The 54,254-nt window shown below is 47.6% G+C and overlaps 1 protein-coding gene across 3 annotated transcripts; it reads right to left on the reverse strand.

Annotated features, from left to right (window-relative positions):
• Positions 1 to 15,077: 15,077 nt before the first annotated feature.
• MTHFD1 (methylenetetrahydrofolate dehydrogenase, cyclohydrolase and formyltetrahydrofolate synthetase 1) lies at positions 15,078 to 53,307 on the reverse strand. 3 transcript variants are annotated; one of them, XM_078617018.1, is made up of 27 exons: positions 53,074 to 53,307; positions 43,581 to 43,665; positions 43,412 to 43,471; positions 42,344 to 42,397; positions 41,341 to 41,477; positions 41,124 to 41,224; positions 38,817 to 38,953; positions 36,407 to 36,518; positions 35,762 to 35,889; positions 34,718 to 34,815; positions 33,133 to 33,306; positions 32,405 to 32,541; positions 31,966 to 32,012; positions 30,876 to 30,983; positions 29,021 to 29,095; positions 28,330 to 28,432; positions 26,436 to 26,512; positions 25,752 to 25,892; positions 25,227 to 25,295; positions 24,507 to 24,618; positions 22,924 to 23,105; positions 22,119 to 22,219; positions 20,736 to 20,916; positions 20,398 to 20,505; positions 19,362 to 19,514; positions 18,032 to 18,122; positions 15,078 to 16,529 (listed from the first exon to the last, which is right to left on the reverse strand). In XM_078617018.1, the coding sequence occupies exons 1-26, from the start codon at positions 53,109 to 53,111 to the stop codon at positions 18,033 to 18,035; spliced, it is 2,808 nt and encodes a 935-aa protein (XP_078473144.1). In that variant the 5' UTR covers positions 53,112 to 53,307; the 3' UTR covers positions 15,078 to 16,529; position 18,032. The 3 variants fall into 3 exon arrangements, with proteins under 3 accessions (XP_078473144.1, XP_078473142.1, XP_078473143.1); XM_078617016.1 differs by lacking the exon at positions 53,074 to 53,307 and adding an exon at positions 43,881 to 44,229; XM_078617017.1 differs by lacking the exon at positions 53,074 to 53,307 and adding an exon at positions 43,895 to 44,228.
• Between the last annotated feature and the right edge of the window lie 947 nt (positions 53,308 to 54,254).

Consider the following 54,254-nt stretch of genomic DNA (forward strand, 5'->3'; position numbering starts at 1 on the left):
TGGTTCCGTGTCTAAGTGTTCACCAGCTGGTTCTGGTTCCGTGTCTAAGTGTTCACCAGCTGGTTCTGGTTCCCTGTCTAAGTGTTCACCAGCTGGTTCTGGTTCCCTGTCTAAGTGTTCACCTGCTGGTTCTGGTTCCGTGTCTAAGTGTTCACCAGCTGGTTCTGGTTCAGTGTCTAAGTGTTCACCAGCTGGTTCTGGTTCCGTGTCTAAGTGTTCACCTGCTGGTTCTGGTTCAGTGTCTAAGTGTTCACCTGCTGGTTCTGGTTCCCTGTCTAAGTGTTCACCTGCTGGTTCTGGTTCAGTGTCTAAGTGTTCACCAGCTGGTTCTGGTTCAGTGTCTAAGTGTTCACCTGCTGGTTCTGGTTCCCTGTCTAAGTGTTCACCTGCTGGTTCTGGTTCAGTGTCTAAGTGTTCACCAGCTGGTTCCGTGTCTACGTGATCACCAGCTGGTTCTGGTTCCCTGTCTAAGTGTTCACCTGCTGGTTCTGGTTCAGTGTCTAAGTGTTCACCAGCTGGTTCTGGTTCAGTGTCTAAGTGTTCACCTGCTGGTTCTGGTTCCCTGTCTAAGTGTTCACCTGCTGGTTCTGGTTCCCTGTCTAAGTGTTCACCTGCTGGTTCTGGTTCAGTGTCTAAGTGTTCACCAGCTGGTTCCGTGTCTACGTGATCACCAGCTGGTTCTGGTTCCCTGTCTAAGTGTTCACCTGCTGGTTCTGGTTCAGTGTCTAAGTGTTCACCAGCTGGTTCCGTGTCTACGTGATCACCAGCTGGTTCTGGTTCCCTGTCTAAGTGTTCACCTGCTGGTTCTGGTTCAGTGTCTAAGTGTTCACCTGCTGGTTCTGGTTCAGTGTCTAAGTGTTCACCAGCTGGTTCCGTGTCTACGTGATCACCAGCTGGTTCTGGTTCCCTGTCTACGTGATCACCAGCTGGTTCTGGTTCAGTGTCTAAGTGTTCACCAGCTGGTTCCGTGTCTACGTGATCACCAGCTGGTTCTGGTTCCCTGTCTAAGTGTTCACCTGCTGGTTCTGGTTCAGTGTCTAAGTGTTCACCTGCTGGTTCTGGTTCAGTGTCTAAGTGTTCACCAGCTGGTTCCGTGTCTACGTGATCACCAGCTGGTTCTGGTTCCGTGTCTAAGTGTTCACCAGCTGGTTCTGGTTCCCTGTCTAAGTGTTCACCAGCTGGTTCTGGTTCAGTGTCTAAGTGTTCACCAGCTGGTTCTGGTTCCCTGTCTACGTGTTCACCTGCTGGTTCTGGTTCCCTGTCTAAGTGTTCACCAGCTGGTTCTGGTTCCCTGTCTAAGTGTTCACCTGCTGGTTCTGGTTCCCTGTCTAAGTGTTCACCAGCTGGTTCTGGTTCCCTGTCTAAGTGTTCACCTGCTGGTTCTGGTTCCCTGTCTAAGTGATCACCTGCTGGTTCTGGTTCCGTGTCTAAGTGTTCACCTGCTGGTTCTGGTTCCGTGTCTAAGTGTTCATGTGCTGGTTTCAAGTCTAGATGTTCAGCTGCAGGCTTCAGTTCCCTGTCTACTTGTTCACCTGCTTTTTCCATGTCTTGGCGTTCACTTGCTGGTTCACTCTCGAGCTGTTCTTCTGCTGGTTCCGTATCTACGTGTTCACATGCCGATTCCGGTTCCCAGTCTAAGTGTTCACCTGCTGGTTCCGTGACTTGATGTTCAACTGCTGGTTCGCTGTCGTCTAGGTGTTCACCTGCTGGTTCTGGTTCTGTATCTAAGCGTTCCCCTGCTGGTTCCCTGTTGAGGTGTTCAACTGCTGGTTCCGGTTCCCTATCCAAGTGTTCACCTGCCGGTTCTGTGTCAAGGTGTTCCCCTGCCGGTTCCCTGCCTAGGCGTCCATCTGCTGTAACTGGTTCCGCGTCTGGGCGTTCACTCCCCCCTGGCGCTGAGCAGGCCCCGCCGGCGTGCGTCTCGCGACCGACACCGGCGCTCGCCTCCGACCGCTCGCTCCGCGCCGGCGCTGCCGCCTCCTCCTCCTCCGCCGTGTCCCCCGGACGCTCCCCGTCGCCGGGACCTCCGCTCGCGTCCCCCGCGGGCTCCTGCTGCCCGTTGCTGTCGTAGTCGCAGATCACGATGCTGATCTGCTCTCCGGCCGAGCAGTGCGGCTCTTTCGCTCTGTCCGCCTCCCTTTCGGGAACGTCGTCGTCGTCGTCCTTCTCAACCGACTCTTCCTTCACCGCCGCCGCCACGGTCGGCTCCGGCGCCGGCGTCGCCGTCGTCACGGCCGCCCCGGCACGGACGAGCTCCCCGCCGAGTTGCGCCGCCGCTTTGGCTTTGCCGTGCGTCTTGACGCGGAGGCAGACGGCGGCGTCCTTGGCGGGCGAGCGCAGCTTGATGATGCAGATGGCCACCTCGCCCGCCTCGTCCTCCCGCTCGCCGCCCGCCCCCCCCACCGCCGCCGCCGGCTCCGCCGGGACCCCCGCCTCCTGCGCCGCGCTCTCCGGCCCGCGCCGGTGGCTCCGCCGCCGGTCCGAGCGGCGGAACGGCTTCCAGGCCGAGTGCGGCGGCGGCGCCGGAGCCGTCGCGGCCGGCGCCGCTCCGCCGCCGCTCCCCGCCGCCTCCCCCTCCCCCCCGTGCCCGCCGCCCTCGGCGTTCGTCAGCAGCTTGGCCGTGCAGCCGTCGCCGCCGGGCTCCGCGGCGCGGGACGAGCGCCGTCCCGTGCTGCGCTGGCTCAGGGTGCGGCAGAACGAGTTCCACAGCGACAGGGCGTCGTCGCGTCGCGCCGGTCGCGACCCCGGCGCCTCCTCCTCCTCCGTCTGCGTTCCGGCTTCCGTCGTGTTTTGCCGCCGCCGCCGCCCCGGCGCGCCGCTCCTCGTCGGCTCCTCGCCGGCGCCCGCTGCCGCCGCCGCCGGCGACGCCGCCGTTGCCGTCCCCACGTCGAGCGACGACTCCGGCTCCTTCCGCCGCCTCGGCCGCCCCCTCCGCGCGCAGCCGGGCCACAGCCGAAGGAGGAGGTGGCGGCGGTGGCTTCGGCGGCGCGGGTCCGCCACGTCGGCCGAGCCGGCTTTCGTCAGCTCCGTCTTGTCGTCCTCGCCCGGTCCGAGGCTGCACCTCTTCGACGTCCTCCTCCTCCTCCGCGCCGTCGCCGCCGAAGCCGCCGAAGCCGCCGCCGCCGCAAGCCGCAGGCAGCTGCACGAGAACCGCGCAGCGCCCCTCTCGCCGTCGTCGTTCTCACCGCCGCCGCCGCTCACATCGCCGCTCACGTCGCCGCTCACGTCCGCTGCTCCGGCCGCCGCGTCTCCCGCACCGTCCGCCCCCCGCCGCGACGAGCCTCTCCTCGCTGGCTGCGGCGGCGGCTGCTGCTGCGGCACGGACGAGGACTGGCGGCTCACGGACGCGCGCCCGGATTTCTCGAGGCTGTACACGAGGGACGCCTGCTTCAGGATGGCCTGCGACGTGGCCGCCGGGGACGACGCCGCCGACGAGGAGGACGACGACGACGACGAGGAGGAGGAAGAGGTCATCGGCGACGACGAGACGCACACGCCGGACTCGCGCGACGCCTGCTTTGAGCACGACGGCGGCGGGGGCGGTGGCGGCGCCGCCACGGGAGACAAAGCGGCGGGGCCGGTCGCCGCCGACGAGGCCACGGCGGCCACGGAGGAGGAGGAGGCGGCCGAGGGCGACCTCCTCCTCCTGTCCAGAGACAGCTCCATTCACTACGGCCGCACGGGGGGGAGGAAGAAGGAGTGGGGGGGGGGCACGTCAGGGCACGTGGCGGCGGCGGCCGCGCCGGTCGCCGAGACGAAGACAAACTCGACACGGGGACGACATTCGCATCGACGCCGGAGATGCCGTTGCCGCCGGCGCCTCTTTATCGCCGGCCACCCAAAGCAGAGCCGCCCTGAGGGTACACACACGGCAGTGGAGAGACAAGGGTGGCGTGGGGGGGGGGGGCAGCGTCCTTTATGGAGGGCTCCCGTGATCGAGCGAGAGTTTGTTTTGTACAAAAAAAAAGATGGCCGTGCAACTGGCGCGTGACGCCGAGTACGCGCACGGAAACAAAAAACAAAGATGCCCCCCCCCCCCCCCATACAGCCACGCAGATAGTCAAGGCAAGGGCTGCGTGTGTGTGCGTGCGTGTGTGTGCGCGTGTGCGTGCGGATTCCGTCGGGGGAGCGGTGGCGCAGCGGTTAGCGCACTACGTGCGCTACCAACCCGGCCACCCGAGTTCGATTCCCCCTCGGGGCCCACACCAGTGACGGTTGTCCTGGGCCTCCCCTAGGTTGACTCAGCCTCAAATGAGTGCCTGGTACGGCGTGTACACATCGTCACTCGGGAGAGACAAAGGTGGTCGGGCGTGGTGCTGGCCACCCACCCCCTCACGTACCATTGCCGCCTTCATAGCTGCCCGCTAGCAGCAATTGCCCCAACAGTCTGAACGAGATACACGAGGAGGATTGCTTAGGGTTGGTGTTGTCTCTGGGTGCACGTGGATGTCACGTGGCATTTGCAGACAGATCCCGCACACATCCCGCAAGAAGACCCGCACACAAAGACAAAGACCCCCCGTATAGCCTTCAACGGACTGCTGGGGCAAGTGCTGTTCGCGAGTAGCACCTTCGAAGGCCGGCACGGCACACGAGGGGGTGGCATTGCTGGCACCACGCCCGGCCGTCTTTGTCTCTCTCGTGCTGATGTGTTTTTACACACCGCACCAGGTACTCATTTGAGGCTGAGTCGACCAAAGGGGAGACCGGCCCCAGGACCGGTTCAGATGCTTGTCACCGGTGTTGGTGGCTGTGAGTGGGAATCGAATTCGGTTTGCCGGGTTCATAGTGCAGCAAAGACAAAGATCCTCCATATAGCCTCAACAGATTATTGGGACAAGTGCTGTTAGCAAACGAAGGCCGACAAGACACACAAGGGGCGTGGGTGGCAAACATCTCGCCCGGCCACCTTTGTCTCCCGAGTGACGATGTTTACGTATCGCACCAGGTACTCATGTGAGCCCGAACCGGTTAACATAATCTTCACCGGTGTCAGCCGTGAGCGGGAATCGGGTAGCCGGGTTAGTAGCGCAGCGCGCGCTCTCACGCACGCGAACACGCTCATGTGACCGCGGGGATTCGACCGCACCGCAAAAATTCGACCAGACCGCAAACTCCGGGACCACGAGACTCGCGTTCCCCTCCCGTGTCTCTCTCGGCCTTCCGAGAGAGACGAGATTCCAGCGCAGTCTCATCACGCGCGAAAGGGGGGCGGTGGGAAAGACAGACGAACGAGTACGTTAGAGGGGAGCGCTTTACCACGCGACAAAGCGATGGCCGTAAGTGAACCGCAAAACCTCGCGGATCTAGTTGAGGTACCGATGGTGCACTTACAGACGGATTACAGAGATCGGGCACAGTGCGGCGGCTACACATTTAGCTGCGTCCACACGAGCTAATAAAGAATCTTACTAACTTACTAACATTACATCCCTAATGAAGTATCACCACTAACTTAGTAACATTACATCTCTAATGTAGACACCCACTAACTTACTAACATTACATCCCTAATGAAGACACCCACTAACTTACTAACATTACATCTCTAATAAAGACTCCCACTAACTTACTAACATTACATCCCTAATGAAGTATCACCACTAACTTACTAACATTACATCCCTAATGAAGACTCCCACTAACTTACTAACATTACATCCCTAATGAAGACTCCCACTAACTTACTAACATTACATCCCTAATGAAGACTCCCACTAACTTACTAACATTACATCCCTAATGAAGACTCCCACTAACTTACTAACATTACATCCCTAATGAAGACTCCCACTAACTTACTAACATTACATCCCTAATAAAGACGACTATTTTACCAAAATTACATCCCTAACCCCGTAAAAGGCAATTAACATTACCGTTAAGCTATTTATTTTATATTTTAATATATATCACACACACGCACTCATCGCTGTAAACCCACACGGTTTATTCCGTATTCTTGTCCAAGGAAATTGAGTTTTCAGATCCTCACGGCGGCGTACAACCGTTTCAATCCGAGTAAAAGAAAGAAAGTCTATTTGTTTTGCTCCCTTGTGATGGGACTTTGCAAGATGTGCATTTAGATTTATGAGGGGCACGGGGTGACCAATAGGGACTGAGTTGGTCTGTAATAAGGTCGGGCACTGATAACGGGTTTGCAGGCACACTACTATACACTACACTACTATACACTACACTACTAAACACTACGCTACACTACACTATACACTATACTACTATAAATTACCCTACTATAAACTACACTATACACTACTATACACTACACTACTATAAACTACACTACACTACTATACTCTACTACACTACTATACACTACAATACTACTATACACTGCACTACTATAAACTATACTACTATACACTACACTACTATAAACTACACTATACACTACACTATACACTACAGTACTATACACTACACTACTATACACTACACTACTATACACTACACTATTATACACTACACTATACATTATACTACTATACACTACACTACTATACACTACACTACTATACACTACACTACTATACACTACACTACTATACACTACACTACTATACACTACACTACTATAAACTACACTATACACTACACTATACACTACAGTACTATACACTACACTACTATACACTACACTACTATACACTACACTATACATTATACTACTATACACTACACTACTATACACTACACTACTATACACTACACTACTATACACTACACTACTATACACTACACTATTATACACTACACTATACATTATACTACTATACACTACAACTACTATACACTACACTATGCACTACGATACACTACACTATAAATACACTATACATTAAACTACTACCTTACGACAGACCAATTCACACCTTATTGGTCACCCCGTGGTCCCTTATGAATCTCAACGTTCATCCTACAGAGTCCCATCACAAGGGAGAAACACAAACAAATAGACACAAATTACATATTTGTGTTACCCGCATTGAAACGGCTGTACGCCGTATGGACCTGAAAACTCAATTTCCCTGCACAAGAACACGGGGTGAAACCGTACGGGTTGACATGGTATGCATCCTCATTCAGGCATAGCATCTTGTGGCCACACAGCAAACATCATCAAGCCAACTCCGCTCATCCTCGCAGAAGCAGCAGCAACAGCAGCAGCAGCAACAGCAGCAACAGCAGCAGCAGCAACAGCAACAGCAGCAACAACAGCAGCAGCAGCAGCAACAGCAGCAGCAGGGGCTTCTGGCTCGGCCGTCCAGCAAAGAAGGCGGTGGTCACCGCGTCATCGCTTTCAGATGCGCTTCTCCGGCCGTCTGTAACGCTCTAGGCAATAACGGAGAGCTGAAATCGTCGTCTTCATCCAGATTGACAAACTCATTTGTTTAGAACTGTTTTTTTGTGTCTAGATTGCTGTAATTTCCCCCCGAACCTCCGATTAGCACGGTTGGCTACGTACGGTGCATCGCGCGGCGCTTTCAAGATGCGCTTCTGCGGCCGTCTGGAACGCTCTGCCTACCGATATGAGGAAGTCACTGAGAGCGACGCACTTTTAAATCCTCATCTCGATGTAAAACCAATTTCTTGAGAACATCGTTTTGCGTGGAGTTTGACGTACTTCCACCCGCACCTCCGATGAGCACGGTTGGCTACGTACGGTGCGAAAGAAGTTCAACACAAAGACAAAGATCCCCCGTATAGCCTTAACAGACTGTAGGGGCAAGTGCTGTTAGCGAGCACCTATGAAGGCCAGAACGGCACACGAGGGGGTGGGTGGCCAGCACCACGCCCGACCGCCTTTGTCTCCCCAGTGGCGATGCTTACACACAGCACCGGGTACTCATTTGAGGCTGAGTCGACCTAGGGGAGGCCCGGGACCGGTTCAGATAATCGTCACTGGTGTGTTGGCCGTGAGCGGGAATCGAACCCGGGTCGCCAGGTTCATAGCACAGCGCGCTAACCGCTACACTACCGCACCTATGTACTCTAATCCCAGACATGGGGGAACAGGTGGGGTCCACATTTTTAAATCCTTTATATTAAGTTCACTTGCTTGCTTGCTTGCGCGCGTACGACCGTGCAAATCTTTCGGTCGTTTTTTAACCCACTTCACGTGATCCAATCGAGCTGACATTTTCCACACAGACTCGTTGTGCGTGACAATTAATTTTCGTGAAAAAAAAATTCCAAAATTTTACACTTTTTAGGAAAAAATAAATTATATTTAATTACCAATTGCTTAATGGTGGCAGGCAATCATCTGACCCATAGGTGGCAGCCATCTCAAGCCAGAGGACGAGAGGACTCTAGCCGCCACGCATATAAAGGATTTATAGTGGAAAACTTTGTTTTAACGGGTTAATTTTTTTTGCTGTGAAATCTCCTGGCGAGTCGGGGGGGTTTCACGGGAATCTCCTCGGCGCCCACGGGAGATGAAGGGAGTTCCTCGAAATCTGCCCGGTGCTCCACCAACCCTCGCCGCTGCCTCCACAGGTGCCCGATCATAGGCTGTGGAGGGTCGGGAGGTGTTGTGTGGAGTGTATGGGGGGGGGGGGGTGAGATCAGAGCAAATCCGGCCACTTTGTGCCCCCGAGCGGTGACCTATCCCCCGGCGCGAGTGACGGCGGACATCAAAAACCCCCCCGTGGCGCAACGGGCGAAGGTCAGCGGAGCTCGATTGGGTAACCCGCACCACGCTCACCCCACGGAGCTCACCGCTCACCCCCCATCGCTCACCAACGCTCACCCCCCCCCCCCACCCCCATCGCTCACCATCGCTCAGAGGTCGCAAACGGGTTTTGATTCCTTACCCGTACCCGTACCCGGCCGCACCAGGGTCGCAAACGGGTACCCGAACCCGGCCGTACCCGTACCCTACCCGTACCCGGCCGGGTACTCGGCCGGGTACGGGTAGGGTACGGGTATCGGGTACCTGATTGCGACCTCTGGGATGAAGCCATGTTGCAGGCGCGGGTGGGTTGATTCTAGGAACTTGAATTGTGAGAAGAGACAAGACGTTGGGAAATGAGTGACAAACGGTGACTCACCAGTGACTCACGGCCTACCCGTACCCGGCCGCACCAGGGTCGCAAACGGGTACCCGTACCCGGCCGGGTACGGGTAGCCGGGTATCGGGTAGGGTACGGGTATCGGGTACCCGGTTGCGACCTCTGCCATCGCTAGCCCCCCTACACCCCCCTCTCCCTCTCTCTCTCGAGATGTTGCAGGACCCATCCCACGTGGACACCACGGCGCCTTTAAACATTTGAGATGCGCACAGAGGGCCGTCGTCGGCCCCGTTGCTCGGCTGTGTCGTCACAACACAAGTTGTACTGCACCGCGTTTCACAACGTCTATGTCCCCCCCCACCCGCCGAGCATGCCTTTTTGTCAGCCCGCACCGCAGACGCAGCCCACGTGGTGAAGCGGTGGTCGAGCAAGGCCCCAAAAACACGAGCCTCATTCCATCGAGCGGTGGAGGTTTTGCGACTGCCGGGGTGGTTTGAACGCACGTGTCGATTTAAAGAGCACGTGGCGATGTCGCGACCTGTCGGTGGTGTGGAGACGATCCCCGCCAGCGGGACAGCAGCAGGAGCAGCAGCAGGAGCAGCAGCAGCAGCAAGAGCAGCAGTAGTAGCAGCAGCAGCAAAGAGCAGCAGTAGTAGCAGCAGTAGCAGCAGTAGTAGCAGCAGTAGCAGCAGCAAGAGCAGCAGTAGTAGCAGCAGCTAGGAGCAGCAGCAGCAGGAGCAGCAGCAGCAGCAGGAGCAGCAGCAGCAGCAGGAGCAGCAGCAGCAGCAACAAGCAGCAGCAGGAGCAGCAGCAGCAAGAGCAGCAGTAGCAGCAGCAGGAGTAGCAGCAGCAGCAGCAACAGCAGCAGCAGCAGGAGCAGCAGCAACAGGAGCAGTAGCAGCAGCAGCAGTATGAGCAGCAGCAGCAGGAGCAGCAGCAGCAGGAGCAGCAGTAGTAGCAGCAGCAGCAGCAGCAGGAGCAGCAGTAGTAGCAGCAACAGCAGCAGCAGCAGCAGCAGGAGCAGCAGCAACAGGAGCAGTAGCAGCAGCAGGAGCAGCAGCAACAGGAGCAGCAGCAGCAGCAACAGGAGCAGCAGCAGCAGCAGCAGCAGCAGGAGCAGCAGCAACAGGAGCAGCAGCAGCAGGAGCAGCAGCAGCAACAGGAGCAGCAGCAGCAGCAACAGGAGCAGTAGCAGCAGCAGCAGTATGAGCAGCAGCAGCAGGAGCAGCAGCAGCAGGAGCAGCAGTAGTAGCAGCAGCAGCGCCTTACTCTCATGGGCGTGAACGCGAAGGCGGACGAGGATATAAATATAATACACAAATGATGTCGGTGGTGATGATGCTGATGGTGCGTTGGCAGTGGCACACAAGCACACAAGCACAGACGACGACAAGAACGAGTTCGTGAATAACAGAATCGTGGCCTTCAAAGGAAATGTGTGCATATGTGACAGGCGACGTTTCGGGCAATGGACCGAATTCAGAGCACATTCATCAATGTGTTAAAAAAATAAACCCTTAACAGTGGCCTTAACGTAAAAATAATAGTTTAACACGTAGGCGTTCGCGACCAATATTATTAGTGATCTATGCATAAAACATATAACAGGCGACGTTTTGGGTAATACCCATCTTCGTAGCACATACAATAGCAATGTTTTGCTATGGAGGGTCATTGCCCGAATCGTCGGCCGTTATATATTTTAATTCGAGGCGACACACACACACACACAGTGCTCGTATCGCAGCCCGTTGCGTGTTTTGTTGTTGTTGTTAAATGATCGCACGTCAACAAGTGTGAGTGTACACGCACACACACACATCGTATTTCACGAGCTCTCACCACCACCACCACACATCATCAGCATCATCATCCACAGCATCAAATTTCGATTTAAAGCTTTCTGCCTTCTCGACAGCCCTGTTCTCCACCTGAAGACGGCTGCTTGCGTTGTGGCCGAAACGTCGTGAGAATTATTTTATTTTTATTATTTTCCTTCTACGTGACTTTACCGAAAGAACCAAGAAGATGAATGCACAGCATCATCCACAGCAGCATCTCTCGTGTCCCATCGCAGGTCGGCCTTGTGCGCCCGGGGGGACATCAACAACAACAGAAGCAACAACAGCCGAGAGAGACGCGCGCCCCGTTTACCTTCTGCGAGAGAAGCAGGAGAGCGGTGGAGGGGGGTGGAGGGGGGTGGAGGGGGGTGTAACGTGGAAGCTGCCTTGCCTTGCTCAGTAGCTTCAACACGGCTTCTGCCCACACCAAGCGGTCTCGCTCCTCGGTTTGTGGATGCGTCGTCGGCTCGAGCCGCGCCGCTCTTCCCGTTCGGTTTGTGCCCACGGTGATGATGCCGACTGACGATGTCTAGCGGCTGGTAGCCACTTCGCTGCTGCTGCTCGCTGCCAGGGATAACGCAGGGGGGGGGGGGGCTGTCCGTCTGTCACCGGCTAGTCACGCTCGCCCGTCCCCATGGTACGCGCTCAACGGAGGCTGGCCACTTGCCACCCGGCTATCGTCGGATCGTCCACGCGGCCGCCGGTCTTTGGGATTTCGAATTTTTTTTTTAACAACGCTGCCGACTTGTTTACAAGCCCCCCCCCGGCTTACACTCGGCAGGTAAATGCGCGTGACAGCGGCTGTCGCAGGCGGTCGCCTGGGCTATCAAAGCAAGCGACCAACAGACCCCGCGGACTCGCCAGCCCTAACGCTGCCACGGGGCTTTATAAACCGCTGGCCGACGCGGCCACCATCAATCTGCCCGGTCCGAACCTGCCCACTGCCACGATCTTCCTCCCCGCCGTCTCTGGCCGTCAGCCAGCGTCCCCACCACCACCACGAACACCACCACCACCACCACCGCCGCCGCTCTCGGCGTCCGCTGATCGTCACAATCCCTCGGTGTTGGCCGCAAAATCGCCGGCAGCCAAAAGCTCCCCCCCCCCTCCCCCCCCCCGTCACAAATCGTCCGCCGCCACTTGGCCTGACAGCCGCTGCCGCTGACGACAAGACGACGTTGGCCTCGGCTGCCAGCAACCTGGACGATGCCTGGCGGTCGCTATCCGGCCCCCCGACTGCCCCCCAAGCTGTATTATTGTTGTTATTATAGCAGGCTACCACATTCAACGGGGAGAGAGAATCTCCGTGCTCGTGGTCTCGTCTGTCAACCAGCCGCCACCAGCAGCTACCACGAGACCTGGCCGTGTTGTACAGCAGCAGCAGCCGTCGGTTTTCCCTTCCTATCTCTCTCCTCCTCTCTCTGTCTCTGTCTCGCACACCCACACAATGCACGCACGCCTCTCAGCGGATGTTTCGTGGACGCTACGACACCACCACCACCATCATCACAATCGCGCAGGGGCTGGCTACATCGTACACGGACGGCGGCAATGAACAAAGCGGATCGCACGCCGGACCAGACCCAGCCAGGAGGGGCAGGGGGGGGGGGGCTTGCTTGGTTGGGGCTGTTCGCAGCAAAGGGACGGGGGGAGGGAGGGAGAGGATGAGAGAGCGAGCAACTCCAACCTCCGCGAGATCAATCCGGCACCTTCGCTGCACGGCAAACAGCAGCAGCTGCTGCTGCTGTTGCTGCTGCTGCTGCAGCATCAGCGTCCCCACGCTGCCAGAGGTAACGACGACGAAGGGGCGACAGCGACGTCTGCGCAACGCCGCGGAGTCGTCGGAAGCAAACGGAGAATACTGCGGGCGGACAAGAGGAGGACGCCCGGTGGCGGGACATCGTCTCGCTCTCTCTCTCTCCCTCTTGGCAGTGGCGCGTCTCTCGTCTCGTGTTGTGAAGCGGCCGACGCGGGGCAAACCACAGCCCCGATTGGGGGTGGTGGTGGTGGGAAAGGAACTGTGCTACGAACCTGGCAACGCCGAGTTGGATTCCCGCTCACGTCCAACACCGGTGACGATTATCTGACCCCCTGATCATGGGCCTTCCCCTAGGTCGACTCGGCCTCAAATGAGTACCCGGTGCGCTGTGTAAACATCGCCACTGGGGAGACCGGCCGTGGTGCTGGCCACTAACCAGCACTTGCCCCAACAGTCTGTTCAGGCTGTACGGGGAATCTTTGTCTTTGGTGTCTATGAAATTGAGGCACAACGGTTAGCGAGCGTCTCCATGACGAGCGGAGCTGTATGGCAAAGCGCAATCCTATAACACAAATATAAAGCCCCCCCCCCCCCCCATAGAGCATCAACAGACTGTTAGGGCAAGTGCTGTTAACGAGCACCTAAGAAGGCCGGCACTGCACACGAGGTGGTGGGTGGTCAGCACCGCACACACACACACGTCGATACAGGGTGACTAACGACCAGTGTTAGACACCTCGTCCTACAAGACGTTCTTCTTGGTTCTTTCGGTAAAGTCACGTAGAAGGGAAATAATAAAATAAAACAATAAAATAATTTTATTTTCATTATGGTTCTTTCGGTAAAGTTACGTAGAAGCGAAATAATAAAACATAATAAAATAAAATTCTCACGTTTCGGCCACAACACAAGCAGCCGTCCTCCCACCCAGCTTAAATACGCTGCCAAGCTTGGCAGTGTTCATTGGAGCGCTGTCTTTCCTACAGCTGTTTCTTCACCTGAGGACGGCTGCTTGTGTTGTGGACTAAACGTCGTGAGAATTGTAGTTTTATTTTTATTATTTTATTATTTCCCTTCTACGTGACTTTACCGAAAGAACCAAGAAGATGAATCCCTGCAGTCACGAAAGCTTTAAATCGAAATTCTACAAGACATCTTGTTGACATGACACGGACGTGTTGCTGCTGCTCTGGCTTGAGAGGTGTGGGATTTATCGGCATAAGGCACTGCCACTATAGTTCCAGCTATGCCTATCCATAACAATCCTATATTATTGTATCCTGTACCCTATATTCCCATAGTACTGTGACCAGGTGTGCAAACAACCTCTTCATAGAATGGATTGTGGCCCGGCCGAAATGAATCGCCTCAAAGCGGAAACCTTAAACTCAACTACTTTATTTTACCAGGTAAAGCCCACCGAGCAGTGTGTAGCTCTTTTTCAGAGGCGACCTGGCCACAAATGATAGCTCAACGAAGTGGCTTATCATGTGGAAATTATAGCAGTCGCATAATCTAAACGCGCGTTTGTAAATGGAAATACCGGATGACCCGGATAAAAATCCACACGACCAGGGCGATAACATCTCACCGCCACGGCACCACGATAGGCGACGTTTTGGACAATGGACCTTCATAGCAGAAAATCGCAACGCAGATCTCAGTGCAACCTACTAAGACGTTGAGCTTTCACGAACATAATATGAAGGTGTACCCTCGTGGTAGTGCCTTACACCAAAAATCCCGAATCCAAGCCAGCCCCAGCATCCTTCTGGAAAAATAACGAGTATGTAATTAACCCCCAGGGACGAAGACTCGGTGTGGTTGACAATGTATCCACATATTCTGTACTAATCTATCATTTAGGCTAATTGCGCAAAACAATACGAGCGAGATACGTTCTTAAATCAGAATACAGCCACGGATCGTGACAATGGGATTGCGTGTGGATTGTTACATTAACGATTCATCCACGCGCATACTACTTCACACAGATGTCCCTTCATTTAAAACCAGGCAAGGGTTCACCGAGAAACGTCACTTTTGCTACATACATCCAAATTGTAATGTGTTCCAGTGAAAGCTGATCAAACACAATATTGATTTCTTTATCGATTGAAAAAAAAAATCTGACCGGGTCTCCAGATTTGTTTGAAAGAGTGATCGTGCATTGGGACGTTTTGACGGCACCATAAAAAAACGTTTGGAGAGTAAACCAGAGTACAAGAGGCAGTGCGCGGCAGATGTCACTGTTGAATCTTCTTTCCTCCGGAGCCCTTCAGAGTTGCGAAATCTTGGGCCACCCAATCAGCCGTGGCCTGACAAGGTGGCCGTGCACGCGCTTGCAAACAGCGACATGTGCCGTCCCTGTTAAACAAGCGGCAAATTGAAAGCAAGCAGATACGCCTGTGCGCGACATCTCACAAGGGGCGCGAGACTTCATTTCGATTTCAACTTTTTATTGGAGCTGGCAGTATTGTGGCTCTTTAAAGAAACCAGCGCAAGGCTCATTTAAGCGTTAACAGCAAAACTCGCAAATCCCGCACGACCTCCCACCACAAACAACTTTGCCGCCTGCATATGCTTTTGCGTTTCCCATTGTGAACAGGGGATAATAGTAAGGTACTAGGCGAGGAGATGTGGTCTCCCTCGCCTAGTATGCAGAAGGGTCGTGGGTTCGATCCCGGACCCTGACGACGCCTGGTCGTATAGTTGGGAGTCTGCGTCAGAGGTCGCAACCGGGTACCCGATACCCGTACCCTACCCGATAGCCGTTTGCGACCCTGGTGCGGCCGGGTACGGGTAGGCCGTGAGTCACTGGTGAGTAGCCGTTTGTCACTCATTTCGGTTAGGGTACTGGTAGGGAACGGGTACCCGTACCCGGCCGGGTACGGGTATGGGTACCCATTTGCGACCCTGGTGCGGCCGGGTACGGGTAAGGAATCAAAACCCGTTTGCGACCTCTGGTCTGCTTGTTCTCTCTCTCCCCCGTGGCGGTCGCGTGGATTGTTCTCCGCTTCTCCCCCGGCGTTTCCCTCCACATTTTAAAGACATGCATTGAGATTATTTGGCTGCAACTTTAACTTCCCACACATTATGATAGAAGCCACTTCAAAGCGCTAGCATCACGTGTTGGCCAGGTCGCCTCTGACCAAGAGCTCATAGGCTCAGTGGGCTTTTTACCTGGTCAATAAAATAGTTGTTTATCGTGTTTGTTACACAGGTGATGACGAGGTGACAACACCAAGACAGGTAATTTATTGAAGTGGCTAGCACGAGGTTGCGAGGCAACAAAGTTGAATAACAATCAACACAAAGTGATAACAGGGGTCCTTTTTATCCTAACCCCACATATCATAAATGTACCTCAATTACAACGCAGGTCGCCACCGTGCATGTTGTGAATGTATTCAAGTATCTGTGTAGAGTGCTATTTTATACCGTTACTGAATCACAACAGATGTGCTTAAAGTTCCACGTCACATCTATAGAGGCATTGCGTCTTGTTTAACGTGTTCCCATAAATCTGCCGTTTGAAAACAAGACAGCTGTAAAAATTCACGGAGGACATGCCGATTTTAAATTGTAGCAAGCAAAGCCTTGACAAACGATGGCACCCGACACATAAGTTAAGCAAATTTCGGCAATCATTTTAAAAGGAACAATTTTTTAACATTTCCCCACTTTTTTATTTTAATGAGATTTTCTCATCCTACCGTTTTTTTTGACCTCACAAATTATATTCCTCGAACCAAGAACAAACACACCGGTTCATCGCCATCCTACTCCACTCTGCCACCTCGAAGAGGAACATTTATTGGGGTTGCGTGTGCTTTTGTGAGCAAGTGGGACCATGGCACCAGCACTGCACGTTCACGCAGCGCACAGAGGAACCTGGGGAGAGAGGGGAGGGGGGGAAAACGTCCGAGTTAAACACCGACATTCATTGCACGCTTCATATAATCTTGATTTGATGCTTTCGTGACTGCAGGAATCCAAACTCTTTGGTTCTTTCGGTAAAGTCACGTGGGTAGAAATCAAATAAATCACGACGTTTCGATCGCAATACAAGCGACCATCATCAGGAGGAACCGATACAGCAGGACAACTATACAATTGTCACGACGTTTCAATCGCAACACAAGCAACCATCATCAGCAGTTGTCCTGCTGTATCGGTTCCACCTGATGACGGTCGCTTGTGTTGCGATTGAAACGTCGTGTGATTTATTTAATTTCTACCTTCGTGACTTTACCGAAAAAACCAAAGAGTACGCTTCATATAAACCAAATTATTTTTGACACGCAGGCTTTCGCGACCGATATTATTCATAATAAAGGTTTTTTCGTGGTTAGATCACGCAAGTATAAACTATTCTGGAAAAATCGCCCGATGATGCTGCATGTAATTACCAGCGAAACGTCACTCAAATTGTAAAGCTTGTGGATTTACTCTCCACCACACCCGGTTGGCTAAAGTAGTAACTAATTGGAACGTTTAGTTTATGCGACAAACCTTACTGGTTGGCTGTCACGTAGATGAAAAAAAAGAATAAAATGAAAATAACTTAATTAAATCACGACGTTTCGGAGGCAACACAAGCTTCCGTCACATCAGGTGGGGTAGTAATTTTGCTGTGGCCGTTCCACCTGATGACAGAAGCTTGTGTTGCCTCCGAAACGTCGTGATTTAATTTAGTTATTTTCATTTTATTACAAAAAAAATTTCACCTACGTGACTTTACCAAAAGAACCAAAGAGTATGGATCCTTGCAGTCACGAAAACTTCAAATCTAGAACGTTTATACTTATGCGATCAAACCCAAAAATCCTTTATTATCAATAAACAATTTTTATTTTACCAGGTAAGACCCACTGAGCTATATAGCTCTTTTTCAGAAGCGACCTGGCCATAAATGATAGCTCAACAAAGTAGCTTATCATGAGGAAACTTATAGCAGCCAAATACTGGAGAGGCATGTTTCTAAATGTGGAGGGAAAAGACGGAGGAGCTGGAGAAAAATCCACACGACCATGGGGAAAACATGCAGGCATCGTCAGGGTCAGAATCCAACCCACGACCTCCTGTATACCAGGCGAAGGAGTTAACATCTCATCAGAACGGCTGCAAAAAAACACGAAATTGCATGCGTTTGCAGCTACTTGTAAACCAAGTGCAGTTCTGTGTTGGGGTTCTGTGTTGAACGTAAAAAATTAAACAATAAATTCTGCTCTCGATCTTTTACCATGCGCAGCAGCAGGCATCTGTTACAACTCGTGTAGCCCACCCAATCAGGAAGACATGTGCTTGGCACCCAGCACGCGTGTTTGTTTAACAGAAAAACAAAGTTGGCAGGGGGAGGTGTGGTAACAAGAGCAGCAGTTCGTGACGGTAACCTTAGAAGAGTCCGTCGATTTTCCCCGTGGCCACGTCGATGTCGATGTCATAGAAGCACGGCCTTGTGGGTAGCCCTGGCATGGTCATCATCTGAAGAAGAGAAAAACGAGCTACGTCCAAGAACATTGCCGCCCGCCGCTGGGTTTACAGGAACACCTCCGATTAACACGGTTGGCTACATACAGTGTGAAAGGTCAGCGTACAAACATACAACAAGAATGTTAGCGTAATAAAAATACCCCCCCCCCCCCCCGATATATTCAGTTGAGGTGAGCAGCTTGCCTTCTTTCAAAACAGAAATGTCTTTTTTTAACGGGCCCATCAACCAATTGTAGAGTACACTTTAATATAAAGTGATGTTGTATATTACGTGTTGTTTTCAGTGAGGCACTGATTAGATCAGTCTGTGATTGGATGGGATTTGTCCACACACAGAGCTCATATCCCCGTGCCATTCATGAAACTGTGTTCTAAATGCATTTATTGCAAGTACATTTAAAAGACGTACCCATATGTAATCATCCTATCCACTTTGGAATGTTTTTTAACGAAATTAACCAAATTTAATTCCCCCCCTTAAAAAGCAAACTTGATTTTGAAATCATGTTAACACTGAAAATGTAACGAATTGCAAATGTTTAAGCTCATGAATTACGAGCTCATGAAACACTTAACATGATGCACATGACAATCTATATTCACTAATTCTGCGAATTATTCGCGAGCATACAGGCCAAAGCAGAATTGACGAACCGATGGCCAGTGGGCCGGGTAAGGCCTGCGACTTCATTTCATAACGGCCAATGGCCAACACGAGGCCTACCACATCGATATGGCCCACAAACGATATTCACGCATCACCACAAACACCTTAAGCTGCACGAATAAAGTACCAGAGTGGAATATTTTCAACCTAACACATCACTCTGTTCGCATTTTGGCGTTCTCTGGTCTGACTAGGCCCTAAAGAAGGCTGAAGACCGTTTCTGGTGTAGGCCAATCAGTTTCAAAGACAATGCATATATTATCAGAACATGTGTGTTTGCATGTTCACCACAAGTACGTGTGTTGATGCAGACTTGATTCCTTGCCAAAAGGTTTCTATATGGCGTTTGAACATCTTAACACCTCTTGTTTTATTGCCAGAAAGGGTAAAACCTATTCTTATGTTTTCATAAAGGGCAATAGCCCTTGATGTGATTGATCGAGGCGTGCGCTCATGTGTAGTTGCCTTCAAAAGGTGCTCGGCTAACCAGCAATTGCCCCAAAATTCTGTTCAGGCTATACGGGGGGGGGGGGGGGGGGGGATCTTTGTCTTTGTGCGCTCACCGTGCCGACGAGCGGGTAGAGGAAGCCGGCCCCCACGCTGGCACGCACGTCGCGAATGGGCAGCACGAACCCCTTGGGGACGCCCTTCAGCTCGGGCTGATGAGACAGCGACAGGTGCGTCTTGGCCATGCAGATGGGCAGCTCGGCAAAGCCCTGGGGAAACACAAAGACGAAGATCGCCCGTGTAGCCTTAACAGACTTGTAGGGGCAAGTGCCGTTAGAGTCGCGCCTGCGAAGGTCGGCACGGCGCACGAGGGGGTGCGTGGCCAACACCACGCCAGGCGGCCTTTGTCTCCCCGGGTGGTGATGTTCACACACCGCGCCAGGTACTCATTTGAGGCTGAGTGGACCAAAGGGATGCCCAGGACCGGTTCAGATAATCGTCACCGGTGTTCTCTGCGAGCGGGAATCGAACGCTGGTTGCCGGGTTCGTAGTGCAGGGAACTAACTGCTCCACTACCGCTATGCTACCGCACACACAGACAAGAAGGTGCGAACATACTAAAAACAGGGAAGAAAAATCATCCATATGCATGGGCTCTGTGATGGTTACCAACGGGCGTTTGCCATCGGAACTATTTAACGAGCAATAATATCGTTAGGCTTCGAGCCGCGCAACAAGATAACGTCACACTGCGGGTGATGTGTGACGTCGCAAGATCACAGACAGCCGAAGGAAAAGAAACCTGGACTTGAACAAGCAGGGGAATCGGCAATGCAGCCAGATATGAATTGCCTGTCTCACTGTACACAGCAACACATGCACACGCTAGCCCACCAGCTGTACACACAGTGAACATTGCAGCACCAGCTGTACACACGGTGCACACGCACCACCAGCTGTACACACGGTACACACGCTAGCACACCAGCTGTACACACAGTACACATGCTAGCCCACCAGCTGTACACACGGTGCACACGCTAGCCCACCAGCTGTACACACAGTGCACACGCTAGCACACCAGCTGTACACACAGTGCACATGCACCACCAGCTGTACACAGGGTACACATGCACGCCAGCCATGCCCTACCTGCTTGGTGTAGAGCTCGATCTTTCTGCGCGCCTCCTCCGAGAGGCAGATGTCGTCTGCGCCGTACACCTTCTGTGCGATGACGCGGATCTTCTCCTCCACGGGCAGCTGCACCAGGACAGACCCCAACACGCGCTCAATGGCCTCGACCTCGGGAAATTAACTTCCAATTCCGATTCTGCTCAAGTTCACGGAAGTCTCCAGCGCTCTGCTGGAGACGAGGGTTGGCGGATCGCATAATCGAGATTTGTGTAACTTTCCATCTCGCCGGGTTGCGAGGGAGCGGTGCTTACGGGGCGGTCCGTGTGCCGGTACCGCGGCGCGCGGGCGGGACTCACCTGCACGTCGTAGAGGAAGCTGGGGGCGGTCAACGACTCCTGGGCAGCCTGCCGCACGGCCTCGGCGAGGGCCCTGCCTCCCTTGCCGCCCTCGGCCCAGTGGGTGCAGCGCACCACGTCGGAGGCGCCGGCTACCAGCGCTAACTCCCGCACCACGTCCAGCTCCGCGTCCGTGTCAGTGCTGCGATCGCACGTTTCCGACGACAACACCACGCCAAGACCGCGCCCGCTAGAGCGTCATCACTGCCATCGCTGTCAAAGGGGGGCCACCGTGGCGAGATGTTAACTACCTCGCCTGGTATACAGGAGGTCGTGGGTTCGATTCCAACCCTGATGCCTGTTGCTGTATATTTGGAGTTTGCATGTCTCTATTCTCGTGGTCATGCAGATTTTTATCCAGGTCCTCCGTTTTTTCCCTCCACATTTAGAATGAACATGCGTTTAGACTATGTCTACTATACATTTCCACGTGATAAGCCACTTCGTTGAGCTATAATTTGTGGCCAGGTTCCTTCTGAAAAAGGGCTATACAGCTCAGTGAGCCTGATCTGATAAAATATAAATAGTTTAGTTAGTGAAGCTAGTTGTAATTACTGGCGAAACGTCGTACTCAATTTGTAAATGTTGTGGCTTGGCTCTCCAACACACCGGTTAGTGCTGTACTAGTGACGAATTGGCATGTTCTGTTTACGTGACAACCCTTGCTAGTTGGCTGTGTCGGGTGGTGGCGGGTTTTAACGACACATTTATATATTTACGCGATCTAACCCAAAAACCTCTATTATGGATTATAGTTTAGTTTGTCAATATGAAGTTTCATTTTACAAATCGGATCACTTACTGCCAATGAAGAATGTACGATTCTTACAGATGTATGTTATAATGTATTTGCATTAAATTTCCCAGTTTTGCTTTCAATACGTTGAGCAAGTATTCAATTTATAAAAATTAATTGAAATATGTTTTTAAGCTGCTACTGGCATCATGTGCTGTGCATCAGGTGTTTTTACAATCTGCGCTTGGATAGAATCCTTCAGTCATAGCTTAGCTACACGTATAACATATTCACAAAAGCTTGGATAGAATCCTTCAGGCATAGCTTAGCTACACATATAACATATTCACAAAAGCTAGTTAGTTATTCAACACAATAAGCACAACTTTATCCTGATCACAAGCAGCATCCGGTTTTTATGCAAGTAGATATTATAATTGTTATCCATCCTACAATATCCAAATAACGTTTAGTCCAATAACGGACACTGATTGAAAAAGACAAAAAAGGGGAGTTAGGTTTAAGTAATGTTCAAGATTTTTTTTTTTTTGCTCATGAGCGTCACCTGTACAAGTACATTCTAGCAAAGGTTAGGAGACGTCTCTTACGTGAACATGTTGACAGCGACGACGACGGGCACACCAAACAGACGGATAATCTCAATGTGCTTGTGAAGGTTGCAACATCCATTCTTAACCAGCTCTAAATTCTGTTGGGGAAGAAAGAATCAAACTTAAAATTACAATACAAGTCAGATTACAAGGCACATCTTGTTGCAGATGCACAAGTCTGATATAAGCAAATGAAGTTTACATTGCACTGGTGGAGAACGGGGAAGGCTACGGGGCAACTTCTGATATGAAAAAGCCACATCCATGTAAAGCACCGTTCAAATAAAAATGTCAGCCCTTTGTCGATGCAGTGCTCGATGAAGGAGTCCCACATGCCACGATGGTCATGGATGTTGTTTGACCGTACTTCACCACGCTGGTCAGTGGGGTTGGTGAAGGGACATGTGGGTGGGGTCGGGTGGGAGGTGGGGGGGGTTGTTCGACCAGTTCAGTTATCACTTGCCACATAGGTTTAGGCATGGCAGGGAACTGGTCCTGACCACCCCTAAAGATCTCTTAAGGAATCTAAATGGTTTTTACTCCCTTCTTGAATTGGAGTTATAACAAGTGTCCCCTTAAACCGGACTCACCAATTCTACAACTGCATATGCCGTTCTGTACTCAAGCCCTAGGCCACTGGGTGCACAGCGCCACCACTTCACTCCACCATCAACACCTGTAAAAATGCTCAAGGTGACGTGTGCCGCTTTGGCTTGGCTGACCTTTACAATGCCCGCCTCTCCTGCGACTCTTCAAAGGCCTCCCTCCCCCCACCACGCCCCCCCCCCCCACCCGCGCTCACCTCCTTGGTGTACTCCTCAGGCAGGGGCTGCCCAGCAACCACAATGGGGCCTCCGCCGTGCATCTTGAGGGCCCGCACGGTGACCACCAGCACCGCGGCATCGGGGTAGAGGCCCGACAGGCGGCACTTGATGTTGAAGAATTTCTCCATTCCGATGTCGGACCCAAAGCCAGCCTCCGTCACTGAGATGTACACATCACCGATCGCCGTTCAACATTCATTCATAGCCGTTTGGAATGGTGTAGCTGCTTTCCTCCAATGTGCAACTAAGAAGTTTATAGTCATATCACATTGTAATGTACAGTATTGGGGCTCTGTGCGAGTCTGTGGATCTCTATATGCAAATCTCTGGGTCCGAGTCTATGCGAGTCTCCGTAAATCTCCGTAAGTGTAGCTGTTCAATTTGCGATGCCAGTGAAGTGCTATCCATCACACACACACACCAGATTACTTTGTATAGTATAGGCCTCCGTGTGAGTCTATGAGTATTAATGTGCATCTCTGCGAGCCTCCATAAGTGGATATTAGGAGTCACCTAATTGTGACTGCGGCGAAATGCAACCCATATTTCACATGACCGATTTTTGCCAAACATGTGTAGAGGAGTAGTGGGATGACGTCATGTCATCTGTAGAGGAGTGGGATGACGTGATGTGATGACGTCATGTCATCGAGGCAGTGGGGTACTTAAGGGGGACCCTGGGACGAGGGCGGGGTCGCCGTGGGGAGAGTGAGGTGGTCGCCATAGGGGAGTGAGAGAGTGAGGGGAACGACAGCCTGCGTGGAAGACATCCCAGCTGCCGCCGAAGAAGGGCTAGAGATGTAGAGGTCTCACCTCGTCGCCGGGCGGTGATGGGAGAGCCCCCGCCCGGGCAGATGAGGTGATAGACATAGGGGAAGCCGTACCGGGGCGGAGATAGTTGAGGGATGTCCGCGTAGAGGACAGAGTTCTGACGTGCACCATGACGGATGTAAGCGTCGAGTGTAGAGAGTATAAACAGAGTGTGTAAGAGTGTGTAAGAGTGTGTAAGAGTGTGTAAGAGTGTGTAAGAGTGTGTAAGAGTGTGTAAGAGTGTGTAAGAGTGTGTAAAAGTGTGTAAGAGTGTGTAAGAGTGTGTAAAAGTGTGTAAACGGAAAGCGGCCCTATGTAAGAATCCTCGTCTCAGTCTTCCTCTACAAGCCTCCTGAGTGTCAGGAGTTACTACACAACACATGTGCTTCTGCAGGAGGTACAAATACTATAACATCTGGACGACCCCAGACGCCAAAGAATGGCTTTCCAAAGCCAACACAATGACTAGAATTTAAATGATGGTGAGCTGGGTGCTCGTGCGACATACACATTTGTAAAATCTGTGAATTAGTCACAGCCACTAAGATAATGTCATCAACGGAGTAAGGGACCTATGACCTAAGGGAATTGCGGTGAGCTTTGATGACCTTGGTCTATAAAAACCATAAAGAAAAAAAACCTGAAAGAAAAAAAACCTTAAAGAAAAAAAACCACATGACGTAACTTTACTGGGAGCTGTGCAACCAGCTGGTGCCTAGCTCGTGAGGGAGATAAAAACTGGGGCGCGTACCGACAAAGCCCTGCTCTCCCACCAGCTTGAGGGCGATCTTGTCGGCCAGCACCGAGGAGTTGCCGTGGGCGATGTTGGCAAAGGGGCCCGCGTGAACGAACACCGGGCTTCCCTGCGGAGGCCACGGACGCACGTGCGTCGTCGGACAAGAAACGCAACCCCCCACAAAAAACCGGCTCTTGCGGATACGCACCTAGCCTGTGTCCCGAGCTGCCTCGTACAACTCCCAGTCATAGCGGTCAGTTAACCCATAGCACCTGTGAAAGGGGGGGGGGGTCTGATCCCGTGACCTCCTGGCAGCAAGCCTTTGACACTTCACGTGGCCTTTAAATTGCACCTTAGACCCTGGCGCAAGTGCTGCGGCGACATCACCGTCATTTTAGGGTGAATGGCGGCTGTTGTTGTCGTTGTTGTTTGTGACAAGTCTAAAGCTTCTCGAATGAGACATGGTCAAAAGCACCACTGTGGCACTCTAGTGATCCTTAATGGGCACAGAGCATCCGATCGTGATGTCAACATGTTTTTTTCTCACCAACAAAGCTTCAAAATCGTGTCGGGCCCGATTAAGAGACTCAAAGTAGCCAACGCGTCAAGAAGTCGAGCGACGCTCGTTTCTCGTACTGCATCTTCGTTTAACAAGAAGTGACGGGCGAGGCAATGCCAACAGTCCCATTAGAGGAGTGCTGTGAATGGCGTATTCCGGCAAAGTGGGGCCCTCACCTCCAGTGTCTGCATGAGGTTGGGTTTGATGGCCTCCTTCATGAGCACCGTGAGGGCTCCGCTCACACCCTGCAACAAAGACAGGCATGCATGGCACAAAGTTCAAGACACCTCCGATTAGCACGGTTGGCTACGTACGGTGCAAAACAAGTTCAACATAAATTTAAAGCCACCACATATCTGGCAGGCTCAGCCACGGCACATGGCCAGCTAGCAGCACGTCTTGCCATGAATACTGATATTGTATAGATTGTACATTGTATCGTGAAAACGCACATCATCTTGCGTCGTGAAAACTTTATATCGTATAAATTTACATTAGCATCGTGAAAACGTACATCATGTTATATCGTGAAATTTAACATCGCATAAACTTACATTGTATTGTGAAAACGCACATTATGTTGTAGCACGACATTTTATTTCATATAAACTTACATTGTATTGTGAAAACGTACATCATGTCGTATCGTGAAATTTATCATCGTATCCGATTTAAAATCAGACTGCGGCTCCCCTACGTACCAGGTCCTCTGCGGTGACGGGTTCCCCGCCGCGGCTCGTCGCCACCACCATGCGGACCAGACGCTCGCGCATGTCGCCCAGGCTGGTGGCGAGGGCCAGGATCGCCATGATCTCACTCGACACCGCAATGTCGAACTGGGTCTGCGGCAAGAGCGGGAGACGAAAACAAAAGGACACGAGCTGTTAACTCCCTCGCCTGGTATGCAGGATGTCGTGAGTTCAATCCCGACCCTGCCATCTGTATATTTGAAGTTTGCATGTTCTCCCCGTGGTCAGGTGGATTTTTCTCCGGGTCCACCGATTTTTCCCTTGACATTTACAAACATGCTTTTGGAGTATGTGGCTGCTAGAAATTTCCACGCGATAAGCCACTTCATTGAGCTATAATTTGTGGCTACGTCGCTTCTGAAAAATAGCGATATAACTCAGTGGGCCTTACCTGGTAAAATAGTTTATTAGTTTAAAGTTTTAGTTTAGCTGAAGGAGCCACACCCAACAGCCCAGGAAAACGAAGCTGTGGTAGACAAACTGTTAGCAAGGCATTTTGTTTCATGTTTTGTATTCGAGTGTTTGTCGCCGCAACGTGGCATTGACCTGCCCGGCGCATGTTCGCAATTTTTCCTGCACAGTATCCATGCCACGGGTAGAGACAACGTTGCTTTAAGCTCGTACATACGCACGTACCTCCCGAACCATCCCATTCTCTGTCGGAGCCTTTCCAATTGTGATCTTGCGCAGAAAGCGATCATTGGTGTCCATCACTAAAAAAAAAAACATACTTATAGTAAAGATTGTACTACGATCCGGAGATTATAAACCCACTTAGCAAGAAGAAATATGTTAAACTAAAGCTATCAAATGTCCTAGGTTGGCCGGGACAGTCCCGGGTTTCAGAAAGGCTATCGCCGTGTCCTAAAGCGTTTTCCAAGGTCAGAATGTAGTCCTGCTTCACATTTACACAGCTCCACGCTCGACTCATTATCCACCACGTGTCCTTGTTGAGCCTCTGAGAAATGTGGTAGCTTTATGTTAAACGCATCTACGATTTAAGCTTCATAGAGATGTTACCAAAATGTGTACAGTATTTTTAGTATTTCGATTTAAAGCTTTCGTGACTGCAGGGATTCATCTTCTTGGTTCTTTCGGTAAAGTCACGTAGAAGGGAAGTAATAAAATAATAAAAATAAAACATAATAAAATGAAATAATTCATTTTATTATGAGGCGATCCACATATACAAACACAGAGACAATTTTAACCGAGAAGATGGATTCTGGCTTAGCAATCATTGGAAGGACGTAATAAACCATTTCGATAAACATTAGGGTGGGTAGAATAATACATAGTGTTATGTTGAAATGTATAAGGTATAGGGTGGTTTATAGTAATACAGTATATAATTTAATGTTGGGTTTATCTATGGCAGTATATAGTACGGTATATGCTCGTGTGATGTAAGAGAATAAAGTTTAGATGGAAGCATATTATATAATTTTTACGACGTAGAATTGTAATGTTTTACTTGCTGTTAGTAACTCAGCTTATTGTAGAGTATAGTAAGTATACTGATGGTGCTATGCAGTTTATACTTTAGTTTTTTATGTAGTTTATACTTTAGTTTTCTACGTGGTTGTTTAGTAACTGCAGCTACATATCAATAACATTCCTTTCCTTTGTTAATGCTACTCCCTGCACCCCCCCTTGGTGCTGCTGATCCTGCATAATGCATGGGCATAATATGACTTTGAAACCCCCCCCCAGCCCACCTCCTACGCATTTTCCATGAATATGCTAAATTCCTCTTCATATGCACATTCTTTTTGTTAAGGCGCTCTTCCACCTCCAACCCAGTTTATATATAAGCTCCTAGCTTGGTAGTGTCTCATTCTTCACCTGAAGACGGCTGCTTGCGTTGTAGCCGAAACGTCGTGAGAATTATTTCATTTTATTATGTTTTATTTTTATTATTTTATTACTTCCCTTCTACGTGACTTTACCGAAAGAACCAAGAAGATATTTTTAGTATGTTCATAATTTCACATTTTTAGTATCAAATAAATGTAAGAAAAACATTCAACCATTATTCATTGCAATAATTGTTCACCAAATTAGCATGGGATGTTAAACTACAATTAAACAACTATAATTAAACATTATTGTGCAAAATCATAACACGAAGATGTGGAGTGGCAATCACAAATACATTTAAATAAGATGTTGAGGCAGCATCACTAACTGCACTGAAAAAAGTTGCCAACCCTTTACTGCATTACCATATTATCCGGATTATAAGACCCTCCCAAAAGCTAGACACACACAAAATCTGTGTCGAGTGTCAATATCTGGGCACTAATCTGGTCACACACACGTAGGTACAGGATAATAAGACGCACCACCAATTTTTGCATTCAAATTCACGGGGGGAGGTGGGGGATAAATAATTATCATAATCTGGATAATACAGGGTACACTTTGTGATGCCATCTCGCCCGATCGTTGTTACTGCTGTATTTTGTTCAGTAATCGTCAAGATCTGTGCGTGCTGGATGACGACGGATCTGCGTTTAGTTTGTATTACCTCTATTCCACGTTATCGACTTGGGATCGATGTCAAGGCGTGCAAATCGTTTGATCTCCTCATCCGTGAGTGTATTCGGATCCGATTTATCTATTTTCAGTTTCTGTAAACACACACAACAAAACAAAGGTTCCTCTGCATGGCCATAGAGACTGTTGGGGGAAAAAAGAGTGCTGTTAAACAGCAGCTGTTAATCCTGGCATGAATGCAGCACCACTTAGGTGATGCGGACACACCACACTTAGAGCGAGGAATCTCTCAGTCAAACCAATGGGAAGCCCAGGACATGTTCAGACAGAACTTGTTACTGGTGTTCACCATGACCAAACATTCAAGTACACACAAACTAACCAATACATTTAATTTACCAACGGATACATGTTTATTTATGCACGGTACCAATTTTACTGAATGTCTCAACTTCAAATGTGGGAAATATAGCACCATCTCGACAGAATGTCACTCAACATAAACGAAAATTTTTGCACATTTACATCACACTGTGAATTAGTTCATTCCTAGCATTCACACAATGTGTTTCATTCCATTTCCCCCATCACTCATTTTCCATGCAAAACCCTAGAGATGCATTATTTGTTATTTCACAGAAGCTACACACGCACTACGTAACGTCGGAATGTACCACATAACTTTGGAATAAACACGGAATATAACCGATGCACTTTCTTACCTTCAGTCGCGCTTGCTGAATTGGAGAGAAGGCTCGACTCCCTTTTTGCAAAGGCACCAGACGTGCAAAGAGGGCCTTTGAAGAAAACACGTGGGGATGAAATGGCAGAGGAGATCAAAGCCACCTTTAAAAGGCGACGAGTAGCTACTGCATCTGATTAACGTCCATTTAGCAGCATGCATAAAGGTAAATAAATCTATGTTTGACATATTTACTGTGTTTGGTAAATGCCATGTCTTGTTTCCGCTAAGGTACTGTGTTTAAATGTTTTACTTGTGTTCCTACTCTGGAATAACAATTCATTTAGGTACTTCCACAACCACTACATTCTGCAAGCACCTATAGCGGATGCTGTTGGCAGTATAAATTATATTAAATCATTTGTTGAGAACTGGGAAAAGTGTTTCATTTTATCAATTATATTGCAAGCGCGATATTGGCAGTATACCACGAGACTATTACATATTCATTTGGACCTCTTGTTGCATCCGATTGCTTAAACTGCTCAAGTACATACACAATTTGAACGACGCGGACGTCACTTTCACGCATGAGCAATTACAACAATTGTAATGCAACTGGGGAGGATAATCCAATGCAAAGTTCGAGTAAGATATCAAGGACAGAGCTAAATGGAAGCAAGGCCATCTTTGAGCAGCGATTCTTGACATTTACTGCAGCCTTGCACCCCTTTGGTTCTCAATCGTTAAAACAATAATGTTTAAATTTCGATTTAAAGCTTTCGTGACTGCAGCAGGGATTCATATTCTTGGTTCTTTCGGTAAAGTCACGTAGAAGGGAAATAATAAAATAATAAAAATAAAGCAATTAAATTCTCACGACGTTTCGATTGCAACACAAGCATAGGTTTGATAAAACAAAGTAGTTGTACTTATGTGCCTGTGCTTAATTTGTGTTTCAGTGATTAACATTCTAAAAAAATCTGGCCATGTCTCACACCCCCAGAAAGGGCACCTCACACCCCTAGTGGGTGTGCGTACCCTAGGTTAAGAACCACTGTCTTCGAGAATGGACGTGGTTCAGAGTATAAAGCGTCACATCACCCAATGTTAGAGGATGGTAAGAGGACATCACAGGACAATTTCGGAGGCCCATACCTTGAATTGTTTCTTACCCACCCACACACACCCAATGGAAGCCCCTTTCTCACAAGCCCTGCTACATAGGTCCTCGTCTCATTGCATTAAAACCCAATGATTGCTGGTACTTAAAGCTCGAATGTGACAAAAGTGATACAAAAAATAACTTTGTTAGTTCCTTAAAAACACAGATGGCTTCTGTACTGCGGAAGCAATCTGTGCGGATGAAATACTCCTGAAGACACACGCACTTTGGAAAGCATTACATTACACTCCATAACAACCCACGCATACATGCATTTGCATGCCTTTTCCTAACTTGTTGAAGCATTAACTACGGCGTATAAAAGATCGCTGAACGTATAAAAAGCCAGGCCTGCTGATAGGTCGCCCACCCCCCTCGCCCTCCGACGCCCCTCGCCCTCCGACGCCCCTCGCCCTCCGACGCCCCTCGCCCTCCGACGCCCCTCGCCCTCCGACGCCCCTCGCCCTCCGACGCCCCTCGCCCTCCGACGCCCCTCGCCCTCCGACGCCCCCCGCCCTCCGACCCCCCCGCCCTCCGACCCCCCCGCCCTCCGACCCCCTCGCCCTCCACCCCCCTCGCCCTCCACCCCCCTCGCCCTCCACCCCCCTCGCCCTCCACCCCCCTCGCCCTCCACCCCCCTCGCCCTCCACCCCCCTCGCCCTCCACCCCCCTCGCCCTCCGACCCCCCTCGCCCTCCACCCCCCTCGCCCTCCCCCACGCGCGTGCTCACCTTGTCCGTCTGCGTGCTTTCGTGGAAGATGCGAGCGTCGATGGCGGCGGCTAGCAGGTTGTTGGCCGCGGTGATGGCGTGGATGTCGCCCGTCAGGTGCAGGTTGAACTGCGGACGAGACAGCGAGTGAGCTGGCAGGCAGGCGACGTGAATAAAATCATTCAAATCCTGGCCAATATTCTCTTCACCCCCCCCCTCACTTGAAATCATCGCTACACCCTTACCTAGATGGCCAAAAAAAAGTATGCATATCATCTTGCAGCGTTGGAATATCTAATCAATCATTGTACTCCAACATTTCTCCTTGTCCTTCAAGGGGCGCCACGGTGGAGAGATGTTAACTACCTCGCTTGGTATATAGAATGTTGTGGGTTCGATCCCAACCCTGACGCTTGGATATTTGTAGTTTGCATGTTCTCCCTGTGGTCGTGTGATTTTTTTCCTCCGGTTTTTCCCTCCACATTTAGAAACGTGCGTTTAGAGTATTTGGCTGCAATACAATTCCACACGATGATACACCACTTCGTTAAGCTCTCATTTGTGGCCAGGTCACTTCTGAAAAAAGAGCTCGTGGGTCTTACCTGGTAAAATAAAAGTAGTTAAGTTTTACAACAGGTTTTCAATACCAAAATTGTCCACAAGAGGATTATTGGGTTAGATCGCGTAAATATAAATGTGCCATTAAACTCGCCACCACAAACAAGCCCAAGATTTGTCACGTAAACAAAAACGTGCCAATTCGTTACTAGTACAGCATACCGGTGTGTTGGAGAGTAAATCCACAACATTTATAATTAGAGCACGACACTTTTGGAGTTCAGCTTTCCTTTAACCCCTTATTTTTTGTTTGGCGATTGAAATCGTTTTTCCTACATAGGAGTCTACATACAGACTCGTGGAATTAATTTGATATCCTAAACAATTAGTCAAGGCACAGAGCTCTGTTGATGTGAAATTCGACAACTTTTTTTCGTCAAGGGAAACCGTATTTTTAATTTCTGGGTAAAATTTTTGAACAAAACACAACTTTAGGGCACCGTGCGTGGTGCGGCTTCGAGGCGTAAGCGGCGTGCGGAGTGTGCGAGCTGACCTCTTCCATGGGGATGACCTGGGAGTAGCCTCCTCCTGCCGCACCCCCTGGTTTGGAAAAGCAACACCAATGGTCAGAGACCAACAGACACGTTTATGAAATCACACCCATGGAGATATGGACAAAGATCCTTCCTATAGCCTTCAGACTTTTGGGGCAAGTGCTGTTAGTCATCACCTATCAAGGCCGGCACGGTACGAGACGGTGAGCGGCCAGCACCACGTCCGACTGCCTTTATCTCCCCAGTGGCGATGTTTACACACCGCACCAGGCTACTCATTCGAGGCCGAGTCGACCTAGGAAAAGCCCAGGACCAGTTCAGATAATTGTCACTGGTGTTGGCCATGAGCGGGAATAGTACACTGGTCACCAGGTTCGTAGCGCAGCGCGCTAACTGCTACACGCGCACAACAACAAGCAAATACGTGCTCCCACGCACCTTTGATGCCAAACGTGGGTCCCTGCGAAGGCTGGCGCACGCAGGCGAAGGTATTGACGTGCAGCTGTCCGGACAGCGCTTGCGCCAGCCCCATCGTGGTGGTGCTCTTGCCTTCGCCCAGGGGCGTCGGGGTGATGCTGGGGATTACATCGCACCATGTTTCAACAATAGGCTCCCAGTTGCTGCTGTCACACTACTCCCGAGCACAACGTAATATACATTTTTTCAACACTTTCCAACTTAAGTGAATGCATTAGCTCTGTCCAGGGGAGCACTATAATTCTCGTAAAGGCGATCCAATATGAACTGACCTGGAGTATAAAGTAGTGTTGCTATTTGAGACGTCAAGGGGTGAAGATCACAGTAACGACTGCCATAGTAGTGATAAAAGAGTGACAAAGATGCGAATGACAGCCGGTGAGAGTGGCTAGTGAATCAGCGACTTCAGGAGCAATCCAGCCAACCCAACTACTTTATTTTGTATTCTTTCAAGCAGAGCAAGTCAATACAAAAAAAGTGTATTTGTTTTTTTTTTACTGATTTGTTTACTTTCCCTACACTCTGTACTCCTATAATGTTTTTGTACTGTTTGTTGTTGTAACGTTCTGATCTGCTCCTATTAGACATCTATCAAAACAATCTTAATAGCTCATGGGATTCCTCCAGTGTAAATAAAGATTTTGATTCCGATTCCGCATCGTTCCGTCTGCACCCTGCTGCGCTCGTACCCAGTGACCACGACGTATTTGCCGTTGGGCTCGTTGCGCAAGCGATTCAGCACGCACAGCGACACCTTCCCCTTGCCGTGTCCGTACGCCTCGATCTCGCTGGGCAACAGCCCGACCTCTCGGCCCAAAACCTCGATGGGCTTGGGCTTCTGCGAGCGGGAAATCTCGATGTCGCTGAGGGAAAAATCACGCACAACCAAGGGGTGTGATCGTCAGGGTTAAAGACATGTGTGACTTTGAGTCGGCCAGAACCATTAGAAGAACACAACTGCAGTGTGTGTGTGTGTCCAAAGGTTACACTATAAAGAATGACTGCATCTTGAGCAGACAAGTCATTCTCTTATGCTCGGTCTGTCAATTCACTCTTTTGCCCCCCTTCACCAAATCCAAAACAACTTTGCTCACCTCATATTCAACAATCCCTACAATTTCCATACCTCGACCCCCCTCGCGCAACTGCACTGACTCCCTATCTACAACCGTTCCTTGTTCAAATTCCTCACCTCTGAAATTTTTCGATTTAAAGTTTTCGTGACTGCAGGGATTCATATTCTTAGTTCTTTCGGTAAAGTTACGTCAAAGGGAAATAATAAAATAGTAAAAATAAAACTGAATAAAAGAAAATTCTCACGACGTTTTGGCCACAACACAAGCAGCCGTCCTCAGGTGAAGAAACAAAACTGTTGAAAAAACAGCGTCTCAATGTTGTTTTTCCTGATTTTCCAACAGCTCTGTTCTTTACCTGAGGACGGCGGCTTGTGTTGTGGCCAAAACGTCGTGAGAAATGTATTTTATTTATTTTATTATTTCCTCACTCTAGTCGGCAAATCCCTTCATATCTTGCCACTCTTGTATCTTCATAAGTGTCGGCTTCTCGCCCTCTACGTTCACAATCTTTGCTGTCTCTCTCTTGGTTTCTCCTTTCGCTCAATCCACGCTTTCCCTCTTTCTCTTCTCGCCCCCCACTGAAACAAACTTCCCCTCTACATTAAACAATCACCTTCGCTCACTAGTTTCCACTCTGCACTCAAAACTAAGTTATTTTCCCAAGCTCACCCTACGACCCCTTAATCTCCCCCTCATAACCACAACCGTTACTTTTACCTCTTCATATTCTCATTATATGGCTCTCACTCATTCCCTATTCATTCAATCCATCCATCATCATTTACAGTCATCAATTTTGCTTTCACCGAATTCACGAATCATCAAAGATTTGCCCATTGCTTCTTCTCATCTGTTTCATTCACCTCATCTCCACTATATAATTTTTTTTTAAATGTAATGATGATTCATCAGCCAGAATCTATTTATTACGCTGCTCAGGATACATTCACACGGAATGAGTCAAATGAGATACGATACAGACGATGCGTGGGCTGTACAAACGAGACGGCAGAAGCAAGATAAATAAAATAATTCACTATCGAATCGAATCATCACTACAAATCACGACAATTCATCACATCATGGTAGAGGTGAATTGTTACATTCCTCACACTGACAATAGTGACACGTTTCACACGTAGGCTTTAACAACCAATATCACGAGTGACATGGCAAAGGAGAAGCACTGAAGCCATACCATGGGACTGGCTGCTTTGGCTCAATCTTCAGATGGGTCAGTTCCCACGTTCCAGTCTTAACTTGCGCCAGCGACTTCTTTGCGCATTCCACAGTGTTCTGAAATACGTGAAAGCGCATACACAGCGAGAACACAATCGCAAAGCATTTTTAACACATTCCTGCGAAGGGAGCTGGTAGGAACGTTGGGTTGCTCGGTCAATGGCCAGGGTCAACGGCGGCGTGGTGTATTCCGCAAATATGGCCGACTGTGAGGGCGGGCACAAGCCGGCGTGAGTAGGTTAAACGTTGAGTTTTATAAGGGCACCACGGGGTGACCAGCCCCTCCCCACCCAGCCCCACCCCTCCCACCCCCCTCCCCACCCAGCCCCTCCCCACCCAGCCCCTCCCCACCTTCCCCACCCACCCAGCCCCTCCCCACCCTCCCATCTGCACCCAGCCCATTTTTGGATGCAAGACAGACGGACGGACACAATAATCCCGTGGGCTGGTGTAACCAGGAGGTTCCTACCAGTATAAAATGTTTTCTTGTTCAGTCATTAGTGACTGGGCTGAGACCATAAACTCACTACACACTTGAGAATTCGATTTAATCGCTGGCAGTTGCTTGGAATGGAATCCAGGATCTCAGTGGTGCCAGCTCAGAGACTCGATGAATAATTAAACTAAACATGTTAAACTATCTGTCGTCAAACACTTGGGGTCCTATAAAACTAGCGACCACCAGGCCACGTCCGAACATAATTTAACGTGCATAGATTGACTAAGTGGCGAGATGTTAACTACCTCGCCTGGTACACAGGAGGTCGTGGGTTTGATCTCGACCCTGACGTCTGCTGTATATTTGGAGTTAGCCCGTTCTCCCCGTGGTTATTTGGCTGCGATAAATGTCCACATAAGCCACTTCCGTTGAGCTATCATTTGTAGCCAGGTCGCTTCTGAAAAATAACTATATAGCTGTGGGCTTTACCTGGTAAAATAAGGATAGTTTAGTTTTAGTTTAAAACAGTGCTTGGGTGCTGTAGTAATGCGTCTGCATAAATACCTCCATCAGCATTGCGACGGTCATTGGGCCTACGCCACCCGGCACAGGCGTGATGAAGGAAGCCATTTCCCTTGCTTCGTCAAACTTCACATCTCCCACCATTCGCTGGCCGGACACTTTGCTTTTATCTGAAAGATATATTTCGTGGTGATGCCGAACGTTTTCTATCGGCGAGAATCACCCGCTGTGACGATTATATCAGAAACATGGTCACCGACACTTACAAATGTAACAAAAGCTGAAAAGTGTGCAAAAAAGCATGAAGAAAATACATGCTCGAAAGTATACACGAAGATAGAGAGAGAGCAGCACATGGCATGGACCAAATGAGCAAACTTAATTCATAGGTATCATACTGTTAAGAAAATTGAGCTTGCAGCAAGATGCATCGTAAAGGTTGACTGCAGATGAACACGGTTGGTGAAGGGAATGGCAACAAAGGAGAAAGTACCAGAGAGGACCATAGTGGAGATGAAGCAATGATATTTATTCAGATGAAGAAACGGAACAGGCCGTGGTTTCACAGGATCAAGAGCGATTTTAAAGGCATTGGGAGGCCCTCTTCTCGTAGTAGAGAGAGAGCCTTGCCAATGATTACGACATTTCAACATAGGAGTTGATTGTAACTGTGATTCTCCTAGTTACCTGGTATGTGGTTAATTCCACAGTCAATCACAACGGCACCCTTCTTGATCCAGCTGCCACGAACCATCTCGGCTTTGCCAACAGCCACCACCACAATGTCTCCTTCAGAAACCTTCGCATCAATATGGACACACAGAAGATTCAGAGTTAATACGATTAATTGACTAAAAACTAAATTAACTTTGTCGTCAAAACACTTGGGCCTTTTTAAAACCGGCGGCTACCCAGTCTCGTCCATCGGCCATCGCCGCTTCTCATGATGCATCCTGCCCAAGCCTTCTTATTTTACTTGACAATATCTCGAATTAACATCTGTTCCCCGCTCCACACATTCCTCTATGTCTCTCGGGAAAAATCAAAGCATGCTATATCTGCGTGACTCTTTTCTGTTTGCCAGTCCACATATCTATTTTTGACTATTGCCTGCAAATATACATATAGTAGGCTAACATTCTTGGGGTCTTTCGATAAAGTCACGTAGATAGGTTTAAATTAATAATTGTACATTTTATTTTTATTAATTTGAACCTATCTACGTGACTTTACCGAAAGACCCAAAGAAGATGAATTCCTGCAGTCACGAAAGCTTTAAGTCAAGTGGGCTAACAGTTTAATACGTCGACTTTCGCGACCAATATTAGGGTCAGATGGCATAAATATGTAATTAAATCCGTCAACCAGTCTCATCTGGTTGTAATTACCGGCGAAACATCATACTTAAATTGTAAATGTCGTGGGTTTACTCTCCAACACACCGGTGTGCTGAACTAGCTGTGTCACGTGGTGACAGGTATAATGACACATTTATATTTCCGCGATCTAACCCAAAAAAAACTCTTATACGGAGTGGACTAACGGTTCACGGAACGCCCACACTCTTGTCAGAGACAAAGAGTGAGCAAAAAACTTGGACTGGCTTAGTTTGAGAATGCACTTTACAATACAGTAAAACCTTGGATTGCGAGCATAATTCGTTCCAGAAACGTGTTTGTAATCCAAAGCACTCGTATATCAGCTGTGATCACGTGACGCTCGGCAAAGCGTATATGCGTACTACTCGTATTGCAAGACCTCGCTCGTTTATCGAATTATATTTATTTTAAAAATTTGCTCGTCTTACAAAACACTCGCAGACCAAGTTACTCGCAATCCAAGGTTTTACTGTACAGAGCCCTGAAAACACTGGTAGGTTTTTTACGTCTCAGCAATTTGGAAGTTTGGCCAATACCATGTTCAAGTGTATTTGTATAACCAGGTGAGAACTGAAATGAACAGGGTAGTCTTATTTGTAAGAGTGACCAGACCCGTTCCTTTTTAGACTTGAAGCTTTCGTGACTTCTTTTTGCTACACACTACCACTAAAATGGGATAACATGACATTTAAAAAAAGATAAAACTGTGGTCAGTTGCAAAAAAGCGAAGTTATTTCCGCCCCCCGCCCCCCTTCTTTATTTACACAGCTTTAAATGACAAACCAAGAGAAAATTCCACCCAAGATGTTTGATGTAATCGCCAAAACACCATTGCACAAGTGTAAATACACGCTTGTCCGTTTTATAACGGACGTGAATGATCTGTCCGATGTCGCTGGAAATGCGTAGGCGATTGAATGCCGGCGTTATGGTCCAAAATTAGAAAATGTACCCGCAAATTGCTCGTTTGAGGATCACACAAGGCGGAAATTCTCACGCCCTACTGCCAGACTAATGCCAGAGTGCACGCCAAGTGCCGAGTCTCTTTTACGCCCCCCCGGCATAAAGGGCACTATTAAAACCAAATCACTCTCTTCATGATCATTATATTAGATTACAATGAATAAAATCATCCTACACTCACAGCACATGCATCAAATCGTGCAGGTAAGAATAAATTATTTCCATTACTAAACACTACAGTGGCTTCACCTAAACACTGCACGGCACTTAGACGTGCGACATCCCCCCCCCACACAACCGTGAATAACCGAATCATTCCACAGAATTGTGACTATTATTCAAATCGCAAAGGGGGGAGGCTGGGAAGAAAATTGTTACAGGACTACTAAACAACAAACACAAAGGTTTCACCCTATAGCCTTTAGCAGACTTGGGGCAAGTGCTGTTAGCGGGCACCTATGAAGGCCGGCATGGCACACAAGGAGGTGGGTGGGCAGCTCCATGCCCAGCCGACTTTGTCCCCCCAAGTAGCCATGTCTACGCATCGCACCAGGTACTCATTTGAAGCAGAGTCAACCTAGGGGAGGCCTGGGACCGGTTCAAATATTCGCCACGGTTATTGACTGAGGGGAATCGAACTCGGGTCGCCGGCTTCGCAGCGCAGCATGCTAACCACTGCCCCACCACTCCCCACACACACACACAGTGTGAACACCACGGTGACGATCGCGGTGGTAATGTGCGTCGCTCCGCACCACTTTCTCCAGGTTCTCAGTCTTGGAGTGGCAAGTCGTGACTGTGGCGTGGTTCCAAAGCAGCAGGTCGTGCATCGGAGCTCCCACAATACTGCTTCGCCCCAACACGACTGCTCTCTTGCCGGCGATTTTCACCCCTGGGCAGTGCCACAGCAGATGTATGGAGGTACAGACAAATCAGCAACGCCCTTCAGTTTAAAACACCCACTCATTGCAAAGTAGACCTAGCGTAAACCTAGGGAACAGTTTTTGCCAGGACACGTAAGACTAATTTCTTGTGTTTAGTTTGTTGTCCTTCCGCCACACCTCTGATTAGCACCGTTGGCTATGTACGGTGTCAAATATGATTAACATACATACATACAAACATACAAACAACAGTATTAATAAGAATTTAACAAAAGATTAAAATAACACCGAGGAGATATCTATGGAATTAGTTAACTGGACACAATAGTAGAAAGAACCAAGATGAACCCCTGCAGTCACGAAAGCTTTAAATCGAAAAATTGGACACAATAGCTTAATACAAAATAAAATGCTGCTGTAATTGTTTGAACACTGGACTTGCATTTCAGGTGGTCAGTTTGGTACATTTTCCAGGGAGGATTTCTTAGATCCCCTCTACCCCCGAAGTCTGGCCACACAAATATATATATATGCCACGGTTTAGTTGATCGGTAGAGGTCACACATATGATGGGGTTAAGTGTGTGTACTCCCACCTCTTCAAAGATGTCTGGCCAACGTGGAAGAGGTGAAAATACCCACAAGTGGAGACTTTTCTATCGACAATGGTATGTTTTTTGCTTGCATTCTGACCACAAGTATTGTGGTTAATGCAGACATGATTCCTTGTAAAAGGTCTCAGTTTGGTGTTTTAATATCTTTACACCCGTTTGTTGCCATAAAAAAGGGGAAAACCTATTCTCATGTCAAGGTTATTTTATGTGAGTTGCGCCACTTTTCTGGCATTTCAGATTTCTCGCAAATTTCACTTTCATAAGCAGAGACACTGTCACTTGTTAGCAATGACATTAATTGTGAAATGTACTGTACAAAAAAAACCTCAAATGTTTTATCAAGCAGCCAAACAATCAACGGTATTTTAATCCAGTAATGTGCAACAGAGTTTCTCAGCGTCGGCAGCTCCACGTCTTGGCATTTCCTTTATGCCTTTGACCACGACGCACGTAATACGCAGGTTTTGTTTCATGCTCATGGATATCCACTGTAAACATTGTCATGCTCTCTTGAATCAACCTTATCCATGGTTGTTTTTTTATGCTTTTGTCTATGTACTTTGGATTTGTTAGGCTTCCTTCGGCTATTGCTCTTCAGTCTCACCACATCCCAGAGGTGAAGAGTGAATTGCATTATTTTTTCAGAGCAACAAAATTCCTTGGGGGGTTTGGGAGGAGAAAATTGCTGGTCGCTCCCTCAACGTGCCCTGGATTCGCTTCTGTCCCTTTGGGGTCCCCTAAGAGAAGTTTGTGTTAGCACTCCACAGAGATGGAGGGGGGTAGGGAGGGGAGGGTTAATTTACATTTCCCATCTGGCATCCCAGGGTTTACAGAGGTTTGGGGGGGGGGGTCCTGGATTACCCAAAACGTGCGTAGGGGTCTTTGATTCCTGCCTTTCTCGCTTTGAGGGCCAGGGTTCAGATGGGTTAGGGTTGGTCATGGCTCTTTTCTTGTGAGTTTTTCAGGGATTATAGCGAGGTGGTCCCTTTTTTTCTGGAGTCAATACATCTCCATTGGGTGACTTGGTGTAATTCCCACCGATATTCAGAGTCAGTGGTCGGCTAGCCAGGGTTTTGCTGTACGTTTGATCGGGATGCATGTTAACTTGAAGAACAGGGATTCCTCTACTTACAAACGAGTTGGGTTGCAAAGATATGTTCTTAAGTCGATTTGTTCATAAGTCCAACTTTACTCCTGTCGATTCCAAACACGATGTACGGCATTGTACACTCACAAGGAATGGCTTTAAAAGTTGTATAATCTCCTGTAGATGTAGATGCCACTGGTTGTTTACGTTCTGTAGATGCCTACGTGTTAAACTGCTGCTGTAACTTGCTGACCCTGCCTATACTGGACATCTGTGAAAAGGAGCTTCATAGCTCATCGGATTCCTCCAGTCTAAATAAAGATTCAGATTCTGAATAAAAACGAGATGTCATAAAAAGAGACAAAAAAAACATTGGACATCTGTACCAAATCGTGACGATGATTAGAATCGCACGTGTGTGTGTGTGTGGGGGGGGGGCGGAGAATGTGATGCATGCGTAGGTGAATGCAAACGCCACCTGTCCTGCGAATGAGCTCCAGGCAGCCCTTGGGCGTACAGGGGAGAATGCAGTCGTCCAGATTTCCGCGAGACAAGAGACCAGCGTTGGTGCACGTCAGCCTGCAGAACGGTATGGAACACACGCCGGAACGATCTACGTATTTCACAGGCCCCGGAGGTGTCTATACGCGCATCGCACAAAGGTGTAACTGCGTACGGCAACTCGGGATACATACCCGTCCACATCCTTGCCCGCGACAATGAAGTTGGTGACGCGGTTAGCGTTAATTGGATGGTCCGATTCCAGCGGGAGCTGCACAATTATCCCGTGCACTTGTGTGTTCTCGTTGAGGTCCCTAATTTTATCCAGCAACTGCGCACAAGATTTAGAAGTGTGCGAGCATGAGAAACGCTCGCGCAACTACAAACTATCTTCATTTGAAGCTTTTGTGACTGCAGGAATCCATACTCTTTGGTTCTTTCGGTAAAGTCATGTAGGTAGAAAAATAATAAAAAATAATACAGGTAGTCCCCGAGTTACGATGGTCTGACTTACGATATTTCGATCTTACGATGGCGATAGCGATACGACAAAATTGCCATCAGCAACCTAACATCGTTCAAGTATGCAGACGACGGACAGAATCTTGGCGAGTACAGTACAATATGATATGTTACGATACGTTCAATGCATGTATAATACATAGCTTTAGCGATTTCATGTTAAGGTTACCACGATACGATACGTTCAATGCATGTTAAAAGGTTTTATAGCAGATAGGATTGTTTCCTGAAAAAACTTTCTATTAAATTGCAGTTCATATAGATAGGCTAAGAATTTACCTTAGTTTTCTTTTTTTACATTTTACTGTGCAATACAGTATTGTAATTAATAAATACATACAGTATATCGTTTATACAGTACAGTACTATAAATTGCTCTGTTTTGCTAAATTATCACCATTCTTTAAGACTCCTGGGTAGGCTAGGCCATCTTCGACTTACGATATTTTCGACTTACGATGAGGTCGTCGTAACGCATCTCCATCGTAAGTAGAGGACTTCCTGTATATCACGACGTTTCGATCGCAACACAAGCGGTCGTCCTCAGGCTGAAAAAAATAATCCAGCAGTGGAACTGCTGAACCAGGCAACTACAAATGCTTCGGTCAAACGTTTTGCGTTTCCTCCGTATTATCAACGGCTGACTCATTGCAACAAACCAAGTGGAATCCGTACCTCTGTTTCGGTGGTGTTCCTTGACAGACATACGTGGACGGCAGCCACTCCAATCTGGACCACAAGGTTGTTAACACAGTTAAAAGTAATGCGCCAACAGTGCGTTCATAGAAAAATACAAGTGTCTGAATGTGACTGCATTTCGGGTCGGTGCACGCATATGAGAAACGAGCTCATATAGAGTTTCAAGGTTTGTTACACGAAGGTTGAGGGCATTCATATCTGTCTGTTATTAACAGGAGAACAAGATTACACTCTACCCTAATAGCAACAACTTTCTACTCACAACTGGTTCACATTGATCATCTTTTCAAGAGTTATTGTGCCCCACATTTACAGCCAGCCAGACAGATGGACATTACAATGCATTAACGCTCTCAAAGCTGGACTTCATTTCAACTACATCACCATAGCATATCTGATCACGATTCTATTTTTATGTTTCATGAACAAAGCTGAAACTCATGTCAATAGCCCAGTACACACAGCCTATATAATTATCAACGATAATAAAAGAGTTAAATAATAAATGTGGTTGTAAGAACACAGTTGAAGAAAAGAGCAACGCTTGTTAAGACATAAATGATAATACTCAACTGTGTATAATTTCCACGATATTTTTACAAAATATCAACTTTTAGCAATTTTGGATTAAAATTTCTATTAAAAATTCCCAGGCAGTGCGCGTATATATTTTCACAGCCGAAATCACCACAACAGGCAATAGCCTGAACGAACTTAAGGGGTTGCAGGCAGTGTACGATGGGTTGACAGCTGCGTTGCGAAACTAACAGAGCTCAAATATGCATTAAATAGCCAAGGATGGAATCAATAACCTCTTGTAGCCAAAGAAGATGCAATTTAGAAGGACGAAAGGGATGCCAGTAGAGGGCAGATGGATTCGAGGGAGAACCCAGGGTGAGATGGAAGGATGTGGTGGAATGATGTATGAGAGAAGGTGGACCTGACCGAATCAAGAGGCACAGAAAATATCAAAAACATGAGCAACTGACCCCTATCAAATAATGGGACTTTTTGGCATAGAATAAGAAGAGAGTAATCATGAACCTCTTCTGCAGCCTTCAGTTTCATCTTGATGTAAACATTGGAGTCTTCACGGTTTCCAACCTGGGCAAAGGTGATAAAATAAAATGAAAAACCCATTAGTAATTACTGTTAGTGTCGTAAAAAAATCTTAACAGAGTAAACTGTGATAACGGCCCAGCCCGAGCGTTACCTGCACTATGGCCAGTCCGGGTTGAAAGGTCGGATGCATCTGCTTCAGTTCTAGGACCTCTTTTTTGAGTCTTGCGCGGACATCGCTGCGAAAAACAACGTTGAAAGAAATAACCACGGCACTGCTTTAACAACCATAACCTCCTGTACACGTGCAATTGATTTACGAATTAAAACGGCATTTGCCCAAACGATTCAAATATACATTTGCACTGTCGAAATCTTTGGCAAGCGGCAGGTGCCAGATGCAGTGTAACAAAACATAGTGGTGTAGTGTGGAGTGTGTGCGTACGCGACATACTGTGCCATCGATACCAAAGGTTTGGCTTCTCTCGTTGCAAATCCAACCTTCCGAGCACCAATCGCAATTCCGTAATGCCGGACATTCACACAAGCTGCCAGTAGCACTCTGTTTAATACAGTCGGCATTCTCTACTTATTTTCAACTTCTTTTTTAACAAAACTTAACAAATATATCAGAGCAGTCTTCTCGGTCCACAACTAAAATATATATATCCTTTAACTTTGCAGAGCAAAAGAAAAACTACACATTCTCACGAATGATCTGTCTAGGTACAACGCGAAACAGCAACAAGAACATATTTACAAGTCAAAACCAACAGACACTTCAGCAGACACCACATCACTGTGTGGCCATGCCTAATATAAAGGCTACAGTGACTAAGCATATCTAGAAAATAATAAATATTATGAATCTGTGTTGTTACGGGAGGACAAAGTATTTTCCAGTAATGATGCAACGGGAACTGATTGTATCAGCTGCAGGTCAAACTCCAACCTTCACATTTTAGTTAATGTCATTGTCAATGCGATAAGACTTTGACCAATCAACATAGATTATCTGGGGGCGTTGTATACTAGGAGTTCATAGCATTACCGGGGTATGCGAGACATAACCGTAATGTTCCCAATATAACCATAAACTTGTCAATTGCTTTTGACCGATTGAGAGGAACAGAGTGGCATGTTTTCACATTTGAAATTAAAATAACTACAATTTCCAGCAACATGAACTTTCCAAATAACGACTCGCTTTCAACTTCCACAATTCGCCCACTCATCAAAAACCGTACTTGCTAAAAATGCACAAGTTATTTTGTGTGCCACATTCGTACTCTGCATCACTCCTTGCCCAATGAAGAAACCAACACGTGTTATGTATAAGCTACGTAACACACTATAATCGTCTAATGCAAGGCTGATCAATAACTATTAATATTTCCCATTGAGTAAAAACATGTCCTTCTAATTCTGTGCTCTATGCCAATGTGGACTATCCAGCTTTCAATCAGAATCAGAATATCTATTGATACTGGAGGAATCTGATGAGGTATAAAGCTTTTTTTTCACAGATCACTAGTTCCATCCCATTGCAATATTCTTATTCCACGCGTTTGTCCCACTCATGTGGGGTCCCGCTGTCCGAGCCACCCTTCTCCATGCTGCCATGTCCTTCGCCACTCTCTTTCCACTCCTCGGGCCACCATGTCCGATCACACCACATCGCCCCACCTCTTCTTCTGCCTTCCTCTTGATCACTTTCCTTCCACTTGCATCACTTGCACCTTCTGACCCATATAATTTTCCTATTGTCTCTCAACATGACCGAACCGCTCCAGCCTTTTCTCTCTCATCGTCTCTGTGATTTCTACCCCCTTGAGTCTTCCTCTCACTTCCTCATTGCAATGATAAATCAAAAGGATTTTATTTTCAGGAACAATAAAATGTCTTTTCAAGCAAGTTAATTCAAAGGGTTTTGATTTATAAACGAGAAACATGCGTGCACTGTAACACACCACACAATAATCAAGTTAAATTGACGGTTTTGGAGTCTGAACTATTTATGAGTAATGAGGATATACTCTTTAAATAGATTTTCTAGATATCAGTATCTATCCAATGCCTTATACTGCCCTAGTATTTTAAAATTAGGTGGTTAAAGGGCATTGGTGGTGTTGATAGCTCTCAGTTATAAGAAACACATGCCAGAACTAAACAATTACAACAGTAAATTAACGCAGCACAAAATACAGATTTTAAGTCCACAGCGCTGGAAATAAAATACCTGCTCAGACGTTGAAGTTATAAAGTCTTTGAAACGAGGTTATTGTTGATGCTTTGCACTAAATGTGACTTTGCTCAAAACATCCACGAGATGTTTAAAATGTAAAATGTATTTGTGCCCACTTATACCACACAATGCCAAAGCCCTTATCCTGTACAATGATGGTGTTTGAGCCAAACTTAACACGAATAATAGTGAATCTAATTCATTTTGCACAGCCACGCAAGTGATTCTTTACAACCACAAAAAAACCCTTTCAGACTTTTGAGAGCAATGCTAATTCATGAGCGTATTTTTGTGGAGAGTCATGGGACGTAGGATTTTTTTTTTAATCTCAACCTACAAATACAAAATCTCAGTCTGTCACCTTAGGATATCTAATTATTTTAACAACAAACTCCCCATTCATTACATAGCCATCCGTGCTGACACTTACATGCAGTGTACACAGGGAGACTCCCCAACTCTGTCTGCAACTTGTCGCTTCATATGTCGCTTTGCGCAGCAAAGTCTGTCACTAGCCTGTGCAAAAGTTGCTTCTTCTCGTGCCCTTGCGAACAAGACCCGCAACGACACTCAGCAGTGAGAAAGATACTTCAAATGAAACAGTCGTTAGAGCTTTTTCTTGGTTCTTTCGGTAAAGTCACGTAGAATAGAAATAATAAAATAATAAAAATAAAACAGACCTGTTCTTCACCTGAGGACGGCTGCTTGCGTTGTGGCCGAATCGTCGTGAGAATTATTTTATTATGTTTTATGTTTTTATTTTATTACTTCCCTTCTACGTGACTTTACCGAAAGAACCAAGAAGATGAATCCCTGCAGTCACGAAAGCTTTACATCGAAATTTAGTCGTTAGAGCTATTTAAGTCCTGTCTTGAAAACTCCCCTAGTCCTGGTCGTTTACCCTGCAGGTTCTGTTCATTTCCTACTTTCCATACACGGTGCATTGGGATCTACGAATGAAAAGAGTCTTACAAAATGTAAATGATTAATCTTACTTTTGCTAGCTATGCACTGCGCATACTCCCACCCCCTCCCAGCAATGCAATAAATTGCAATCATCATCATCAGAAGCCATGATCAATGCACGATGGATGAAGGCCGCCCAAAGTCATTACCATCTCTCATAATTCTGTGAAGTAATAATCCACCTTGCACCTGTACGTGAACCGAATTCATCGTCTCATTTTTATGGTCTCATTCGTATAAAAAAATCATTTTCTCCGTCTCATTTGAAAATCTCTGATCTCTTCATTACCCAAATTGTAACATCTTTATAGAGCATACATGAATCTTATAAAAATGTATTTCATATGCATAATTAAAGCTACCTTGTTTACGCAAACCCCACAGCCATGTAAGACTATACATTCACCACAGTGACAAAACAAGAATCAATTCTTGAATTAAATGGTTACTCTAAATCTAGAAAATCGTTTAATCACAAGGGAGGTGAATAATTACACGAATTACATACACAACAGTAGCCCTTGTAGGCCTGTATCCAACCCAATACATCTACAACCCTCTAACAATCCACTGCTGGATGAGGGCCTTTGAACTAATTTGACCGTATTCCACCACGCTGGTCAGTGTGACTTTGTGAAGATGGGGAGCATCAGACGTTAAGGTTTAGAAACAGAGGACAACAATGGATTTTACTGCACTCCCCTCTACTGCCCAACACACAGCCCCACAGGCCCTGTGACAATTCGTTGCACGTGGTGCTTAACCCATCAAAGCACGATCCAGACTCAACTGCTTTAGTTTACGAGAGCTGGCAAGATGGAGCACATTCTAGGTGATTTGATCAGTATCGCTCTTAAAAATGTGTACTTGTGCTGGCTTTATTAGGATAAATGTACAATGCTAGCAGAAGCAACCGATAACCCGATGAGCAATTGGGCTTTGACCAAGCTCAAACCCATCTCAACCATGCCAAAACCCAATGACCCAGCGTGGACCCAGCTGAATACTGCCAACTTGATAAGTTAATATCCAATAAAATGTCACTGCAGGGTGAACCCGGCCCAACACGGATTGATAATGCCACATGCCTGCAACCTCCAGCCTCTCGAACACAACCGCTGTTGCAGAGCACCAGCATTTTCTGTCAAGTGTTACCCACTACAAGCATGAACGATGCATGTTTCAAATATCTGCGTAAAGCAGTGGCGTAGTAGTTAGCGTATTACGCCAATAATCCAATGACCCAGAGTTTGATTCAGCCACGTACAACATCAGTGGGGAATGATAACTAAACCAGTCATTGACCGGTCTCACCTACCCACTCCCACCCACCCCCCTTCACCAACCTGCAATGAACAGCGTGGCGAAGCATGGTCATAACATAATATACTGTATAACTATTATATTCTTATGTATGGCAGCAATATATTCAGGAGCAATATATTCATGTAAGGAGCGCAGGCTACATTGGTTCACTATGTCGTCCATTGAAAACTTACGTGCTATTATGTAGATAAATGATGCATCGGCTAGCACACGAAACTATATGAGATAGGACTTGAGTTTGATTAACAGCCACGGCAAACATCATGGCTGTTCTGAGCCCCCTGTCTTCAACAACCTGCACCAACCAGCATCGTGAAGTATGGGCAAACAACCCCATGACCGACAAGGCATGGGGAGGCCTTTAAGCAGCAATGGATTGACAAAGAATATAATTGTGTTAATGATATTTTTATGCTGACAGGATTGCTGGTTCTTGGAGATTACATGCATGAGCGACCCATCTGCAGGGGCAATAAGGGTGCCTTTACGAGGCAGTAGAGCAAGTAATGTTTGGAGTGTAGGTACAGTAAAACCTTGGATTGCGAGTAACTTGGTCTGCGTGTGTTTTTGCAAGACGAGCACATTTTTTAAATACATATTAATTTGATAAACGAGCGAGGTCTTGCAATACGAGTAGTACGTATACGCTTTGTCTGCCGAGCCTCACGTGACCACAACTGATATACGAGTGCTTTAATATACGAGTGCTTTGGATTACAAACACGTTTCTGGAACGAATTATGCTCGCAATCCAAGGTTTTACTGTATGTTGAACTTCTTACGCACCGTACGTAACCAAATGTGCTAATCGGAGGTGCAGGGGAACGACAATAAACTAAAGACAAAAATCAGTTCTCAAAAAATAAGTTTTCATTCGAGATGATTTAAAAGTGCATAGCTCCAGTGGCTTCCTAATATCGGAAGAGCGTTCCAGACGGCCGCAAAAGCGCATCTGAACACGCATTATGCAGTGACCGTCTTTGTTCGATGGCCAGCCACAAAAGCCACTGCCAGGATGACCGGAATTCGCATTTTGATGGTTTACGCCCCTTGACGAGATAAGCAAGGTATTGTGGTTCATTTGTGGGAAGCACTTTCGTGTGTAATGAGTGCGACCTTATGTATTCATTCAGCAACCGGTGGCACAGAGGTTCACTCACTATGCTATGAACCCAGGGACCTGAATTTGATTCCTGGCAATGGCTGAAATCAGTGGAGAGTGATATTTAAACCGGACCTAGGCACTCCCCTCTTCAACATGATTGACTCAGTGTGAAGAGGTGGCCTTCATCCAACTGTGGATTGAGAAAGGGTGATACATTATATTAATATTATTGTATTATTACAGCAAGTTGCTATCTAGTCTGTAAGAACGAGTTCTATCTTCTCTTGGATGTATTTCTGGATAAAGTAAATTCAAAGTTAAATCATTTTTCAATCCACTGCTGTATGTTGAACTTCTTTCACACCATACATAGCCAACCATGGCCGTGTCGGTCAGGAGGGTGGTTTGACTAGACTTAAATACACTGGTCAGTGCGAGTTCGTAAAGAAGGGTGTCTATGATATCAATCGCCACTTATGTTAGCTGCGGCCAGGAATGATACTCAGGCCGCCAGGTTGATAGCGCAATGCTCTACAACCACAACACCACCCCTTTCCTGAGTATACGATAAACTGTCATACAGGTAAATAGATGCAACAGTTTGCTTTAAAGCAATATTTAACCACTAGAGTGCAGGATGTTATCATTTTTATACCAATATAGTGGGGATTGCGGGAGAAAGCAAATGTGCCACTACGTTAAGTACACAATACCTTGATGATGTCAAGGAGCATAAACCATCATGCACACTCCCGGTCATCCTCGCAGCGGCTTTTGGCTGGCCTTCGAACAAAGACAGTGACCGCATCGCGTGCTTTCATATGCGCTTCTGCGGCCGTCTGGAAAGCTCTTCCCTCCGATATTAGAAAGCCGCTGGAGCTATGCACTTTTATATTATCTAGATTGTTGGCCGTCTGGAAAGCTCTTCCCTCCGATATTAGAAAGCCACTGGAGCTATGCACTTTTAAATGATCTAGATTGACAAACTCATTACTTAAGAACTGCTTTTTGCGTTTAGTTTGTTGTCCTTCCCCTGCACGGTTGGCTACTCAAGATGCGAAAGTAGTTCAAGATACGTCGATAAAGATTAACTCAAAAGCACTCACAGGTTAAGGTTTAATGCAAGAAACTGTGTACCCCACAGTAAACTGTTAAATTAATTAAACATTAACTAAAATATCTAGGCTCATACTTCTAATAAACCTTACTTTAACTTTACCAGAAGTGCTGTATTTATGGGAACAGGCCAAAAACACATCACATTTTTGTTATTAATTACTGACTTATAGTTGTAATATACACACGTCTACACTGTATTCAGTTAGATGCAATGACCTTTTATCAGAGCAGAAAGGTCAGTTAAAATAATTTACTACAGTTAAACGAATTGGTCTTTTCCAGTATAAGCAAAGTCCATGATACAATGTAAACCAATGCAGCTAATTTATACGAACACATCAAACATGCTGATTGACTAAAAATTAACAGTCGCCGGGACAAAGGTCTTATACTAGTCGTGCGCTCTTCAATCGGTTCACTTCACGCATTTTCAATCAGAATCCAAATGTTTGTTTGTACTGGAGGAATCCAAAGAGCTATAAAGCTCTTTATCACAAATGTATGTAGTTCAAGTTCAAGTTCATTTATTAGATATAGCCCTATGAGCCATTCGGCTCTTGAATCGGGTGCAACCGCAACAAACAAAAACATGAACAAAAAACATCTTAAAGTGAATATGTGACTAAGTGCAAACAGAAAATCCAAGGAAAGACAGCAAAATATTGCAGAAAAAAAAACCGTACACCAACGCTGTGTGCAAAAATCCCAGTGGGATGCAAGTCAAACAACAACAACAACTGTAAAGGTAAGCCTTGCACATCTATCAATTTCTAATATCCTCAGCCCTTGTTGTGTTTGGCCCTCAAGAATAGAAGAATTTCACAAACTCCAATCGCCGCGAATCCACCACGCTACGTCTTTCCGAAGCGAGAGAGAACAATTCAGATGCGCGACGAACCACGGACAAGCGTGGCGAGCTGGGGCGCCAATAATTTCCCGTGCTCTGCAGCCCTCTATATATTAAGGTGTTACGGGCCAATTACCGAGAGTCTGTTTACATGTGGGAGGAAAACCGGAACACCCGGAGATAAATTCACGCATACGAGACACAACAAGCTTAGTTTACTAATTTGTTTTTACCAGGTAAACCCCAATGAGTTATGTAGCTCTTTTTCAGAAGCGACTTGGCCACAAATGATAGCTCAACGAAGTGAAATATCACGTGGAGATTTATAGAAGATCAAATATTCTAAACGCACGTTTCTAAATTGAGGTCTCGGGAGAAAAATCCACGGGACCACGGGGAGAGAGACACGCAAACTCCAAATATACAGCAGCAGGCATCGTCAGGGTGGGGATCGATCCCACGACCTCCTGTACACCAGGCGAGGTAGTTAACATCTCCTAGCCATTATAATGATGATGAGAGAGAGAGAGGCACGCAAACTCCAAATATACAGCAGCAGGCATCGTCAGGGTGGGGATCGATCCCACGACCTCCTGTACACCAGGCGAGGTAGTTAACATATCATAGCCATTATGATGATGATGAGAGAGAGAGAGGCACGCAAACTCCAAATATACAGCAGCAGGCATCGTCAGGGTGGGGATCGATCCCACGACCTCCTGTACACCAGGCGAGGTAGTTAACATCTCCTAGCCATTATGATGATGATGAGAGAGAGAGAGGCACGCAAACTCCAAATATACAGCAGCAGGCATCGTCAGGGTGGGGATCGATCCCACGACCTCCTGTACACCAGGCGAGGTAGTTAACATCTCATAGCCACCGTGCATAACCACACCATCGCTATTCAACCATTGCAAACCACGGCCTTTAACTTCTACATTCGGCACAACACTGCAAATATCCCCATTTTGGCCAAGTCGCCCATTTGTCAATCCACTGCTGGATGAGGTCGTCACCACGCCGTGCAGTCGTGCGGTAAATATACAGCTCATGGTCCACACTCACAACCACGGCAGTGTATAGCTGATGCACAAATGTAAACTTTAAAAGTCTCCAATAGTAGTGTGCTACTGCGGACATCCACAAGAGACCAAAACGACGTATAACGAAGCCTTTAAAGGTATTGTTATTGATCAGTTTTTTCTTTGCAGAAATCGTTAAATCAATGCGAGGCTGCAGATATAATAAAACATGGGCTAAGCTGATATGAGGGGGGGTTTTCGATGAGTATTGTGCTCATAAACGTGGTTTGAGAGTAGAAAGGGTTTAAAAAACTGATGTGTTAAAACGTAATTTCCAGGACAATAAGCACGTTTACAGTGATACTGTACACAAATACGCTGGTGTGAGACTGTAGTTGTTGTTGCTCTGTATCTACATCAGTAGCCATATGAAAGTATATAGTATAACCATACTGCACTTTCGAGGTTGAATTTGCACTTTAAGGGAATTTAAATGCCCCCGGATTGCAGAAAATTTAAATGCCCAAAGGGCCAGGGCTATGTACATTAGTACATCTTTAAGGCGTTGTATTTAACGGTTAACAATGAAAGTAAAAGTATCTAACTGCTAAAAAAAACCGTGATGATCATAAGCCCACCGCATGGAAATTCCACGTTACAATGACGGGTCCGAGGCCGTCCATAAAATAAACTCCCGTTGGTTTCCAACAGGAATACATTGTTTGAAGATTATTTAAGGTCCCCCGTTTAAAAAAACAACTGATTATGTATACAAAAAATTTGCTCTAACAAAGTTTGATAAGAAATCATTAAGTTTATTGAAAGTGTCTGAGGTAAATGTGGGCCTATGCACTTCCAGTATACAGCGCTTCAACAACATTTTCTAACGCAGTCACCCCACTGTCGAAAGCAACTTGACTAAAAAACACACACACACAACCTTGACACTTGAAAAATCAAGTTAGACGACACAAAAATCCCCTCACGACCACAACTAAATGTTGCGTCACTTACGCAGAGACGTCTTTGCCGCTCAGTAACACCGCTGCCATTGCGCGCGTGTTGTGTGTAACACTTGTGGAGTTCTTCGTTACGCTTGTATACGTTTCGATTACTAAAGCCCGCGTTTAATTGCTCTGCAGAAGTTGTCAATCGAAGCTGAGGGGAAAGTTTGCTTGAGGTGGGAGAATGGCGGGAAACTGAGAAGTGTCTGTCGGTGGCGCGCGCGCGCGCGTGACAAGGCCGGGTGGTGGGCGGGCCTATAAGAGGGATGGGGGGGGGTTACGAGAATGAAGCGTGCCTATTGGTGGAGCGATGAGGGAGGGAGGAGTCTAATTGAGTTTGTGGGCGGAGTCACGGCTCGGAGGGGCGGGGGGTTATATAAAAGGCGTGGGTCATGAGAAACACGTGGTGAGTTTAGCACGCAGCAGTTTCAGTTTCGTTTATTAGGTGGAGCCTTGTGAGCCATGCGGCTCTTGACTCGGGTGCAACCGCAACAAACAAAAACATGAGCAAAGAACATCTTAAAGTGACTACGCGCAACAGAAAAATCCAGGAAAAAACAGCAAAGTCTTCCAGAAAAAACACAGTATTTCAACGCTGTGTGCAGAAATCCCAGTGGATGCAAGTCAAATAATAACCGTAAGACAATTTAGACTAAAGTTATCAGGCTAACTCTGTACTTCAACAAACAAACATGGCTAAACCAAACGATTTCGAAATCACCAAAATAAAGCTATAAAAGCAATGTAATAGTGACCATAGGAACTTTGATTCAAATTTAACAATTAACGATATACATAACATGTACGACCAAATTTTCTTGGTTCTTTCGGTAAAGTCACGTAGAATGGAAATAATAAAAATAAAACAAAATAATTCTCACGACGTTTCGGCCACAACGCAAGCAGCCGTCCTCAGGTGGAGAACAGGTCTGTCGAGAAGACAGTCAGACTGTCTACGTGACTTTACCGAAAGAACCAAGAAGATGAATCCCTGCAGTCACGAAAGCTTTAAATCGAAAAATGTACGACCAAACTTTGCAGCCACTCCATAACAGCAGGAGTATCAGTCGGAGTATCAACATTTTTCAGGCGTAGTAGGAGGCTATCTCGATCGGTATAACCCACAATGGGGGGTGGGTTTAGGTTTGGTCGCATAAATGTGTCGATAAACACGTGGTGAGGTTGAGCTAC

Source organism: Lampetra planeri, chromosome 52 (genome assembly GCF_965212315.1).
Source record: "Lampetra planeri chromosome 52, kcLamPlan1.2.h2, whole genome shotgun sequence".
Classification (NCBI taxonomy): Eukaryota; Metazoa; Chordata; class Hyperoartia; order Petromyzontiformes; family Petromyzontidae; genus Lampetra; species Lampetra planeri.

Coding starts and splice junctions, on each gene's coding strand:
- MTHFD1 (XM_078617016.1), bottom strand. CDS start 44,008: ATGCCGACTGTATTAAACAGAGTGCTACTGGCAGCTTGTGTGAATGTC. Junction 35,890..36,406: donor TGGAATTAACCACATACCAG/GTAACTAGGAGA, acceptor TATATCTTTCAG/ATAAAAGCAAAGTGTCCGGC. Junction 24,619..25,226: donor ACCTCATGCAGACACTGGAG/GTGAGGGCCCCA, acceptor TGGCCTCCGCAG/GGAAGCCCGGTGTTCGTTCA.